The sequence below is a fragment of the Tremella mesenterica genome (genome assembly GCF_000271645.1).
Source record: "Tremella mesenterica DSM 1558 unplaced genomic scaffold TREMEscaffold_2, whole genome shotgun sequence".
Classification (NCBI taxonomy): Eukaryota; Fungi; Basidiomycota; class Tremellomycetes; order Tremellales; family Tremellaceae; genus Tremella; species Tremella mesenterica.
Window position 1 is genome coordinate 114,742 of NW_006711226.1, and position 56,657 is coordinate 171,398.

The 56,657-nt window shown below is 46.6% G+C and overlaps 14 protein-coding genes across 14 annotated transcripts; 5 read left to right on the plus strand and 9 right to left on the minus strand.

Moving 5' to 3' along the window:
* Positions 1-330: 330 nt before the first annotated feature.
* On the minus strand, positions 331-2,045 carry TREMEDRAFT_59916 (uncharacterized protein; the record flags this gene model as incomplete). The annotated part of the gene is made up of 6 exons (XM_007002580.1): positions 331-401; positions 428-1,011; positions 1,062-1,434; positions 1,524-1,658; positions 1,722-1,919; positions 1,973-2,045. 6 exons carry the CDS (start codon positions 2,043-2,045, stop codon positions 331-333), a joined length of 1,434 nt encoding a protein of 477 aa, XP_007002642.1.
* Positions 2,046-9,876: 7,831 nt separating this feature from the next.
* On the minus strand, positions 9,877-10,638 carry TREMEDRAFT_59918 (uncharacterized protein; the record flags this gene model as incomplete). The annotated part of the gene is made up of 2 exons (XM_007002581.1): positions 9,877-10,402; positions 10,589-10,638. 2 exons carry the CDS (start codon positions 10,636-10,638, stop codon positions 9,877-9,879), a joined length of 576 nt encoding a protein of 191 aa, XP_007002643.1.
* A 1,131-nt stretch (positions 10,639-11,769) lies between these two features.
* On the minus strand, positions 11,770-12,546 carry TREMEDRAFT_59919 (uncharacterized protein; the record flags this gene model as incomplete). The annotated part of the gene is made up of 2 exons (XM_007002582.1): positions 11,770-12,123; positions 12,481-12,546. 2 exons carry the CDS (start codon positions 12,544-12,546, stop codon positions 11,770-11,772), a joined length of 420 nt encoding a protein of 139 aa, XP_007002644.1.
* A 3,393-nt stretch (positions 12,547-15,939) lies between these two features.
* TREMEDRAFT_27045 (uncharacterized protein) lies at positions 15,940-17,904 on the minus strand (the record flags this gene model as incomplete). The annotated part of the gene is made up of 1 exon (XM_007002230.1): positions 15,940-17,904. A coding segment is annotated over one exon (1,965 nt), but the record flags the coding sequence as incomplete, so codon positions are not given.
* Positions 17,905-20,672: 2,768 nt separating this feature from the next.
* TREMEDRAFT_59921 (uncharacterized protein) lies at positions 20,673-22,748 on the minus strand (the record flags this gene model as incomplete). Its single annotated transcript, XM_007002583.1, has 6 exons — positions 20,673-21,049; positions 21,110-21,305; positions 21,341-21,377; positions 21,579-21,725; positions 21,964-22,453; positions 22,481-22,748. The coding sequence occupies 6 exons, from the start codon at positions 22,746-22,748 to the stop codon at positions 20,673-20,675; spliced, it is 1,515 nt and encodes a 504-aa protein (XP_007002645.1).
* Positions 22,749-25,507: 2,759 nt separating this feature from the next.
* Positions 25,508-28,138, minus strand: TREMEDRAFT_67523 (uncharacterized protein; the record flags this gene model as incomplete). The annotated part of the gene is made up of 7 exons (XM_007002903.1): positions 25,508-25,603; positions 25,667-26,092; positions 26,217-26,385; positions 26,564-26,694; positions 27,063-27,293; positions 27,426-27,650; positions 27,791-28,138. The coding sequence occupies 7 exons, from the start codon at positions 28,136-28,138 to the stop codon at positions 25,508-25,510; spliced, it is 1,626 nt and encodes a 541-aa protein (XP_007002965.1).
* A 286-nt stretch (positions 28,139-28,424) lies between these two features.
* Positions 28,425-30,606, minus strand: TREMEDRAFT_59923 (uncharacterized protein; the record flags this gene model as incomplete). The annotated part of the gene is made up of 3 exons (XM_007002584.1): positions 28,425-29,516; positions 29,640-30,022; positions 30,120-30,606. The coding sequence occupies 3 exons, from the start codon at positions 30,604-30,606 to the stop codon at positions 28,425-28,427; spliced, it is 1,962 nt and encodes a 653-aa protein (XP_007002646.1).
* A 956-nt stretch (positions 30,607-31,562) lies between these two features.
* TREMEDRAFT_28125 (uncharacterized protein) lies at positions 31,563-33,189 on the minus strand (the record flags this gene model as incomplete). The annotated part of the gene is made up of 4 exons (XM_007002366.1): positions 31,563-31,871; positions 32,180-32,472; positions 32,734-32,883; positions 33,054-33,189. The coding sequence occupies 4 exons, from the start codon at positions 33,187-33,189 to the stop codon at positions 31,563-31,565; spliced, it is 888 nt and encodes a 295-aa protein (XP_007002428.1).
* Positions 33,190-34,404: 1,215 nt separating this feature from the next.
* On the plus strand, positions 34,405-35,013 carry TREMEDRAFT_59925 (uncharacterized protein; the record flags this gene model as incomplete). Its single annotated transcript, XM_007002585.1, has 2 exons — positions 34,405-34,714; positions 34,748-35,013. 2 exons carry the CDS (start codon positions 34,405-34,407, stop codon positions 35,011-35,013), a joined length of 576 nt encoding a protein of 191 aa, XP_007002647.1.
* Positions 35,014-36,216: 1,203 nt separating this feature from the next.
* TREMEDRAFT_59926 (uncharacterized protein) lies at positions 36,217-36,738 on the plus strand (the record flags this gene model as incomplete). Its single annotated transcript, XM_007002586.1, has 1 exon — positions 36,217-36,738. One exon carries the CDS (start codon positions 36,217-36,219, stop codon positions 36,736-36,738), a length of 522 nt encoding a protein of 173 aa, XP_007002648.1.
* A 5,407-nt stretch (positions 36,739-42,145) lies between these two features.
* On the plus strand, positions 42,146-42,691 carry TREMEDRAFT_59928 (uncharacterized protein; the record flags this gene model as incomplete). The annotated part of the gene is made up of 4 exons (XM_007002587.1): positions 42,146-42,237; positions 42,289-42,301; positions 42,327-42,407; positions 42,539-42,691. The coding sequence occupies 4 exons, from the start codon at positions 42,146-42,148 to the stop codon at positions 42,689-42,691; spliced, it is 339 nt and encodes a 112-aa protein (XP_007002649.1).
* Positions 42,692-43,978: 1,287 nt separating this feature from the next.
* Positions 43,979-45,574, plus strand: TREMEDRAFT_26974 (uncharacterized protein; the record flags this gene model as incomplete). Its single annotated transcript, XM_007002213.1, has 2 exons — positions 43,979-44,383; positions 44,429-45,574. 2 exons carry the CDS (start codon positions 43,979-43,981, stop codon positions 45,572-45,574), a joined length of 1,551 nt encoding a protein of 516 aa, XP_007002275.1.
* A 1,399-nt stretch (positions 45,575-46,973) lies between these two features.
* Positions 46,974-47,888, plus strand: TREMEDRAFT_59930 (uncharacterized protein; the record flags this gene model as incomplete). Its single annotated transcript, XM_007002588.1, has 2 exons — positions 46,974-47,498; positions 47,751-47,888. 2 exons carry the CDS (start codon positions 46,974-46,976, stop codon positions 47,886-47,888), a joined length of 663 nt encoding a protein of 220 aa, XP_007002650.1.
* A 6,639-nt stretch (positions 47,889-54,527) lies between these two features.
* On the minus strand, positions 54,528-56,118 carry TREMEDRAFT_59932 (uncharacterized protein; the record flags this gene model as incomplete). The annotated part of the gene is made up of 9 exons (XM_007002589.1): positions 54,528-54,853; positions 54,884-54,928; positions 54,959-55,069; positions 55,112-55,159; positions 55,187-55,371; positions 55,413-55,642; positions 55,684-55,815; positions 55,859-56,034; positions 56,079-56,118. 9 exons carry the CDS (start codon positions 56,116-56,118, stop codon positions 54,528-54,530), a joined length of 1,293 nt encoding a protein of 430 aa, XP_007002651.1.
* Between the last annotated feature and the right edge of the window lie 539 nt (positions 56,119-56,657).

Consider the following 56,657-nt stretch of genomic DNA (forward strand, 5'->3'; position numbering starts at 1 on the left):
CGAGAACTACTACGGCGACCTAACCAGTCAAGGGACGGTGGTGGCTCATACGCCATAGGAGTGACTAGGAAGGGGGTGTCGAACAGTCTTCGGCGAACATCGGCTATCTCAGTAAGGCTTCGGCGAGAGACGTCCGCTAACCTCGTCCTTGCTCCGTCGTCCAGAGCCCCAGTGTTGACTGCATCTACTAACGCCGCAGTGAGATTGTTTAAAGCGTTAGCTTGACGAGAAGAGAAGTCAAGCAGGAGAGATGTATCATTTCGGGCGGCCTCGAGCTGAGTAGTGAGACCGAGGACGAGAGAACGATAAGTGGCGAATTCCTTTTCGTCCTCAGGAATACGGACGTCCAGGGAGATACGAGGGTGGACGAGGGACAACCGGGGAGCAGAGGGACCAGCACGCTGAGTATCTTCACTTTCCACATCACCATCATTGAAGGCAACCTCCTTCCCTTTAGATTTCCCTTTTGATTTCTTTAAAGAAGACTTCGGTGTCTTCTGGGGAGCAGAGGGAGGGGTGACGGGAGGGGCCGCCGAAGTGGCCGGAGGAACAGAAGGACGCCGACTTCGGGTGCTGTGAGCCGGAGGAGAAGCTACCACTGGAGAGGACGGACGTGGCGCCGAAGGACGAGAGGCCGAAGGACGGGAGGCCGAAGGAGCAGAGGCCGAAGGACGGCGAGAAGACGAAGGAGGAACAGCCGGGAGACGTGATGGGCCGGCCACAGGAGCGAAGGGCGACGGCGACGGAGGCGACGGGCGGAGGTCCGGCGAAGTACGGCGAACCGACCGGAGAGACGAAGACGGTACCCGCGAACGGGGGACAGACGCTGGAGTCTGGGGAGGGGGGAGAGGAGAAGCGTCGAAGGGACGGGGCGGGATGTCCCGGGCAGAGGAAACGGGACAGAAGGAGCAGGGGCCAGACGTGCATGAAGCACAACGGAGGGCCTTGTTGTGTGGCCTGACTGCCTTGAGGCAGGGCCAGTTTGGACGATTATACGTGATAATCTCACGTCTACTAATTAGCAGGAGTAACTTCGGCGTAGTACGAATAAGTGGACTCACCGGCAACGATCACACGCTTCGTCAACACCAACCGCGATCCAACGACCAGGCTCGGACTTCATCTTCTCCCACAAGTACTCTTCTTCCCGCAGTGATCTCTTCACCCGTTTGGGCGAAGGCTCCCCTCTGGGAGAAGGGGGGGGAGCAGCGACGGGGGGGGCGGCAGCAGGACCGGCAGCAGGACCGGCGGCGGCGGCGGCGGCGGCAGAGCGGGCGGCGGCAGCAGCGGCGGCAGCGGCGATGGCGTCGGGGGGGGGGAGAACCCCGGAAGAGGAAGAAGAAGAGGAAGAAGAAGAAGAGGAAGAAGAAGAAGAGGAGAGGGAACGGCGTCGTTTCTGGCCCACAATTTGAGCAGGGGGAGGGGCAGGAGCGGCTGCGAGTTAGCAATGTCTTGGAGAGCTAAAGAACAGATAAACAAGGCCAAGTTCGGCGAAGGTATAGGAGGGTGGGCGAAGAACTCACACTCAGGACTATCAACATTGTTATCCTCTACACTAACCGCCACCATATCATCATCTGAGATATCTTCTAACTCAGTTTCACCCTCACGATCCTGATCCTCCTCATCACTATAATCACCCCCTTTTCCTTCGAAGTCTGACTGATCGTCCGACTCCGAACCACTGAGCGACTCCTGGTCGGAGGAGGACGGAGACTCACCAGGACGAAAGGCGGGCGTCCTGCGGCGAGGGCTGGCGGCAGGAGGAGAAGCGGAGGGAGAACGGGCGGGAGAACCGGCAGGAGGACTGGCGGGAGGAGAAGCAGAGCGAGGAGGCGAGGCGGCGCCAGACGGTTCCCCCAGGGAAAGAGTGCCGAGGCCAAGAGAGGAAACTTGGCGAGACCTATCACCGAAGGAAACTGAATGTCAGCCAAGTGCGGCGAAGTGCGGTAAGTACAGGGGAAAGACTCACGAGCAGACGACACCATACCACCAAAGTTCCTCATGGCGGCGAAAGGGTTAGAGGTGGGAGTAGGAGGGGCCATGACGTTAAAAATACTTAAAGAAATAAAAGATGATACGTCGAGGTAACAAATCCGTTTTCTAAGCGCGAGAGATAGAAAGTTTTGAAAACAGATGGGGAAGAGAGAGAAGGACGATGAACTGCTCAGTACTTAGTATAACTCGAGTTACCCCTCCGTCGTCAACATGCGGCATCCTTCGCGTTTCATCAACAAAAGGCATCGCAGGGACGATCAAAATTCCCACGCTATAGTGTCTCATCTCAATATAAACGAGGGTTACTTCGACAAACTACGGTGTTGTTCGGCTGCCATTCAGGAAGCGTGTCTCACCTACAAAAGACACAGGGCTTCTTACGGCAAACCTCGACGAAGTTAGAGGAGTCTCATTGTCGGGTTCTGGAGTGAAAGGAGGCCCAACTACGAAGTGCGGCGCAAAGAACAGAAGAGTGAAGGTTGGTCGTGGGGAGGGAGAGAATGGGGGTACTACGCTGCTAAGTTCTCTTGCCACGACAGAGGTGTAATCGCTCACGAGGACGTTCGCGGCTAAAGAAGGGGGCGACTGTCACGAACTACGTCGTGACACCTCGATTACTCCACCAACAATGACCCTCCTTTGGCCATCAAAACCCCATCACGCCTTAACCTCTTTACTCTACACGTAACTCAGGACTTCTGACACCAAGTACGGCGAGGTTAGACGGAGTTAGGCTAAGTAGGAACAATGGGAGCAGAAGTACGGCGAAGTTAGGCGATGTTAGGCTAAGTAGGGACAATGGGAGCAGAAGTGCGGCGATGTTAGGCGGAGTTAGGCTAAGTAGGGACAATGGGAGCAGAAGTGCGGCGATGTTAGGCGGAGTTAGTCGAAGGAGGAAGAGGATGGCCGAGGGCTCGGGGAAGTTGGACGAAGTGCGTTGAAGTACGTCAAAGCGCGAGAGGGTTGGATGAACGTCTAGGAGGAGTAGATAATATTAGCTGAGAAGATCGCTGAAGTTCTTCAGCGATCCTTGATTGTTGTCAGTAGTAAAAGACAAATAGAGATAGCTATACATCGAGATACATCGCCATCAATAGAACAAAGCCTTAGTTAGAGTAACTACGCCGAAGTACGCCGTAGTTACACTCCTTTCGACGTCTGCGCCCTCCTGGTTGGGTGAGACATCGACTCAGAAGTGTGAAGTTAGCCGAGGTTCGTCGACCGTCGGTCTATAAGGAAGAAGTTGCTCGACGGCCGTGACACATTCAGAGCTGTCTGATCCTTTGTCTTCAGAGTGTTGATGATGTTGAGAAGTCGAGGATCTTGTGTGTATCCGTCTTTAACCTCTTTGAGGAAATCCTTTGAGAAGGCCACTTGAGAAGCAAAAAGTTTTTTATCCACTACTGGTTCAATGTTCATATCTAAATCCTCTGTTGCGGTGTTGACTGTTGGAAGGGGAGCTCTTGAGAGACAATCAACATTGGAATGAAGTCTGCCAGCCCGATGACGGATTGTCATGTTAGTGCGGTAGGGCTGCAGTTCCATTGACCATCGTAAAAGCCTACGATTGTTGCCTTTAAAGTCAAGTAACCATTGAAGGGCGGAATGATCGGTGATAAGTGTGAATTTGGCACCATCAATGTAGGGTTGGAGTTTGGTGACAGCCCAAATAATTCCTAAACATTCCAGTTCACTAGCTGTATAGTTTTGTTCAGCTGCAGTAAGTGATCTGCTGAGATAGACTATGGGGTGTTCCCTGTTTTCGTTGTCCATTTGAGCCAAAACAGCACCTAAACCAACTGTTGAAGCATCTGTGTAAACAAGGAAAGGTTTAGAGTAATTAGGGTGGGCAAGGATGGGGGTGGTGGTGAGGCGAGTGCGCAGCTCCTCAAATGCTTTTTGGCATCCAGGTGTCCAGATGTACTTGGTGTTCTTAGTGAGGAGAGCATGGAGAGGGGAGGCAATGGTGGAGAAGTTGGGGACAAAACGACAATAATAGGTACACATACCTAAATATCGCTGTAGTTGTTTGATGGTGGTAGGAGGTTCCATATCTTTAATTGCTGCTACTGATTTTTCCAGCGTTCCAATTCCAATATTACTAATAGAATGTCCAAGTGCTTCTATTTCCTGGAAAGCAAGTCGTGATTTTGTGGGGCTGAGTGTGATCCCTGATTTTGTAATGAGTTTGAGGATAGTGTCAATGTCGTGAAGATGAGTGTCAAAGTCATCGCTGAAGATGATGATGTCGTCAATGTAGACCAAAGCAATCTGCCATTTGTAGCGGCCAAGTACTTTGTCCATGAAGCGTTGGAATACTGGGGGACCATTTCGCAGTCCAAAAGGCATACGATTCCATTGGTGAAGCCCTCGATGTGTTCTGAAAGCAGACTTCGGTTTGTCTTCTTCAGCAATAGGTATTTGGTGGAAACCTTTGTTGGCATCAAAAGTACTGAACCATTGCTTTCCTGAAAAATGAGTAAGGATGTCATCAATACGAGGAAGTGGATATTGATCAGCTTTGGTCACATCATTGACTTTTCGAAAGTCAATGCAAAACCGATCCTTCCCTTTCTGTCTCACCAGTATTGCAGGCGAAGCCCATGGTGAGTCAGATTCTTCAATGACACCTTGTTCAAGGAGTTCAGCAATAGTTTCGTCAATTACTTGTCTTCCAGCCGGAGAGGCATGGTAGGGGGCTTGCGAGATGGGAGAGGCATCTCCAGTATCAATTGTCATCTCTGCCAGAGTTGTTGATCCTAGCTGCCGTGCTCCATAGCCAAAAGCCATGTAGTTGTTTTTCAGTACCTGGACAAGTTGTTGTTGTTGAGTGTTGGAGAGGGAGGGGTTGATTGATAAGTCGTCAAGGGGGAAGTTGTTTTGGTGAGTTTTGTTATCAAAGTGTGTCGTAATGTCATGAGTGTCATGATGGGTTGAGTGAGATATTGGAAGAGTTGCGGGAATAGCCGGGAAGGATTGTCCAATCTTTGTACCAGCTTTGAGAGTGATAGGTTTGTCGCCAAGGTGAACGATATGGGCAAAATGGTTGGAAGCTTTTGAATTTCCAACAGATCTTCCAACATGTAAGTAAGATCCCAGTGATTTAGGATTTACCACATAATATGGTGTTGAAGGCAAATCAGTGATAATGATTCCAACCCTATGTTGATAACCTGGCTGAAAAGTATAAGTCTCCTTGAGTCGAATAGTCTTATCAGGAGACTTGCCTTCAATCAATTGACGGTCTGGCTGTCGACATGTGGTGGGTATGGTCCCAGGGATTGTTTTGAAAGTGAGTGTGTTGTTGGCAAGGTCGATAACAGCGCCCATGGGTGATAGAATGTCATTCCCTAAGATTATTTTTGTCAGTAAGTCAGGCACCAAAAAGAATGCTACTGGGACAATGATATGATCTTGCTCTGTTGAGATGAAGTTGAGATCAATTTCAATCCATGCAACAGCATTACTCCTGCCTAAGCCGCGCAGTTCAAACTTGTCAAGAGGGTTAGTCTTCACATTGGGTAAGTACTGTTTAGCATAGTTAACATCCATCAGTGATATTGATGAGCCAGAATCAATGCAGACTCTGTGTAGGGGTACATTTGCTGCATCTGACTTCAACTTTGCAAGAGAAAAGACTGGTGTCTTATCTTTGTGAGCATCTTGCAATGTCAATTCCTGCAGGTCTGGCATTCCGTCAATCTGGTCCTTAGCCTTGATGTGGATGTGGCGGTAGGACTGATCGTAAGCATTCGATTGAACAGAATTTACTGATGGTGTCTCACCTTCTACTGGAGTTGAAGTATTGGTGGTTGGGCGAGAGTTGTTTCGAGGTTGCCATTTGTTACCATTATTGTTGGGAATGGAGTTGGGAAAGGTTTGTTGAGGTGGAAAACGATTAGAGTTTGGGTTAGGAGTGGGTGGTGGGGGAGTAGAGATTGTTGGGCGGAGGGGTGTCTGCAGTGGATTACTTTGGGGAGCTTTGTTTGGGCAGTCTCGCCTCCAGTGATATCCACCACAGACACATGGAGTGCGAGGAATAGATGTGGTTTGATTGCTGTTGTAAGCTCGAGGTAGTCCAGAAGTTGAGTTTGTTGTTGTATTTTGTGTAGTGTTGAAGCGACCTGTAGATATGTTAGCATTATTCAATGTGGAAGAGGAACGATACTGTGATTGATTACCTCGGCGCAAGCCTGGTTCCAAGTCCATCAGATGTCTCCTAAAGTCCTCCAAAGTCATTAAAGGTGTAATGCCAGCCTTGATGAGTGGGTGCATACTGACAGGAATACCTGTGAGAAGGTCATCAATCAAGTCAGCATCTGGGGTGGTTGGAGGGTACACATAGCGCTGGAGATTAGTTTTGTCCTGGAAATAGTCAGTAAACGTCTCATTCACACGGAGGGTGCGATAAAGACATTGTCTGCGAAGGGTCAGCTTATGATTAGGGAGATAGAAAGCATTACGAAGAGAGGTTTTCCAAGCATCCCAAGTGTTCAAAGCAGCACGGCGGATTGAACCTAGCTGTGTGAACCAAGTTGAAGCTTTGCCAACCAGGATCAATGGAAGTTGTTGAAGAAGAATCTTATCCTGAACACCAGAGTATTCAAAGATTGCAGATACTTTCTCGATCCATTGATCCACATCCTCATTATCTCTACCACCAAACTTTGGTAAGTCTGAGGCCTTGAGTCTGAGAGAGGAATTATGGTCATCAGTCCCAAAAGGAGCAGAAGCACTGCGGCGCTGAAGAGCAGCACGGAGTTCAGTTACTTCTTGTTGTGCAGCCTCTTGATCTTGCTGAGTGGTGGCAAGTACATCCTGAAGATGTGCTTCAAGTTCTCTTTCCTTGGTACGCATGGAGTGTTGAGCTTCTTGAAGTTGAATATTGGTGTCTTGAAGTTGTCGTTGGAGTTGAAGTACCTGTTGGGTTAGTGTAACTATACTTTCCTGTTGTCCAGTCTGATCTTCATCAGATGGGGCAGGAGGATCTTCTTGATTTGGTGGGGGAGTTGGCAATGGGGAAGTATCTGCAGCAGGTGGAGCAGATGAAGATCGATGCCGAGATGGTGTTGGGGTGAGAGGTGAAGTTGTGCCTATGTTGAAGGGAATTGCAGGAACAGTCCCAAGGCGAGAAGCAAGTCGGGTTGTTGGTCGAATGGAAGTCATATTGATGATATTGATCAATAAGTATTGTGTCGTAAGTCAGAAATTGTAGGTTCAAATTAAGAGGAGTCTTTTGGTTGTTTTGAAGTAGTCTTGAAGCAAAGTCGAAGTGGAGTTGAAGTTTTCTTGTAATAGTGTTGAGGTAAAGTCAAAGTGTTGATGTGTGTAGAAGCAGAAGTCAGAGTAGTGTTGAAGTCTTGAGAGCTAGAGTCAGTAGTAGAGAGCAGTGTTGATTAGGTAGTACCACAAGCTGTACTAAAGGAGGAGGAGGAGGAGGAGGAGGAGAGGTGCGCAGGGGCACAGAAGGACCTATAGTCCAGCTTCTGCAGAAACTCTTCCCAGAGATCCCAATGGAGTCTGAGGTGAGAACTCGCCTAGTTGCACGGAACTGATATGGGCGAGCGGTTGGCCAACCTAGAGGAGAGTCAGAGTAGTAGTCAAGTAGTAAGGCAGTCAGAGTGGTTGTTGAGATCTAGAAGTTAGCTTTACAGGCGATGGACCTGTACTGTATTTTGATTAAGAAAAAGAAAAGAAATTGAACTCAGCTTGCTTTTTTTTTGTTTGTTTGATTTCTATACATTTATTTCTCTTTTGGGTCGTTATATCTGGCCAGATAGTAGTCGTTAAGTCGTTAATATATTCTTGTTGAGATGTTGTGTTTGATAGTTGTTGATGGTATTACTAACCAGTAGTAGTAGCCAAGGGTTGTTGATAAGGTTTAAGTCAATAGAGGATAGGTGAAGGAGTAGTTGTTATGACACTGCACAGAAGCAGGTCATACATGATGATGTGGCATTAGAGTGGCAAATGAGAATCTGGGTTATCAATGTTTGACCACTGTTTAGGCTAAGCGTAAACACTGGTCAACTTGGACATATTGGTGAACTTGGACATATTGGTGAACTTGGACACATTGGTCAACTTGGACACATTGGTCAACTTGGACACATTGGTCAACTTGGACACATTGGTCATGTTGGACACATTGGGTAGAATTATATACCGTAGGTCAGGCTAAGCCTGAACACTAGTCATTTAGAAAGTGGAGGCAAGGTGGAGGCGCAAGGGTATAAATACCCCTTCCGCGAGCCCTCTTCCTTGTCGATGAATTCTCAAAAGTTACACTTCTAAACTTCTCATTTTTCACAATCCTCTTTGCGCTCGCTACACTCGCGCACTTCGTTTAAGTGACTTCCGATACAACCCTTCCTCAGCACTGAGGTGCTCTTCATCATCATCGTCCAATCCACTCTACGCTATCACTTCGTCCTTCATCGTTGTTGTCCTCTGAAGTTAGGTCTTGGTCACTGCCTAGCTCTCAGGTCGTAACAGTAGTGGTGATGATGTTTGGAGATGGAATGATAGTGAGGATGGATGAAGTGATGATGAGCAAGTATTGAATGATGGTGAAGGAAGGTTGAGTGATAATGAGTAAAAGGTTTAGGTGACTTACTCAAGTACTAATCCATTAACCAATGACCAAAGTTGAACTAGCACTAAACCACAAGACAGAAGTATCCGGGTGAGCGCCCCAATTGTAATGATCCTGCTTGTGAGGATCACCACAAATAAATAAATGTAACCTACCCGTAGGGCTGGATACTGAATCGGAACTCTGTGATGTGGATAATACTAGTCCGCAATGATCAAAGGTCAGTAGATGTAAGTAAAGAGTGTATCAGGGAAACCAAAGAGGGTCTGAGAGAGGTGGAGGAGAAAGGAGGAGAAGAAGCGAGAAGAAAGAGGATGGGAGAAGAAAGACAATGGAGGAAGAGATCCCCCTCAGACCCGGCTTATATGCATAAATGAGCTGACGTTTGACGTAGGAAAGACGTGACAGAATCTGCGTCTTTGACGCGTTATGCGTGAATACTATATACTAGGAGACAAGAGAGACTATAGGTAAAGAAGGCGTAACTGAGGCAAGTGCGTATAAGCACTTGTATAGACTATGATAGGCAGACAAGAGACAGGGGTAGGGGTGTCTGGAAGAGAATCTAGTAGCTCGGTACTGATCAGTATGTAGGGGATGGTCAGATCCACTACAACAGTGCCCTTCAGAGACAGTGGCCTAAACCAGTGTGCTAAAAGGCCTATTAACCGGCGGTTACTACAAACTGCCGGTCGCTGGTTAAATACCCAACCCAGATCCAACTCTAACCAAACTGTCTTGTCACTTTGTGACAAATGGGAAGCGATACCCCTTGACATCATCAGTAACATAGTGGAATCAATGCCAACACGGGTGGAAGAGGTTACACAAAATAAGGGGTTTGGTATCAACTACTAGCTGGTGGATTAGGGTCTACTGCTTAGTGTGAGAAAGTTCCAAACCGTTTGAATCAATGATGCATGAGATACATGAATTCAGGTCGGAATCAACGGCGTACGGATGAGAGGAAAATGGGGGAGGGGTGCGTTCTTTTAGGCGTTGACTGTAGTATATACTGTCTACAGGTACCTGTGTGTCCTTTCCTTCCTGCTGCAAGTGTCTATGTACACACTTGGACAGGTGAAGAACCACTTTGAGCAAACCCAGTGGGGAAATCTCGGGAGGGGAAAACCCATCCTTACCTAATTACAGCACTGCCTCCAGTTCTCGCCCTCCTCTATCCTGATCCGTCGAGTTTGATGAAACTGCTTCGAGTCGGTGTTACCCCGTAACAACTATAGAACAAAAATCGTATCCCCAATCCGTATCGTAGGTACATGGCATTACCTATCAACATCCTTCCAATAAATAGCCAGGCACTGAGGTACATCACGTAATTGATTGCCTGTCAGACAGCTTTCCACCGGGCCTTGAGAGAGGAGGAAATCGTATTCTTCATTCTTGAGCGTAAGTTTCTGCTCATCCGTGTCTGGCAGGTCGAGTGTAGGAATGTTGGGACCAATTGAATCGTACAATTCTTCCATCAGCTGTGTGGCAACTCTCTTGGCAGAATCGCCTGTGAGATTATTACCTTGCACCAAGAGCTGACATGCCAAATGCTGGTCATCGGGTATGAGGTTGGTATACAGGGATTTCCAGGCATGTCGGATGTGTCTTACCACTGAAGGATCGGTACCTTGGGTCTTCCTAATACATGGGTCCCAAACTTCCCGGCATCTTGTCTTGAACACTTCTCTATCTTCAGGTCTCCAGCACCCACTTAGAAGTATGGCAGTCTTTCTCAGATCAATCACCAATTTGGGGATATTGCTTCTCACAGTTTCCCCAGAGGAATGTTCAACTTTGGTGCTGGGTTCAGAGAAATGAACTGTGTCAAACCTGTCATCAACATGATTTTGAATGAAAAAATAGTAGTCGCTCCAAGCTATCTCTACAGCAAGGACGAGTGTTGCCGCTTTGGTTGGGTTCTGACTTTGCTTGGTGTGTTGTGTAGTCTCACCCTCCGTGCCATTTGTGCCTTCAATATTTACACACCACTTATCATCAATGGGAAGTACTTTCTTGGTGATGTATGTGCCTGACATGAGTTGTGCAGCCTGTACCTTCAGGAAAGAGTAGTGAAGAGGATACAGGACAGTGTGATGCAGGTCTAAGTCTGTACTCAGAGGTCTGTAAAGAGAGAAGTTCAGAAGGCTACCCTTCCATTGTACGACTTTCAGATGACGTATACCATGTTTACCAAACCAACTCCGCGCCCCGGTGAGGGTAAACCGGGGGAGGAAATTGTTCGACCTACGCGTCTCACGTTATCGCCTCCATTTTAATGCATTGATCGGTCGTAGTGAATTCCTAAGATTCATGCTTGGGGAGTAGAGGTTCCCTCATGGAGCGAGTAGAGCATCTGGTACATCATAAACATCTAGGTGTTCCCATCAACAGGTAAAGTCACACTTCGCACCAACCTCTGGGGGCTGTCCGGGGATTCCTGAAAGAGAGTACGGCTAATCACCGGGCAATGAGTGTCTGCACACTGCTATCCTGGGTAGGTCATATGGTGACACCAGGAAGCAGGGAAAGTTTACCGGCAATCCTGCCAAAAATTCCATCTCATGCTCTTATCTCATACAGAAGAGACTATCACACAAGAGAAGGTTGTGAATTGGTGTCAGTGGGTGAGAGAGCCAAGGATACTGTACCAGAATCAGTTTTTAACAAGGCTGTGTTGCATAAATGTGGAGAAATGGTCTGGGCAAGAGCCAATTTGATGAAGCGCTGGCTTCTTACAAGCTCCCTCCCTCTGTCTGTCTGGATTGATTCCGTGTGGGCTGGTGAAACTTGATATGTCTGGGAGCTTTCCAAAGCAATAGCATCTCATTCACTCACCAGTTGTGACTCTTGATTGAGTGATTTTTTGTTTTGTGTGACACCCTCCAATAACTAATCAGCTCCTCATCTACAGGCCTGATCCTGCAGTTTGAGTGGATGTATGCACAGTAACAAATAATGACAAAGCTCCACATCAGTTGCTTCTGGTCTTATCTTTTCTGGGTGAAGTCATGAAAAAACAAAGTGGGACATCGCACATCTAGATCAAGAAACTTGGGTTGCTGCAGCACACTCTTCCTCATGTGGAGTGAGAAGTCGCTCCCTCTCATCTCATCATGCATTCCTGTGTTTCACTGCACCTTTGAACCTTCGCAAACTGGTCAAATTGCTTACTGTGTAGTATATAATGCCAAGCAAGCCCCTATATCAAACAATCCCTCAGCATCACACAGTTGAGGACTGTGTGGCTGGCAGATCAAAGAGTAATACTGTCTCTCATCCACTAAATGTACCTGGACGCGGGATTCCGCACCACTATCCTGGGGTGCAATGCTATTCAGGTTATTCTGCACTAGTATCCTAAACCCATCATTCAAATGTTCAGCAAGTGCCCTCACAGAGTCACCGATTTGCACCTCTTGAGTGCCTGTGACCAGTGGAATTGCTGCCGTGTCCTCTTCACTTGGCTCACTGATGTCCTGAATTATTTGTTTGGGTTTAGCATTTGCAAAACCACCAAAATGCTGCCTGTTGCTCTGCACTGAGCTTACTCCAGATGTCCGGCCAGCCCTCAGACATTGCAGTTATCATCTCTGGAGGAGTGTCTCCAGTCATCAGGAGCAGATTCCTGTAGGGAGTCTTGTTCAAAAACTTGGTCTTCTTATCTTGGCCACACAATCTAGAGAACACAGTGCCTGCCCTCAAAACAATGTCAATACTTGGACATTCACTATCAGTACCTTGCTGCTCCTGTGATAGGGTAACAATGCGTCGGGATGTGGCAATGGACTGGAATGACGGAGTATGGGACGAAGGACCTACCATAAGGGTGAACGAGACAATGACATTCACTGAAAACGTTGTAGGCTGTTGATACTTACGCCGTGGTGTCTGCCACCATACTCCCTCTTCAAAGAAGTAGGAGCCTTATACGTGACAATGGTCATGTTTGTAAGATTTCAAAGGGTGGAGGTACTTGGCTAGTGAAAGAGAAGAAGTCTGAAGCAGACAGACTGAACTCAATTTATCCTTTTCCTTCAGAAGACATGGAAAGCAGCTTGGCAAACAAGATTTTCCTCAGAGCTCACTCCTCTGATGCATCAAAGCCAAGAAATACGTGAACATAGCGGGACAAGGGATCCGCCTTCTCCTCCACCCGTTCCCTCTTCCTCCTGTATTTCCCCATCATCCTCAGGTATCTCCCTTGTTCAATTCAGGAAGCCAGGAATGACAAGGCTTCTACTTCAGATTTTGAGGAGAATTGCAGCACTAGAATAGCAGGATAAGTTAGTGCGCCAAAGAGTGTGTGATTGCAGTGCGAAAAAATCATATCAGTGCTTAAAAATCCGGCCCTAAGTGAACGTCTCATCCTCTCAAGCTATCTCCTCCTCCTTGTCTGTGTCAGGATCACGGATACCTAAGACGGGTTCCTCAGAGTCGTACTCCACCTCACTCGTTCCCGTCTCCATCTCACCCGTTCCCGTCTCCATCTCACCTATCTCCTATCCCGGTACGGACTTTCCCATTCTCCTTTCACACCTAGTCGCTACTTCTTCATCCTGCAATACTTTTCCTTCATTGTTGTGTCCCTCATCTTTCTCCGTCTTTCTCTGTCTTCCTTTGCTCTTCTACCTCATGATATTTTCCATCTTTACTCCATAGATTTTGGTATGTATCACTCTGCTTCCCTTTCATCATATAGAAAAAGGCCCCCCCTTCATAGATGTCTTGTTGAATGTATTCTCTTGTCACTTAGTATATCATTTACCACTTGATCTCATTGACTAAAGAGTCTCTTTGATCTTCTATCCACTACATCACTAGGTCTGTCCCCTACGAGGCCCTATAGCCATAGCTCATTGAAGCAGACTGTTTTAAACGTCTGGTCCTGACAGTCTCCAATAAAGCGCTATCAACTCCCGTATACTTCTTACTTCTGTTATTTGTGATAGATTGAGAGATACTTACTACCTGTGCTGAACCAGTCAAGTGGATGTCTGGGTAACAGGATTCTGCAAGAGATCAATCTGCTCACACAATCACGCTTGCTCTTTGAAAGTGAGTTAGGAGACAGGAACCAAAGGGAGAATCTCCCCAAACAAGCACTGCAACGGGTCATCATTGTTTCTACACATGATTCTACTTCCGTGCATTTGATTTGGCTGCCTGCTCAAGATGTAGAGATGGCAAACCAAGTGGGCCAAGAGATGAGTCATAGGTCATGTCCTTTGCCCCTTGAATGCGCTCCCTCTCTCTCTCCTCATATGCATTAGATTGAGATTGTCAAATTTGAAATAACTAAAGCAGTCCACACTAAAAGTATTGCCTTGAGGTAAAGCATGAGTTATCATGGTGGTGTCACGAAACGAGACTAATCAGTGTCCAGTCGTATGACACTACCCTCCGTTTCCACTCAAAAGGTCTATCAAACAGTGATGTCCACAATCATTGATTGCCAGTGAAATACCCAATCCAACTTCTTAGTTCAAACCCATATCCAACAAACATAACAACTGGACCAAAGCCTTCCTTCGTATCAGAACATCTTGTGACAAAATGGTCATGAAATTGAGTTATTCTAGATATGTTTCACTATGACCTATGCATTTTCTGTTTGCAAGCCTGATCTCACAGTCCGGTCAGGTTTGGAAGGGCATTTTGCTTACTCTTACCTGTTCTTGTCTATCTGAAGTGTTGTGTAGGTGAACAATTGAGTACCAAATTCAAGAGCCAGGAACATGCTGAATCAATTCTGGCACATCAATCCTGAATCTGGTTAGCCCTCTCCCTCATATGTCTTGAGACAGTAGTACTCTCTCTCCTTTCATGACATGCATTCCTGTGTTTCATAAGTACTAATCATATGAAGACCCTCTTAAACCTCATTAATGTTTTCTGATAATTAGATGGTAATACAGAGGGGAAAAAGAGCATGCATCAATTCTACATGTCTCTATACTTATCACATTCCACTCACACGCATAAAACCAGAGACGATCGAATAAAGTTCAGAGGATAAGTTGAACGGAGAAATATTCGACGGAAGGGGTAATTATCTAACGGCGGTTCGGCCGTCCTGGCCCGATTCTATCGGCTAACACTCCCCCACGGGACAATGCACGACTCTGCAGTAGTCCCGGACGATTTATCGATGGCGACGGCGGGGTTTGTGATGATGTAGAAGGTAGTAATGACGAAATATTGAGTGTTATGTGTGTGGTAGTAGTGGTAGGTGAAATCGTGAAATGAATTTCTGTGGGGCCCCCTGCGGGGCTCCGCTCTGTCACGTGGTTACCACTCACTACTGACGACTGACTCTTCTCTATCATTCCTTTTACTTCATCACTTTTATCTCCAATTATCGGTATGTCCACCTTTCGTTTTTCTCCACTTTTATCACTCGTTTCTGACTGTCTGAACTTCCCTCTGTCCTGTCTACTTCTTAAAACTTCCGGTTTGCTAGTAGACTCCCGAGAATCGATGAAATTCCTCCGTGTCCCTGGCTGACGATATCTATTATCATTAGTAGCAACCGCATCGTTATCATGGCCCAAGTTCCTGCCTCCGTTCTTTCGACCATTGCTTCTCCCTCGGTCCCTGGACCGTCTGATCGTCCTGCTCTTAGGTTGCTCCCCAGCAATCCTCCCGACTGTAAGTCTGTCAGTCATACCATGAACTTTATTGAGTTTGAGATCTTTCCCAGAAGGTGAAATTTGAACTGGGGATATTGAAGTCGAACCTAGACAAACATTTCCTTTTGATAGGAAACGCTCTTTTGGAAGGTGGGGTAACCCACGAGAGGGTACAAGAGATTGTTGATGCTGTGGACTCTCTCCACGATAAACTTGAGAATATCCTCGGTGGATATAAGGTTGCTGGCTACCAGCCAAAGTTCCCGGTGTTCGTGGACTTGACGATGGAGGTTGAGTAGTATCCCTCCTATGTATCGTCTTATCTCTTCTCATCCTACTCTTCTCTTTCATTTCTCTAATGATTCTAGGTTCTACCGGTGGTTTCTGACCTATCTTAGAATTACTCACATTCATAGGTACACCCGAAAATTTTACATTTTGGCTCACGAGAACTTTTCCTTCGGTGGTACCTTCGGTGGGTTTCTCTGAAGTTCCTTCCACCCACACTTCTCTGTCTGATACCAACTCTGTATCTGGTACCACTTCGTTCCTTGGTACCACTTCGTTCTCTGTACCACCTGATAGATCTCCTAGGTCCTCGAAATCTGAATAATCGTAATCGACGATTTCATCATCATCTAATGTCACGTATACTGAACCAATGTTTTTCTTCTTCGGTGGTTCTACCCGTATCGCTGACATATTCACCGAATGTACTGGTCCACCTAAAGCTTTCGTGAGTACATCTGCTCGCTGATAGACAGTGCTGACGTATTCTAGTTCAATAACTTTATTACTGACTAGATCTCGAAGGGCATGATGTCGAATATCAATATGTTTTGTCCTCTGGTGAGTACCAGGTTTTCTCGCTAGTGATATCGATCCTTGATTATCGCAATTTAATATAGTAGGATTTAGCTGATCGTAGCCTATCTCCCTCAATAATCCTCTCAACCACTGAGCTTCCTTCGCTGCTTCAGCCATCGCGATGTACTCTGCTTCCACTGTCGACGACGATACCGTAGCTTGTCTTTTTGAACTCCATGTTATCGGTGAGTCGTTCATCATAAATATCCAACCAGTAGTTGATCGTCGTGTGTCTTTACAACCTGCCCAATCGGCATCAACCCATCCTGCTAGATCGCTAGCCTCGCCACCGAGACGAATACCATGTAAACGAGTGGACCGAAGGTAGGTAATTACCATTATCCCTTCCTCCCATACTTTCTTCGTCGGTTTGGTAAGGTACCTAGCAAGGTATGAGGCTGCATATGATATGTCAGGTCGAGTACATGTGGCTAACCACTGTAGACATCCTATTAACTCTTGAAATGGTCGAATTTCACTTTCCACCTCCGACATCGAAGGATTTTTCGCAGTAAGAGGTAACGGTGTTTTTCGGTCTCGATGTAAGTCGTTTTCTGGAAACTTCTGAACTATCTTATCGATGTACGCTGGTTGGTTTAACCATATCGTCTTTTCTTCTCTGTTCCTTGTTACCTTCATACCTAAGATAGTACTTATCTCCCCCAGGTCGGTTATTATCCATCTTTTACCTAGCCCATCGAAAATTTCCTTAGCTTCTTCCTTCGATTTCCTGGCTAATACCAGATCATCGACATAGGCCAGCAGTATTGCTGCTCCCTTTCCTTCGATTTTCCCTTCTGGTCTGTAGTAAAGACCCCAATCTGATTCGATTCTTGAAAAACCTAGGTGAGATAATCCTTCGCCGAGTTCTATCCACCATGTCCTACCAGATTGCTTTAAACCGTAAAGAGACTTTATTAACTTCAAGGTATTACATCCAGGTTTCGGCTTTATCCCTTTGGGATACTTCATGTAAATTTCGACATCGAGTTTACCGTTTAAATACGCCCCTTCGACATCGGCCTGACGAATTTCAAGATCTTCAGTTGCTGCTATAGTCAAGAGTATTCGCAATGACCCCGATCTACCTACAGGTGCGAATGTTTCTTCGTAATCGACACCTGGTATCTGTGAGAAACCTTGAGCTACTAGTCGTGACTTGTACTTTAGTAAGTTTCCCTCAGAATCTGTCTTCACTTTGAATACCCATTTACATCCAATGGCTTTTCGTCCCGGTGGAAGTACCGTCTCCACCCATGTATCCTTAGATTCTATGTTGGATATCTCTTTCTCCATGGATTCTAGCCACTTCTCACCATCTGGGCCGTTTACTGCTTCTTCAGGAGAGATAGGATCAATGAGAGAAGTATCACTTTCGATACCTGCGATAGAGGCGAGTGAGACTAACTTATTAGGCTCGCGACTGAAGTCTAGGAACGAGTCTGTTAGGCCTGCGAAACGGTGGGGGGGTCGAATAATTTGTCCGTGACGTGTCGTCACGATCCCCTCGTCCCCATCATTTCTTCCTTCCTCATCATTTCTCTCATTTTCGACGATATCGTTCTCATAGACCCAATTTCCTCCCCAAATGCCCTGTCCACGTCGTCTTTCAGTAGGTTGTGGACCTGTATTAGGTGAGTTGTCTCTGTCGACATCATTTCCTTGTTCATTATCGATATTTTCCTGTTCGCCACTTTCTGAGCGGTCGTCAAGGAAAATTTCTTCGTTGACAACGGGGTTTAGGTCTACTTCGATGGCGTCGAGAGGGGTTTGGATGACATCGGGCGACTCTCTAGTAGTCACCATTCGTCCTGTCGAGCGACGAACGTCTCGTGAGTGTTCGATTCGTCCCGATCCGTCCATTCTAACGATCCAACCGCTCACACCCTCATCTTGACCTAGTATAATGGCTGATGAACCCCTAGGTGTCGTGAAGTTCGACTTCAGCCTTATCTCCCTTGGTATCTGAACAAAACACCGTTCACCGAATCTCCACACGCTATCTAGGTTCGTGTCTCTTCCTGTGAGTGATGTCCAGCCTGATTTACCGCTCACACCAATCGATGTTTTCATAATTATGATGGCGGCGTATCTGACAGCATAGGACCAATATTCGTTCGGTAGTCCTGAGTCAAACAACATCGTTGATACCATCCCCTTCAAGGTACGTATCATTCTTTCCGCCACTCCATTTAATTCTGGTGTGTATCTCGGTGTGATGTAGTGGTTGATCCCTGCTGACAGGTAGAATTCCCTCATATCGAGGCTATCGAATTCACCTCCCCCATCAGACCTAATCACTCTCACCCTTTCACCAAGCTGTTTCTCCAATTTTGAGATACACTGTCGAACGATATCAGACGCTTCGTTCTTCGTCGTTATTGGTATAGCGAATACAATTCGACTCGCCCTTTCCACACCAACGAAGAAATATCGTTCACCTTTTATAGCCGGACCGAACGGACCAGTAATATCGACATCCATTCCTACTCCTTCACCATCTCCTTTTAACATTGGTGCTTCTTTATTCTTCGGTAGACGTGTTATCTTGGCCTGCATGCAGGCGGGACATTTATCAGTTGTAAAGGGATCGTTCTTGTAAGTGTCCCAGTCCTTCTTCAATAGTCCCTGTCTACCTAGATTCTTTAGTTTATCTACACCTATATGTCCGAGTCGCTGATGCTCAGATTCAAGTGGTGAAGTCGCCTTCGGTGTCGATATCACGATCATCGCAGCAGACATTGCTCTGCCGAATCGTACCGACCACAGTGAGTCATGTTTCCTCAAACCTAGTTTCTCTTTACCTTTACCTATCCATCCACCACCACTACTTAGATTCGCTTTCCACCCCCATGAGAGTGACTTCGAGAGGGAGAGAAGACTTATCTTTGCTGTGCTGACGTGATGTACATCTTTCAGTACCATTTTCTGTCCTGAATCTAGTTCGAGGTTAATGTCACCTGTTTCCCAAGCCGTCATTGACTTGCCAGATGCTAGTCCGAACACTCTCGGTTCCACTAGCCTTTTAATATTCGTCATTATCGACCTGTGAGGAGTTATATGGTGAGTAGCACCACTATCCACTACCCAGGTGGGGATTACACGAGTGTGGCTCACGTCATTAGACTCTGTAGCCAATCCCACCCACTCATTATCCTCAACCCACGGGTTTTCAATTTCTTCGGGCCATACGATGTTACTCATGTACCCTTCGTCATCATCGAACCACGATTCTGTCGACATGGCCATCCCGGCCCATGCCTCGTGTTCACCATCCAATGACGAATACATCAAGGAGGTTTTGGAGTTATCCTTGGACTGGTTCTCATCCTTCGAGACCGTATGTCCTTTCTTATTATTCTTATTATTCCTCCATTTCTTTTTACCTCCATCCTTTACATCTGCGTTTTCTTTCCTGTTCGTATCCTCTCTTTTAGGTTTACGACAGTACTTCGCTAGATGTCCTACAGTGTCACAGTTATAACACTTTCTAGTTTCTTTCCTGGGCTGACCATCAGAGATATTATCTCGGTTCACCCTCATTCCTTTATCCCTTTCGGCGAACATCGCGAATCCCTTTCTATTGGTCCTACCAACAGGGCGCGCCTTACGTCTCGCTGTTTCTGCGTTAAAGATCGACAACACTTTGTCCCATGTCCTCTCCTCTTCAGGTACGGACATTAGTTCTACGTGGATGATCCTGTATGCTGGTGCTAGGATGGTATTGAGGAATAAACCTGCTCGTGCCTGTGAGTCAAAGATCAATCCCACCAATTTCGCTTCAGCCATTGTCTTCGAGAAATCCTCTACATGCTTAGCCATTTCTTCGGCCGTCGCATCCTCCCTCAAGTCATAGCTAAACAATGCTTGACGGACGTTCCTCTGATTCTCGTTCGTGGCTGTTACGTGCATTTTCAAGCAGTAATCCCACATCTCTTTAGCTGACATCTTCTCAGATAAATCAAGCATTACAGCTTCCGTCACTGTTCCCTTGATCATCCCTTGCGCTTTATTCTCCCTCGCTTGCCACTTTTCCCACTCTTTCAACTCTTCTCCAGTAATCCTTCTACCAACCACTTGCCCTTCGACGGGCGTGGTAGGAGGTACTGATCCCGCCCTCTCAGCTGCCGGCCTAACCCCTTCGCGACCAGGTTCGGTATCATTACCTGAGACGACATTCCATACATCGCCTATCTGTAGATACACCTCGATCGCCTTCCTCCACGAAGCATACGTCGATGGATCGTAGGATAACTTGGGGAGATTCTCAAACGAAATCTTAGTCGACACTGAGGACATTATGAGAGGAGTAGAAGTAGGAACTTGCCTTAGTTATACACAGAGGTATGTGGACTTCCGACTGTTAATCTGTTTTCTGATAATTAGATGGTAATACAGAGGGGAAAAAGAGCATGCATCAATTCTACATGTCTCTATACTTATCACATTCCACTCACACGCATAAAACCAGAGACGATCGAATAAAGTTCAGAGGATAAGTTGAACGGAGAAATATTCGACGGAAGGGGTAATTATCTAACGGCGGTTCGGCCGTCCTGGCCCGATTCTATCGGCTAACAATTAATGCTGCAAGCATTAAGGCAGGCTCTTAACTTGCGTGTACCTTTGCTGTTCACCAGGCTGGGTCTATAGCGTTGTGTTAACAGACAATCATATTGAGGTCCAGATGCTGAACTGTAATTGATAATGCAGCTCTTAATCTGTTGAGGTAGTCTATCAAGAAATCCATTGGTTGATTCAGTGATTGCATCATTCAATTTAGTTGTGGTTGCTGCAATGAAATTGTTGCCCATGTCAGGCTCCTCATCGGATAATAATATCTCACGAGCTGTCACTTTCTCTTGTTCACTCAAGCTGTTCCATCCCTGGGAGAGGCCATCAAAGACAGCAGATGCAATACCAGGGTCTGCTCCCTGATAGCTCAAGAAGGCTTTCCTCCACAGCTCTGCTTCCCTTTCAAAAGACCTCCACCTAGAAGCCTCACACTTACCACTGTATAACACGGCAGTCTTCAGCATGAGTTTGATGGGTGGACATTCATTATTGACAGAATCCTGCCCTGGGGAAGAAGTAGAACTAGGCACTGAGCCTTTCATGGTGATTTTGATGAAGAATGTGACTGAGAGCTTTCTCACTCCACATATGCGTATGCGCCAATTGTTGCCGTTCTCAAACTCTGTAGATGCCTCACAAGTGTTGTCAGTCATGATCAAACACTCACTTGGGGATTATTGAGGAAGAGTGGTGGCAAACTGAAACTGATAATCAATTAATGTGCTTCTCTCTTCTTATGCTTGCTTTCCCAACATCAGAAAGTGAAGAGGTTGAGAAACTTCTCTCAAATTTCTCACCTTCCCTTCTTCCGTGACTGCCCTCTGTTCTCACTCCTCTAGTGTGCATCAAATCCAGAGACGCCAAGCCCACGGAGGAACAAGGGATCCCCCTCGGCCCTCCCCCACTTTCCTTCTCTTTTCCCTCTTCCCTTCCCCTCCCCTTCCCCTTCCCCATTCTTCACCCCCTTCCCCATTTTCTCCAATTCTACATCAAACAGGTAAGCATATCTATCCTCACTAGGTCCTTCGTAGCTGACACTCCCTGAACAGAATCTTAGTATCAGGGTTCAGTGTAACATCAGCCTCTTCGGTCGCTCAATCAGGTGAGATCTCTGTATTTGGGACCGCGTGGTGAGGTCAGTTGGCCCGATACAGTTTGAGTACTTGTAGTGTACACAAAGCACTGCTCAAGACCTCTTTACCTTGTGTAATGCGCTCTCTCTCTCTCTCTCTCTCATCGTATTCATTCCTTCACCCTATGGTCCAATCATGCTAATCAATAATCGCTTACCTGGCCTCTGAAGCAAGTGACTGATACGCCTCTCTCTCACATGCGTCAAAGTCACGATAGCCACCGTCCGTTGTCAGAGGAGGGTCCGGCTCTTGCTTGAGGAGATAATCGTAAGCGTCCACGGTAACAAGTATAAAGTGTGGCACACCACCAGTCTGTCGTGTTTCCTCAGAAGCAAAGCACCATCTAAGCGGATCATAGATCTCCTTGTCTAGAAGGGTTTTGATACTTCTACACCTGTCATCCCAATGGTGGGTTTTGTCTAAGACATTGTTCGACGCAAGCATAGTTCGTGCTATCTGAGCTTCTTCATCTCCAAGCTCAGAGAACAGGAAGTCTAGACCGTCGGATAGGGTTCGAACTGCCAGAGGCAGATGAGAACCTCCATGGGATTGAATGAAATGATCATGAGCAAGGAATGGGTAATCATTACCTTCAACCGGAAGGAGAATCAAGCGATTCCAATCAAACACATCTAGTTTTTTGCTAACTGTTTTAGTCCTGTCGTTCCACTTACCACCGTGTGAACGACAAGCTTTCAACTCAATTTCCACCAAGATGGGTTGACAGGGTTTCTTTCCTTTTGTCTGTATACCAGAGACCGTTGTATCCGGAACAGAGACGGTGAGGATGTCGTACTCATCACTTTTACTAGACTTGAGCCTGACACCTTGGCTGTCAAAGGAGACTCCAAGTCCTAGGAGCAGAGTGACCGTCGAAGCGGATTGACTAGGCCAATCACGCGTCTCTCCTATATCCTTAGGGAGAACAAAAGTTGCGTTCATTATAAGTTGTGACTCCTTGTTTCTAGAAGGTACTTGTAAGTATGATTGTAGAGGATTACTTGGTTCTTCAACCATTCAACCCTTGATATTTATAATCCTCAAGAGGGTGGAGAAGAATTCATGACTGAAATATTACCCACTTACCTTCCCTTCATCGTTACCCACTTCTAGTCATCAAAACGTCAGTGGATTGGTGGTTCAGTGGAGACGCGTTGGCCGTGATTTCCTGGGTTACACGTCCCGGGTAATGAATCGAGAGATTCCCCGGAGAAATGACGATTGCGACGTCATTTCCTCCCGTCACCCATTTCCGGCGGCGGACGGGCAGTTGGAGTAGTTATGTAAACGTCATCATCCTCAATACTGGTGGGGCCGCCAATTGGTGGAGCCATGGAAGCGGAGCAATCCATGCGGAATATACCTGAAAGGTTGGAGGTTAGAATTTGGAATAATTGTAGAGACGTTGAGGTGTCACGGTTGTTTGATCCAAAAACGTCATCCATCATGGTTTCCAACGGCCAACATCTACTAGTTCAAGTCGTCATGTTCACTACTCCACTGCCTGCTACTACATGATGAGAAGGACAAAGTATTCTGCTAAAATCGACCATGAAACCAAGATTCTCAAAGTATATACGTAAGATTCGAGGGGTAATCGAGTGTGGAGATATCAGGAAGTGACGCACGGAGAAAAGGTCAAGTCGTTGGGGTTGGAAGCACGTATACCTACACCACCTGAAAACGAGTTCTTACCATACCAAAAGATCCACTAAAGTGTTGGACCATCACCCCACAAGGAAGCGTCGTGAGCGTCTTGATCTTTCGTTTGCGGATATCTTCACACTGAACACCTTTCGGGGTTCGGCACGATTGACGAGTGGGTATTCGTGGAGAGGAATTGTGGAGAGGTATTGTGGAGAGGTATCTTGGATGGATTGTGAACTTATCTAAACGTTAGTTGAACAGCTTAACTGATTAATGCAAAGCAAATGATTCAACAAGATGAACGTCAAAACAAAAAACCAATATATCCAATGACGGACTGTAATTTCCCTCTAATCAATAAATCTCTACGCCCACATTGAAAACTATTCAACTCTCATCGAAAGATGTTGGTTGGGTATCCCGACCTGTTAGCTATCTCTCAATCATGAATGTTCCCAATGACATAACATGGACTCTGACCAGAGGAGTTGATCTCACTATCCGTACTGGTCCTGACATCATCTCATTGCGGCAGGCCGGACTGCAAAGGGCAATATATGATCCCCGGCTTTGCGGAAAGACCATTATGGTAGATCAAATGCCTTTGGTTATCTCATGCATTCCTACTTCACTATTCTATAGTTCTTCAGCCAGAATCACACATCTGAGACCTTGCAACCACCTGTATGTGGGGTTGGTCATTTGTTTTGGGCTTCCTCTATCTACTACTGGCTGCTTGTTCCACCCGACGATCATAGTCTTCCAAATGGGCAAAGACATGTTTAATTGCATACCTATCATCCGTCACTCCGCCAAGTAGGGAGTCAAGGGGGGCGGATAGAGTGGAGATTATCATCTCTTTGAAGGCCTGATCTGAAATTGGGATGTCTGATAAAACATCTTGTGCTTTTTCTTGTTCCTCCGGTGTGAAGGTGGGGTACAACACATCCCAAGCATCCAAAACGTTGTGAGCCCATTTTGGGGTACCCTCAACACTATCAAGATGCAAAGTAGCAAGTGTCCACTTCTTGCCAGCATTGTCTTTGAAATCGGATCTCTCTTCAGGTGTCCAGGGCCCGCTGAATAGGATGGCCGTCCTGCTCATGTCAATGGTCAAGTCTGGTATTTCCTTGTCATCAACATCCCCACTATTGGCGTTACTGGCATATGAGATCACACTAGAAGGAGAGTTTGCGGTATCAGTAAACCGATCAGATATACGGATTAAAGGTGCTAGCAGGAGGGTGACTGTTTTGGTATCATTTGAAGTTTCACCTCCGGTCACTATCTCCTTGAATCTGCGGCGAATGTAAATCGTATGTGCCATTTTTATTATCTCTTCGGATTCTGGTAAGGGACCAGAGGTTGGACCGAGGATAACAGCCTGCTTCAATAGGGGAATATAGTTCGACTTTCTATTTTGAAGTTGAAGTGGGGGTTTAAGATCTCCTCTCTTCCTGTCCATCAAATCCTTCCGTGAGAAACTTTACAATTTATGAATGGAGGGATACCTCTGGTCCGCAGGTTTCAAATGTCGACGTCATCGATACTGATCGTTCGGGTGGAGTGGTGACTTGCTACACTGGGGCGTGGAGGTCATGATGACGCAGGGGCGATGAAAATCCCTTATCCTGTCTATACCCTCCCCCCCCCCCCCCACCCACCCTGGAGAAGTCACGCCAGAGGCGTCAGACTAGAGGTGGTGATCCGTTGACATTCAGCATCGCGAGTGGTTCGTGAAGGATAGACGGAATGATTCGTGTAAAATCCCACGGTCGTAGCTGAGTCGTCAAGTTGGGAGAGCAACTAGGAAGGGAAGAACGATGTTGCCTTTTCCATACGACTGGCGGGTGATTAAGATCGTGGTGATTGCAAGGGGTAGAATGAGACATGATAGGTCAAATGGTTCATCATCGTATATGCTAGTGGTACAAGTTCAAGCGTCATCATAGAAGTCTGTATAATCAGTCTCGGTGTATATCGATAGTCTACGTAGCTTATGAAAACATTGAGGTTGATAAGAGGAGAATGGGAAAAGGAAAAACCTACTACAATCATTCAACTACCATCTGTCTCTCTAACCTTTCCTTCTCTGCTCTCATCTTCTCCCCTACCTCTCTTTCCCGAGCAGCAAGATATCGTTCCTCCCACTGAGAATCTTGACCCTCAACCAGTGAAGACTTTTGCCTGACACTGGTGCCAACTTCGCCCACGGGGGAAAGCTCGTCGTCCATAGCCAGCGGGGTCTCGACTCGTTTCCCAGCTCCCTCGTCAGAGATGATACTACGGGCCAACCGAGAGGTCGCAATCGTATCAACCTTCTCCCGTTGGGGTACATTGTGAACTGGAGCTCGCTCAGCAGCTCGAGCGAGTGATGCCTCTGCCATTTCCTTCTCTTTCTTCTGCACCTCCTCCGCGTCTTTGACCATTGCTTCCAATTCCTTCTCCAAATCATCCTCGTCCACCGCATTCTGTACCAAGATCTTTTCGCCGATAGCCATGGCATCGTCTACCTCTCTCTGATCTGCCAGAGCGGAAGCGAGAGCTTCTGTGGTTTCCTCCACTTTGTCAAGTGAGAGGGAAGGGTGTGAAAGAAGTTGACGTAAGGTGGAAGTGGAGGTTTGATAAGCTGCCATGACCTGTGTATCAGGTACGTACCAAATGATAGTCTCCCAGCGCTGGAGTAAAGCAAGCAGAGAGTACAACAGGGAGAACACGAGAAGAGGATAGGTAAGGGGAAGGTATCGTGAAACGTTGACTCACCTCTACATCCGTCTGAGCTTGATCAACACTCCTCACCACAGCTCTGAGTTGTTCTCCTGCGCCTAGTCTTTTCTCCAGGACATCCTCGAGAGCTTTTTTGCTTCTTAACCGAGATATAGCTAATGTCCTTTGTCCAGAGGAAAGGTGTTTCTTTGCCTTTTCTTGGCATCTGCAGTCAGTGAACATTCCAATACTTGGTCCAAGTCAAGAATTTTGGGAAATCATCGCTTGGGCGTGCTACTCGCACTCGGACTCTGAGAGACGGGACTATGCAAAGCCCTCTCTTTGAGTATAGTTTTGATTGTTTGAGCAAACGAAAGGGTGATATGAAAGAGACGGACACTCACAATTGTATCTCCTCCTCCAGCTTCTCCACCTGTTCGTCCACCTTTCTCAACGTGGTCAAAACTTGCAAAGTTCCTCGATCAGCCTCGGTGATTGATTCTCCCGTTTGGCTTTCCGAGAGGATTTTGATGACCTCTCAGTCAGCCTTCGATCCTCCAAGCATCTTATTTCCGGGCCTTGGTTGGAGAGACAAAAGAAGAAGAAGATTGTCTGAGCATCTTTTGCCCGGATTCAGATCGAGGAGTAAAAAGTGGAGGAACTTTGTTTAGGGATCGTTCGCCCAGATTCAGGATGATTGCACTGGTCTACGAATGAAGAGATGAGAGAAATTGTCGAAGCATCTTTCTGCACATATTTGTAATGATGAAAGGAGAGAGGCGAAAAGTTGTCTAAGTAACTTTTCCCAGATCCAAGATGATAAAGGAAAGAGGAGTAAATATATCTACGCATCGTTTACACAGATCCAAGAGGTAATTGGAAAGAGAAGGAGAGAGAACTCACCTCGCCATCCGTTACCAACACCCCACAATCCCTCTCCAACCACTTTAACAAAACTTTCATATCTTGATCACTCAATTTATCTTCTGCCTCACCATCGGGTATCTTCTTCCATGTTTTTGGTATACATATGACGGAGAAGGTGACGATGAACGATTTTGTAGAATGGAGAGATTCAGTGTATGTTGTTGGAGGATGTGAACGGATGTAAGAGATGAAGGCTGATGTTACTTGCTGATGGTCAATAATAATCCTCAAGGTGGATCTTCGCAGAAATTCCATCAGCAATATAACCATCTGTACTTCGGAAAATGAAGGGAGTACAGGAGAGGGATGAGATCTCAAAAGTGTAGAGCCTTGACTCACTTGTAATAACCCCAAATGAACATAATCTCCTTTATATCTCTTCCACAAACTACCCTCTGATTCCATTTCACCAGAATTGAAAGGATTTAATTGATTTAAAATCCACCATAAAGGTGTACCGATAAATCTTCTACTCAAAGAGGGTGGTTGTAATAACGGGGCTTGGGAGGATAAGAAATGATTTAATGAATGAAGAGTTGGAGGGGAAGTATGTGAAAGATGTTCCTAATTCTATCAACACATGAATCCACATTCTCTTTCCTGACACCCATTATTTGACATCAAAACAACCATAATTGGTCATTATTCATTAAACAAAGAAGAGAGTGTGACCTGTGAAAAAGGAGATAGTAGAAGTCACTCACGATAACACCTCCTAAACCCTTAACCCTCCTACCTTCCCATTCTAAACGACTTATTAAACCATCCCCTACTCTCAATATTAACCTATCTACCATCCAACCCCCACTCAGAACATCTTCTAGGGTTTTAGACCACCATGATAAATTTACGGAATAACCTGTGGGGTTCGTGGTGCGTTGAGAAGAGGTGAACGAGTATAAAGCGAAAAGACGATCTTGTGATGGTGGTGTTGATTTGACCGTTGGGGCTTTTGACGGGATATCAGGTGTTTTATCTTCTGCTGATGACGACACCAAGGAGGATGGAGTAGACTGTGATGCTGGGTATATCAAGAATGGTGGCAAGGACATGATTATTGGTGGCGAAGATTGAGAACGTCAGTGGTGCAAGTGGAAGGGAAAGTTGATGAGAGTGTTGTTTCCGACGGAAACTTGAAGAGGAGCCCCGCTTTCATCTAAAGTACCGGTAATAGGGTTATTTTACCATTTACTAGGAGTGTATATTACTTCGAGTGCATAGTACCCTGGGAAGAAAACGAATCATGACGATCTAACGAACTGAATACACCCATGTCGTAACAAGACGATACAATCATATCAACATTCAAACAACACGCAACTTCTCAAACATAACCTTTCAACTTTTCTTATACATTTCCGGCACAGGTCGAGCCCAAATTACCGTCTCTTTCCTTCTCATCCTCCATTCTTCATTTTCAATCTCCCCTTTCAATCTCTCCGTCCCTTCTAATTTCTTCTCCCTCATCTCCCTTCTTCTCTTCATCTCCTCATCATATCTCGCCCTTTCCTCCGCTCTTATCCTACTTGCTTTCCCCGGTGTCTTCCCACTAACCGGTATTGTCTTCTTCATCTCTCTTCTGTCACTCTTGAGCGTTGACACTTTCTCCGAATTAGGGTTCAGAGTTTTGGAAAGACTTTCAAACATCTTTTTCTTTTCTTCCAACCGAGAAGCTCTTTCGGTCTCTTTGATTGATGTTTTAGTCATTGTCATTTGAGGTTTTGGAAGACGAGCCAGAGCTGCTTGAGTGAAAGCTGATGATGTTGGGGGTTTGTTCGTGTTGGTATGAACTGACTGAAGGGGATTTCGATTGTTTCTGACTATCGGTCCAACCCTGGAGGGAGGTTTGGAATTGTGTTGAGTGGAAGAGACGGAAAAGGAAGTCTTGGCCTGGGAAGCTACTGTTGGTCGAGCTGCTCCGGATGGTCGAGTGAGAGGAGGGATGTATGGGACTTTGAAACCGGGTAGAATGGTGGATGGTCGGATCGGGTTACTCAGCGGTTTGCGGGTTCCCGTTGACGCAATTGACGAGGTTTCTTGTTCATCGCGTTTGCTCACAGAGACCGCTTGTTGAACTTGTTCGCCCAAAGAGGATGGCTTGTTGAACGTATCGACACCTGGATCGGTCAATCGAGAAGGCGTCGGATCACTGGTAAGATCCGATATCAGGGGGATCGATGGGGAGGAAGGACGAGTCTCACTCCTATTACCCAAGAGAGAAGAAATAAACCCAGTGACGATATCCGTCATGGAAGTCCGTCTACTTTCTTTCTTTTCTTCCAAAGACTCCGGTATACTCTCAGGCATATTCACGATCTTAGACGCAGACGGATCGGAAGTTTGGCGTGAAGGGAGAGGTTCGAGGGGACCCTTACGTCTGGCCATAAATCTAGCCAAAGCGGAACTTCCTGAATAATCAGAGTTCGAATCCTGACGTCAGCCGTGTTCTCACAAAAACCAACACTGTATTTGACCAAATCGTTCAATCCTACTCAGACGATTGTATGAGTAGATGCGGCAAAGCAATAGTATAAACGGATGCAAAGGACTCACCAAATTATCGCAATCCTCTCGAGAAACATCTTCCATGATACCGTATCTCCAATCATCAATATTCTTTCTTTCCCCAAATTCCTCTCTACCATTCCGATTCAAACATCTCCTCCCCAACTCAGAATATTCCAGTATAGGTATCTCAGACGATCTTGAGATTCTGTATTCTTGCTCATTCTTACGATCCAGCTTAGTGTTTGGAAGTATAGGAGATCGTCTGGAAGAAGAAGAATCATTCGAAGATATTCTTGAGATGAAGGAGTTGGAACGGATAGGTACCGGTAAACTAGGTAAAGAAGGTGGAGAATTCCTGTCCATATCGATCATTTTCCGAGTATATAAATCGTTTCCCATATTTTTGTGATGCGAATATGTATATCTCGCTGTGCTGTTAGTCAAGCTCAAAGTCCCACATTGCATACGTTGGAACACTCAAAGGCAAGGGTGTGAGAGGTGATATGAGGGAAGAAATAAACTCACGTCTCTTTCTATCACCTTTTTCAGGAGTCAAATCTCTTTTGGTGGAATGAGATTTACTGGTACTTCTAGATGATTCGGATTGTAAGTCAATTGGATGTCGAGGATCTTTTACACCTCTTGTGATCAAGACTTCTTCCATCCAATCATTCTCCATCCATTCAACTTCCATTTCCTTTATAGATCCAAACTTCTGTCGTCCATTTTCGACCTTCTCTACATGTTGACCCTTCTCGTACTCCTGCCCACCCAGAAATATCTTATCGATAGTCTTCCTTGAATCTCCTGCGGTGCTTCTCGAAGGAATCCCCTCTTGTAATTGCAGAGAGGCAATAGGAGCTTGTGGTTGTGCAGTGAGTTCGGGAATGGTCATTTTAGACGACTCTTCATCCCATAACGACTCATCTACGTCGAATATCGGTTGAGTGAATAGTAAGAACGATTGGTCTTGTTTCAAGTCACGAGGTAGGAATGGAGTAGGAGGTATCATGTTATTTTCTTTTTGTTTGGAACACCTCGTATACCTAAGTAGTGAAGAGTCAAGTTTGAGATGGAATGGCTGGAGAAAAGAAAGAAATCAGGCGCGTCATGTTTGTACAAGGGGGAGAGTTTACGTAATCTTAACTTTTCCCTCCTCACCATGAGAAACCACTAAAGTGATATTTTATACGTGCAGACATACTTTACAGGACTGGACATTTGGGGTGTAGGTCATGCATTCAGAATCAGGCTCTCGCATGGAAATCGACTGTGATGTATGAAAGTGTGACAGTGATTCAAGAGTTGGTTCCAGTCAATGGTCCTTGTCACTTGACTCCAATGAAGCCAATAGATGAAGACGACGAAAGGAAAAGACGATGTAATTATCTCGGTTCCAAAGGTAAATGATCAGCCACAAATACAGTTTTCCCAATCTTTCCTTGATTGAATAAATCGTAATACTAACCCATCAGTCCTGAACCTCTCTCCATTGTATTTTCTTGAAAGGGTAGATGGGTTAACTCACTTTTGCAGCTTGATCCAAACGAGCTCGATGAGTGATAAATTTTTCGAAAAGATCAGAATTCTGTTTGAGGATTTGTAATGCCGCAGGATAAAACCGACGGACTGGACATCTTCCAAATTGGAGTCGAGCGCTGATATTTAGTCCGAAATAGTCTCTTACTTAAGATTTGATACCACCTTCCTACCGAAATGTAGGATATCTGATGGAGGGTGAACCATAAGTGTTCATTCCTCTCTCTCAGCCAGGGAGATGATAATTTCAAGAACGGTGTTATAGCCTTTGGAGTGGGATAATCTATGTGAGGTTGATCTTAGACTCTCTCGTGATCTCCCATCGTTGTAAGACCCGATGAGACCCGAGGGGAGAAGAGAAGGTAAGGGAGGTAAAGGAGAAGTGGAGGAAAGAGAGGAAAGTGAAGAGGAAGAAAAGATTTATATGACTCACTTTTTACCATACAAAACTTCACCTGATAAAGTAACAGGTTTTATATGTTGTCCTATAACACTTACCGACCCAAAAGGTCGTATTAAATCTAATGCCAAATTCAAAGCATTCTCATTACCCACCACTTCTAAAGCAGCATCAGCACCTCTACCATCTGTACCTTCCAACAAAGCTTGTTTGATTTGGTCAAGAGAGAAAGCTTTGGCACCGTGTTTCTCAGCTAAGAGAAGTCGATCAGGGTTGAGGTCACATGCGTAGACTGTTGAGAAGAGTGTGAGGGCACTTGATATTGCACATAGACCGACCTGAAGTGAGCTCGTTTCCACACTGAATTTGACGTCACTTCCGCTCTTTCGGAACCTTGCACAGTTTAGGAAAGCGGAATGGTAAAGGACGGAAGAACATTCTCTTTCTCGATGTTTTGTCACTCCGGGTATGACCCATCGTTTGGTCACTTGGGGATGGTGACGAATTTGAAGCGTCGCTCTTAATGTTGGCTATTGGTCGTACGACAATGCCAGGAAAGGAGATGTGAAGATCAGAGCGAGAGGATAAACTTTGTGTTGGAGAGGGGAATGCTGTTGAGCAAGCAGGAACGGCGAATAAAACCCACCGGTCCACATCCGATAACCACGGCGACCCCATCTTTCACCCCGATATGTTCACCCTCCCTATCCTCATCTAACAGCCTCTTACCGTAATATGCACAAGCGTATCCTGTCGATAAAACATCACTCAACAGCAACATATGTTCTTCCTTCACATCTGGGGGAACGGGAAATAAAGTACTGTCGGCTAGAGGTTGACGGAAATATTCAGCTTGACAACCGTCAAGATCGGGACCACCGTAACATTGAGCTTTTGTACATCGTGAGAAATAACCTCGGGAGCAGTACCAACATATTCCTGATATTTAGCTACTTTTAAGTCTGTCTCCTCCTTCTCTCCCTTCCTTCCCTTCTTCCCCTTCAACCCATCTTTAAGTGTGCTCGTTGCTTTACCATCTTAACGTACTACGTGTCATATTATTCATGAACGGGGAGAAGCGTGAACGATGAATGATCCTGATCGTAGTGATGAGCTCGAAGCAAAGGAAGTGTAGAATGCGGTAATGTCGGCCAAAGACGGCCTAGTGGATGCTTCCCGAGAAAGAAGGGAAGAACTCACCACAACAACAATGAAATGGAGCTGCCACTATATCTCCAATTTTGAAATTCTTGACTCCTTTTCCAACTTCTATAATCTCACCGACTATCTCATGACCTAGTATATAACCCGAAGTAGGATCGGTGAAACGCCAATTATGTAAATCTGAGCCTGTCTCATCAACTTTCTTCACTCTCTATCGTTCACAGCTTTACTCTGTCACCTGTCACCCCCTCTTCCCTTTTGGGGGGGGAAGAGATCACAACTACCTCCCACCAACAGCATTGGATGAACTAGGGAAGTTATCTTGTATAGGAGGTATAATCGAGGTGAATACTTACCGCACAATCCAGCGACTCGAGTACGAAGTATCACATCGGTATCCTCTTTGATGATAGGTAATGGACGATCTTCTAACTCGATATGATATTTCCCCCTGATCACCACGGCTTTCATAGTTGCTGGTAAAACCGACATGATTCTTCTTTTTCCTGATGTTTCTTTTTTTTTTGGTCAGAACGTGTAAGTGGATGAGTAAAACGACACGGAAAGATATTCAGCGTACTCGTACTCTACTGTACGAAGGGATAAGATAGATAGCTCGCTACAATCGCTTGCATCGTATAAATCTCCGAAGGCCAACGGTTCGTACCTCTAACTTGTCTTCTCCTTCCCTTAATATGTCATCAACCAAAATGTATGCTTACAAGTCAACTTACTTCCGGAATGCAACAGGGAGGGCCTCGATACTGGCAGGGTCATAAAGACTAGCCAGTGCGACAAAGTCTTCCACCAAGGTCAAAATACTCCGGTGAAGAAGGACGGAGCACATCAATTTCCCTTCCGACTAGGACTACGAGACGGAGGGATATTGTCCCAGTTGATAGACTTCCTCTTGGTGGACATGTAAGCCTAGAAGATAAAAGATATCGAATTTTCAACAATCGTGTCTCCCGTGAAGTTGCTCGAGATATGAAGTCATTGAACGGAAGACCGTCCTACGCATCCGACAAAATCCTCAAGACGTACGCTACTCAAAGGTTCTCATATCCTAAATCCTCTAGATCATCTCGATGGACTAAAGTCACTTTGAAAAGTCTACAAGATGATCTCAACCTTTCCAGCCGATCCTCGATCGTTAGAAAGATCTCGAAGTGAGGGAAGTCTGGTCCCCATTTTTTTCCAGCTCAGATCACACAGCTCGCTACCCACGTCAAATGGCGGAGTCCCTTCATACGTCATGGGGAAATATCTTACATGCAGAGTACGAATCCATAACTTCGTATGTCCCAAACAGCCAAATCTCCCTTCTCATTCCTCAAGCTTTTCACAAGCAAAATTTCCGATCGCCGATTCGATCTCCGTCGACGACTAGTCGCTGAGAAGACATGCCGTCTTCTTCCACACTGCGGCCTTCTCATGAGGCCTTCTCCCTAGTGGGCGGAGTGACAGCTTGACGCCCTCGACCATCGACGGAGGAGAGATATCGACTCACACGTAACCCACGATCGTATTTTTCGAAAAACACCTATCGATCATCCTTTCACCTGTCCCCCCGCACCCTGGGGTCGGATCGAGATTCGGAGTTGATATGACGTCCTGATCCGTCCGAGTGAGAAGGCAAGAAGGAAGAGGATAAACTATAAGAACTCATTGACGTCAACTGTATCTGCTATCTAGCACTTCACCAAAATGGGCGACCGAAAACCACCGCTAAGATCTCTATCGCTTCCGGACCCACTGTCCTCCAAGACACTTGCACTCACCGCGGCTAGAATGCACTTTGTGTACTCTAGAGAGACCGACAATGCTGATCGTGAGACTCACGAAGGTGATCGTCTGACAGTCAAAGTTGATCGTCTGACAGTCGAGCTTATCTCCTCTGCATCCGAGTTGAGAGGTCAGTTTTGGGACTTGATTACCGGTTCTTTAGTCACTTCAGAAGCCAAGTCACAACCACCAACTTTGGGGAAAATTGCAGAGAGTTTAGGTGTAACAGAAAGTCAGTTAAAACAAATGACAACTCTAAGTGTAGCTCTGGGTGAAAGCATCACGCACCTCAATGACTTCAAGAGGAATGTTTCACAAAGTATGACATCCCTAATCAAAGACTTTAATGACTTGATTAGGGGCGCTGATTCTGTTCATGAGTATGCTTTTGTCTGTAGTCTAGGTGACAAGTTTGATGAGGCGGCCCAACGGTATTTTCAAATGAGGATGGAGCTTGTCAATTTGGATAATAATCCTATCATCAGACCTGACAACCACTGGCCAGAAAGGAGACAAAACAGTCTCAACTGACAGACTCTTCACAGAGAAGATAAAGATATTGTGATGTAGAGACATTATGATATGACATGGATGAGAGTGCTAGCAGTTTTCCGTGAATGTAGAGCGATTTTACACTTTCATGTCTGTAGAAATTACTTGCTCCAATTTTACCACATTTATGCAACAGAATCATAGTTTTATCGCGGTCCAATTTGTACACAGAGAACAAGAACACGTTTGTGTACGCTGACTCTGTTAACTCACTCTCACTAGGTGAAAACAGTACCTCCTGTAAACAATCTTTGAGAGTGCCAAGTAGAAATAGGTGGATCTATCGGAATCTCCTACCCATTGGATTATCGGTCCAAGCAATTGCTATCTCTTCATATTTCCTGATCCACTACGTTTATCAAAACAAGAATAGAGAAAGCTATCCAAAGATTATAGCTTAAGTTCTACAGTGTCATTTCAACGTTGTTGGCCGATAGAATCGGCCGGGGATGGCCGAATCAACATTGGAAAATTACCCCTTCCGTCAAATATCTTGTTGTTCAACTTTATCCTCTGAACTTCATTCGATCGTCTCTGGTTTACTGTGAGTGAAGTATAGAGACATGTAGAACTGTAGAACCGATGCATGCTCTTCTTCCCCTCTGTATTATCATCCCATTATCAGCGAACGAACGTGGAAAATGTCTCAAGGAGCGCAATCGAGCGATAGATGACATGTCCTTGACAGATAGAATTCATTGCAGGATCAAGGAAACAGTTTTCATTCTGAATGAGCCTGTTCATTACTTCTTCAGGGCTTATGCCTTTGAAGAGAAGTGAAAGAAACTCACTATAAAATCGGAGAAACTAGCAGGATCAAGACCGGAGAGGAATCGACTACAATCGTACATAGTATTTCGACTATCCTGCTTCTTGTGGTGAAAGTGAACTTTGTTGACTTACTGTCCATCAAGACTCTTGTATAAACTACGTTACATACTGGTAAGATGTCAACTTGGGATCCTCAGTTGTACACTCCATAAGCAGAACTTGTTGAGTGGTGAGAGAATAACACGTATTGGTGCTCCGTGCACAAAAGATCGATTCCCCGATCCCGCGGAGTTTTCTCATCGGTGTAAGCTCCAACACGGCAGAGAACCAGAATCTTCCAGCTATTCTTCATCCTCTCCCCTTTTCTTGATAACGCGGAAGTGTCCTGATACCTAGAGCTACATACGTGCAATGAGCGAATCTCCTGAAACCCATGCCACATTGGTGGATAAGAACTCTGAACCGTGGTTTGAGGGTAAAGAGTTGCTTGCCACAATCTCCAACTTAGTAAAGGCATGGCGTGCACTCAAGCAGCAAGTGACTGCCGAGCGAACTTCTCCTTATACACAAGAGAGTGAATCAGATGCTGAGATTGCAAAAAAGTGGGAACCGCTTCAAAAAGCAACTTCTCGGATGGACATTGCAGTAGAAGAGACACTGGTTTATCTTGGAGCACTGGAAGATCCAGAGTCTGATCTACGTGAGATTATAGCCAAACTAACTTTACACGGCAATGTTCTCAATACGGCAGGAGCGGGATATCTTCGGACTTTGGAAGCCTGGATGACGGTGACCCCTCACGATGAAAATTTCTTGACACTTCACTCTGACTTTTCAAATTGCCTGAGCACATATCAGACCCAATTCTCAGACTATCTCACACATGATGGACGCCCTATCACTCCCATTCAGTTTGCTGCCCCCTCTTCCTAATGGGGTCTCAGGTAAACCTGATCGATCACGGAAGACATCTTGTGATGGCAAAAAACTTTCATGGATCCGACTCAACTCACACTTCCACATTCCAACTCTCATTAAGCACTAAGTCTGACAGGTCATTTGGTCTCAGTGATCCCTGTTTGCTAACAATTAGATGATAATACACAAGGGAAAGAGAGCATGCATCTGTCACGACCGTCAACTAACTTCCTCCTAATAGACCGCCGGTCGACGAACCTCGGCTAACTTGATGTTTCAAACTCAATGTCTCACCCAACCAGGAGGGCGCAGACGTCAAAAGGGGTGTAACTACGACATACTTCGACGTAGTTACTCTATCTAGGGGTTTTTACTGATGGCGATGTATCTCGATTTAAATGTAGCTATCTCTATCAATCTTTCACTACTGACAACAATCAAGGATTGCTGAAGAACTTCAGCGATCTTCTCAGCTACTATGATCTACTCCTCCTAGATGTTCACCCAACCTTCTCGCGCTTGGACATACTTCAACGCACTTCATCCAACTTCCCCTGTCCCCGGCCGTCCTTCTCCTCCCTTCGACTAACTCTGCCTAACATTGCCGCACTTCTGCTTCCATTGTCCCTACTCAGCACAACTCCGTCTAACTTCGCCGTACTTGTCACAAGGACCAACTGACCAGCATTGGCTCGATATAACAGTGCCCAACGTGACAGTGATGTTGACCACTGTGACGAAAAGGCCTATTAATTGGCTGTTAACCCTACCGCCGATCTGGTTAAATACCCTTCCCCAACTTTTTGCTCGACTTGTCACACGCTTTGTGACAGTACTTCTGCTTCCATTGTCCCTGATCCCTCCTAACTCCGTCTAACTTTGCCGCACTTTGCCGTCCTTATGCTCCAGACCCCTGTGTACCATATTCTCCCGTTGTACTTCGCCGTAGCTGGTCTCAGATGTCCTAGGTTACGTGTAGGGTGAAGAGGTTAAGACGTGATAGGGGTTTTGATGGTCAAAGGAGGGTCACTGATGGTGGGATATTCGAGGTGTCACGACGTAGTTCGTGACAATCTGGACCAGTACTTGTGGCTAACCATTGTGGTCATCCTATCAATTCTTGAAATGGTCAAATTTCAATCTCCATTTCCGACATCAACGGATTTTTCCCAGTGAGGGGTAATGGTGTTTTCCTATGGCAATGTAGGTCGTTTTCACGGAACTTCTGAACTACATTATCAATATACGGTGGTTGGTTTAACCATATTTGTTTTTCTTCTCTGGTCCTTGTAACCTTCATACCTAGAATGGTACTTATCTCCCCCAAGTCGGTTATTATCCACCTTTTTCCTAGCCCGTCAAAAATTTCTTTTGCTTCGTCCTTTGATTTTGTGGCTAATACCAGATGATCGACATAGGCTAGCAGTATTGCTGCTCCCTTTCTTTCGATTTTACCTTTGGGTCTGTAGTAAAGACCCCAATCTGACTGTCATGCCTGCGGATTGACTGCGGTTGCAGAGTACTGCCTCAGGTACTGAAGGGTTTAGCTTCTGGCTCGTAGAGCTTGATGACTGCCTTAGGTACTGAGGGTACTGAGGTGTTGGGTTAGAACCAACTAGGTGACTTTCAAAGCTGAAGTTCAACTTCAAGATGAAGGTACATTGCTGAAGAAAGAGGGGGGAGATGTGCTCCTCTTATACCCTTCATAACTAAAGTAGGTGTACTAAATAAAAAGCGTGTGAGGGATTTTCTAGCCAATCACAGAAATGCCTCAAAGTGAGAGCACCGCGGGAAACTGGATCCAGCCAATCACATAAATGCCTCACTGCTAAACTGCTGAACCTTCCAGGCTTCAGCCAATCACGTAAATGCCTCACTGCTGAACTGCTAAATACCAGGACTCATATTTTCCTTCAATCCTTATCACAGTTCCTAGCATGAGTCATATTTCCTTATCACTAATCTGAGCATGAGTCAGAACTCCTTATCACTATTCATGACACTGACTCAATTCTTGAGAACCCCAGGTGACTCCCCCAGTTCAACCCACCAAGTTTGTCCAGATTGCTTTAAACCGTAAAGAGACTTGACTAACTTCAAGGTGTCACATCCAGGTTTTGGCTTTATCACCTTGGGATATCTCATATAAATTCCAACATCGAGTTTACCATTCAAATAACCCCCTTTGACATTGGCCTGACGAATTTTGAGATCTTTGGTGGCCGCTATAGTCAAGAGTATTTGCAACGACCCCGATCTACCTACAGGTGCGAATGTTTCTTCGTAGTCGACACCTGGTACCGGTGATAATTCTTGAGCTACTAGTCTGGATTTGTACTTTATTAGGTTTCCTTCTGAATCTGTCTGTTGCGAGACCAACTAACCAGCATTGGGACAATATGACAGTCCAAATCAGAACAGTGATAAGAACCACTGCGACAAAAAGGCCTATTGACCGGCGGTTACTGCAAGCCGCCGGTCGCTGGTTAGATACCTAACCCATAACTTTCAAACTTTCAGTCGCTTTTGCCTAACACTGTCGCTTTCTATTTGGCACATGTCACGTCCTTCGTGACACTATCTTCACTTTGAATACCCATTTACATCCAATAGCTTACGACCCGGTGGAAGTACCGTCTCCACCCATGTATCTTTAGATTCAATGTTGGATATCTCTTTCTCCATTGATCCTAGCCAAGTTTCACCATCTGGGCCATTTACTGCTTCGTCAGGAGAGACAGGATCGATGAGAGAAATGTCACCTTCAATACCTACAATAGAGGCGAGTGCGGCTAACCTATTAGGCTCGCGACCGAACTCCGGGAACAAGTCTGTTAGGCCTGCAAAACGTTGGGGGGGGGGGGGGGGTCGAATAATTTGTCCGTGACGTGTCGTCAGGATCCCCTCATCCCCATCATTTCTTCCTTCCTCATCATTTCTCTCATTTTCAACGATATCGTTCTCATAGACCCACTTTCCTCCCCAGATGCCTTGTCCTCCTCGTCTTTCAGTAGGCTGTGGTCCTGTACCAGGTGGGTTGCTTCTATCAACATCATTTCCTTGTTCATTATCGAGATTTTCCTGTTCGCCACTTTCTGATTGGTTGTCAAGGAGAATCTCATTGTTGACGACGGCCTCTGAATCTATTTTGATGGTATTGAGGGGGGTTTGGATGACATCTGGCGATTCTCTAGTAGTCACAATCCGTCCTGTCGAGCGACAAACCTCCCGTGAGTGTTCAATTCGTCCCGATCCGTCCATCCTAACAATCCAACCGCTCACACCCTCATCTTGTCCTAGTATGATAGCTGACGAACCCCTAGGTATCGTGAAGTTTGTCTTCAGCCTTATCTCCGTTGGTATTTGAACGAAACATTGTTCACCAAATCTCCACACACTATCAAGATTGGTATCTCTTCCTGTGAGTGATGTCCACCCCAATTTTCCATTGATACCAATTGATGTTTTCATTATTATTACAGCGGCATATCCGACAGCACAGGACCAGCATTTGTTCGGTAGTCCTGAGTTGAATAACATCGTTGATATCATCCCCTTCAAGGTATGTATCATTCTCTCAGCCACTCCCTTTAATTCTGGTGTGTATCTTGGTGTGATGTAGTGGTTGATCCCTGCTGACAGGTAGAATTCCCTCATATCGAGACTATCGAATGCACCTCCCCCATCAGACTTAATCACCCTCACCCTTTCACCAAGCTATTTCTCTGATTGGCAATACACTGTCAAACAATATCAGAAGCTTTGTTCTTCATTGTTATTGGTATGGCAAATACATTTTGGCTCGCCTGTTTCACACTGACAAAGAAGTATCGTTCTCATTTTATCACCGGACTGAATGGCCCAGTAATATCGACATCCATTCTCACTCCCTCACCATCTCCCTTTAACATTGGTGTCACAAATATATGACTGATGACAATGAAGCCGCAATGGCATGTCTCAAACAGTCTTAAAATCGACAGTAAGTTCAAGTAGAGAGCTAGAATCAAGGATGACAATTGATCGGAGAGCCAGAGAAAGAAACGGAGAGCTAGAACCACTATTTATAGACAAAATCCTCCAAACTGAGCCTAAAACCCCTTCCTCTCCTCCCTACTTCGAGGGGGGACACCCTGAGGAAACCTCGTATCAAAAGCAGTGTTTTAAACAAATTTTCAGAAGGCTCTGAGTCATCCTGGAAGCCCCCGAAAGAGATCTCCTCATCAAAGGCTGAGAACTTATGACGAGTCAGATGAATCAAGGAGCCGTGAGAAGTGATCTTCAGGCCTGGGAGTTAGATGAGCTCTGATCTTTCAGGGAGTTCGGAGGGTGTTTCTTAAGCGCCCACATTATGCAGCTTTTGGCTCAAAAATACCTGGTTCAATCCTGCGGTTTTGGTAGAGGTTCGAATATAGGCTGAATATGCTTAGTAGAGTGGTTTTCCTTCTGGTTCTTTCAGTTGAGTCGTCCACACTGCTTAAAGAGGTGAGACCTCTAACCAGTAGTGTGTACTCCTCATCACTAGTGTGTACTCTTCATCAGTGGCGTACACTTCTTGATCAGTAGCGGGTGTGTGTTGATCAGTAGCATGCTTTCCTTGTTCAAACACGTGTTTTCACAAGGCTGTCCTGACGACCGGTTGACCGGTTGATCCTGTGATTGACCCGGTGATTGATCCTGTGATTGATCCTGTGAGCCAGTTGTTTGGTAACCAAGGGAGTCGTACTACCATTGACAGACGTACATGTACTCCTATGATGTCAGTGGCGTGATTGCTAATTAAGGTACCCATGATTGATCACTAACTGAGGTACCCGTAATTGATGGTTAATTAACTCATTAATTAGTAATCAAGGAATAGATGGCTAATTAACGCATTAATTAGTAATCAAGGAATTGATGGCTAATTATCGATCATTGATGATTCTGTTGTTTGTTGATTGGGTCGGGTTCAGATACAGAAATGGATGCCGACCGGACATCCGGCTAATATTGCTCCCGGGGTACTCTCACTTATCAGTTTGTCTGGTCTTAGCGGGAACAAGGACACGGAACCTGGTACATGTCGGCCAGAGCTTGGGATGACGACAGATGATGATAGATGACGACAGATGATGTCACAAAGCGTGTGACAAGTCGAGCAAAAGTCGGGGAAGGGTATTTAACCAGCGATCGGCGGTAGGGTTAACTGCCGATTAATAGGCCTTTTCGTCGCAGTGGTTAACATCACTGTTCCGTTGGGCACTGTTATATTGAGCCAATGCTGGTTAGTTGGTCTTCGTGACAATGTTGTGCGATGGAATGAGCTGAGACGAGTTGAGTAAAGTTGATTGGACTTGAGTGGATGATATACACGTGGTATTTACAGATATTCGAGGGTTATGACAGATATACACGTGGTATTGACAGATATTTGAGGGTTATGACAATTGGTGCTTCTTTATTCTTTGGTAGACGTGCTATTTTGGCCTCCATACAGGCTGGACATTTCTCAGTTGTAAAAGGATCATCCTTGTAAGTATCCCAATCCTTTTTTAGTAGTCCCTGTCTACCTAGATTCTTCAGTTTCTGCACACATGTGTGTCCGAGTTGCTGATGTTCAGACTCGAGTGGTGAAGTTGCCTTTGGTGTCGATATTAGGATCATCGTGGCAGACATTGCTCTGCCAAACCCTACCGACCATAGTGAGTCTTGCTTTTTCAAACCTAGTTTCTCTCTACCTTTACCTATCCATCCACCACTGCTGCTCAGATTCGCCTTCCATCCCCATGAGAGTAACTTCGATAGGGAGAGGAGACTTATCTTCACTGTGGAGACGTGGTGTACATCCTTCAGTACCATCTTTTGTCCTGAATCTAGTTCGAGATTAATATCACCTGTTTCCCAAGCCGTCATTGACTTGCCACATGCTAGGCCAAACACTCTTGGTTCTGCTAGTCTTTTGATGTTGGTCATTATCGACCTGTGAGGAGTTATGTGGTGAGTAGCAGTGATGGTAGTGAAAGAGAAGAGTGAGTTGACAGTAGTGAGTGGTACCCACATGACAGAGCAGAGGCCCACAGTACGGGGCCCCATCAAAATTAATTTCACGATCTCACCAACCACTACCACAATATCACTAAATATTTCATCATTACTGCCTGCTACACCATCACAAACATTGCTGTCACCATCGATAAATCGTCCGGGACTACTGCAGAGCCGTGCATTGTCCCGTGGGGGAGTGTTAGCCGATAGGATTGGTCCAGGACGGCCAAACCGTTGTTAGATAATTACCCCTTCCGTCGGATATTTCTCCGTTCAACTTATCCTCTGAACTCTATTTGATTGTCTCTGGTTTACTGCGTGTGAGTGGAATGTGATAAGTATAGAGACATGTAGAATCAATGCAGGCTCTTTTTCGTCTAATTGTTAGCAAACACCATCTACACAGCCATGCAGCACCCTCAACAAAAGCCAGCAGGATACGTTCAGTGAATTCTCATTTGTATAAAGAGGGTCATTATCAAGAGACCCTTGCCAGGTGTCATAAGATAGCAAAATGGATGATCAGAATCATGAGTGAGCTTGAATGGTGCAACACCTGGAACACTGGCGACATCTCAGATACCGAGTCACTGGAGGATCAGGGGGAGGAAGATAGAGGAGCTGAGGACAACATACCTATCCTGAAAGAGCTTCTTAAACAGGCGTCTGATAGTGGGAAAGAGTTGGCATGATATAGTGAGGGACAGATATCAGAGGACTTCATGAAGACAAGGACAGCCTGGCTTCAATCTGCCAAAGCTGTCAGGATCACGACTGCACAGGACGGGTTCCTGATAGTCGTACTCCACCTTACTTGTTCCCGTCTCCGCTTATCCTTCCCGTCACGGACCACCCCGTTCTCCCGGGACGCCTAGCTGATACTTTTCACCTGACCAAGACTTTTTCTCATCTCCGTGTTCCCTCATTCTATCTCCATCTTCCTTCGCTCTTCTACCTCATATTATTTCCCATCTTTACTCCATAGAATTCGGTATCACTCCGCTTCCCTTTTAGTATATAGAAACAGCCCTTTTTCATAGATGTCTTGTTGAATGTATTTTCTCGTCACTTAGTAAATCTTTTGCCACTTGATCTCATCAACTTATAGTCTCTTCGATCCACTACATCACTAGACTATACTCGTCCACACGCCCCACTCGGTTGCACGTGACACTCGGTTGATCCTTCAAATTTTATACAATGAACTTATCTCTGCATACATTCCACCATGTCGCATAATATGGACGCCGCAATTGCTCATAAGAAACTTCACCCTAAGCAGTCTTACACCAAAGTTGCAGAGAAGTTCAATGTCCCATCGTCTACTCTCTATGATCGAGTCACCAATACTCATGCTCCTCGTGGTATTAACACTCAACGTAACCTATCTGTCATCCAAGAGACTGCTCTACTCGATAAAATCAACTCGTATGCTGCAAGAGGGACCCTTCTTACCCCCCGACACATCAAACAACTTGCCCAAATCCTTTGTGGTCATTCTGTCGGAATCAATTGGACAAGTACCTTCCTCAGACGACATCGAGACAAAGTTTCTTCAAAGTATTATCGTATTCAAGAGCTCTCACGTCTCAAAGCAGATATTCCAGAGAATCGGCAGGCTTTCTATGCCCTGGTAAGTTGCTCTCAGGTCATCTAGCTGGTTATCTGACATGATCAGGTGAAGGAAGTTCTGGATACTGGGATGTACGCTTCCCACGACATCTACAATGATGATGAAACCGGTTTTGAATTGACTGCAAAGCACCGACAGCGCCGAGTAGCTCCTGTGGATATCCCCTCAACCAAAGCTCATGCAGCTCTCGCTTCCTCTGTCCACATCACAGTCATAGCATCCATCTCAACTTGTGACGCACCTATCCCTCCGTATATCATTTATCCTGGCAAAAACCTCATCGAAAACTGGTGGAAGATTCAAGATCCAGCGCCAAAGCAAATAGCAACCGTCACAGATTCAGGATTCAGCAATAGTTTCACTTTCAAGCAATGGCTCACGGACTGTTTTGAACCTGCAACAGGTCCCCGAGCCAATGGACATCGTCGTCTCCTCTTCCTGGATGGACATGATACACACTATCAAGTTGACTTTCTCGAAGCCTGCTGGTCTCACAACATCGTCTGCATCATTCTCCCAGCCAATCTTACATCAGTTTTTCAACCGCTTGATGTCAATTTCTTCGTTCGTCTCAAACAAGAATATGAGAACCAAATTAGTGACTATCAACTTGGAACTGATGCGGCTAGTATTCCAAAAGACTTGTTCTACTGCTGGCATCAACGAGCATGGAAAGCATCAACAACATCACGTCAGATCCGAAGCGCATGGGCAAGAACCGGGCTATTTCCTCTTAGTCAAGCGATCATGGGTGCTAGACCAGTCACACCGGAACAACAGATCGCACCAATAGAGCTTCGAACTCCCCAAAGTATCAGAAGTATCAAGGCTATAGAGCGTGCAGTCCGACGTCATGAAATCAGTCCAACAACGGCTTTGTTAAAGGTGGGGAAAACGTGTGAGAAGACAATAGCAGAGAAGACTTTGCAGGAGGATGTGAATAAGCGGCAGGCAGCAGAGAAGTTGGAGAAAGCGGCCAGGGGTGGAAAACGTCAGAGATTTACCCAAGGACAGGTTTATGATCAGAAATATCAGGAAGAACATGCTGAGGAGCTGGCGGAAAGAAAGGAACAGGAGATGGAGAGAAGGGAGAAGCGGAAGCAAGCTGCCAATGCGAAAGGCAAGAGACAAGGCCACGATGATGACCAGAGCTGTGTGGCAGGTCCATCTTATAGTGCATCAAATAGCTAGTGTGTATCGTGAATACTATGGAAGTTATCGTACAGATTGCATGGTATCAACCAAAAATGATGACGACCGAGTGTCCCGTGCGACCGAGTGGGGCGTGTGGACGAGTAAAGTACATCACTAGGTCTGTTCCCTACAAGGCCCTATAGCCATAGCTCATAGACGCAGACTATTTTCAATGTCTGGTCCTGACAAAAGCCTTCTGTCTCATATTTTCCTTGCTGTACCGGCTTCACTTGGAAAATCAATCACATTCATAAACCAAGAGTAGATGTTCCAAACGATAACTGGGCTTGTATGGATGTCTGAGACACAGCCGGAGACGTTCACCTCCCGAGTGAAATGGCTCAAAAACTCCTCCTGGAACACACCCAGAGATCCGCGCGACACCGCAGCTGTACGGTCTCCCGGTGTCAAGACCAGACCGAAGGTCGAAGGATCTGCGTTGAGGGAGGTGGATCTACTTGCAGGGACTAAAGTAGCTGCGAAGCGATATGAAAATCGAAGGGTATGATTTGAGGAACAAAAGTATGAATAGCTTGTATGTGAGACAGACAAGATACATTCGTCGAAGTTGTTCTAAGCTATGCACTACCTTATGTACATGGAATGAGAGTGTATTGTAGATAAGGGTGGCTGGTAGTGTTTATCGGTGGCGGGTAATGGGGATGACTAGGTATCACCCAAACTAGCAACCTCGACGCACGTGGTCATAGCTCTGCATTCAGCCATGCACCATCGGAGGTCCACATACGAAATTTCTTATGAGATGTATCAAGCAGCAAGAACAGCATCATTGTTGCATTGTCTTCCAGCTTCTGTCATTCAAACGGCAACATGGTCAAATATCACAATGGTCATTCATATTGTTTCGGGGCAAAACCGTCATATGCTTCCTACGACCGACGGCCAATAACTTCGTGGGTGGCAAAATTTGGGGGACTCAATGTTCTGAGGACGGGTATGTAATAATGACTTCTTGGCGTAATAACTCCGTACTCCACTAATTCCTACTGCTAAGGTAACAACCAGAGAACATCTCCGGCTGTGTTCCTAGCAGATGCTGCACTTTATTGGACCGTCTCAGCCGAGGACATCACAGAGTCGTGCACGGTGATAAGGTCACACAACATACTGACTGTACAGGAGAGTTTACTCAGAACGATAGCAGGACAGTGAAAGCCGCTGTGAGTCGTTCAAGACTCGACCCTCACACACTTCCCACCGCGATAACGTTGTGGAGGAGTCCTGATTGCGGAGTGGGAAATTCAAAACAGATTGATCATCCCTTCATATTGGTCCACAGCTTTCTCCTGTTTATCTGCCCTAGTCAGCACACTCAAACTTCTGGAGAAGCCCTCTTTGTGACTCTTTCTCTAGTCTAAGTTGTGTTCCAAAAGTCATGGCCACCGGTAACCTAAGCACGCATTCCAACCTTGCAGAGGCTCACACTCATTCCCCGGAGTATATCACCATGCTCGTAGTCCTGAGTTACCTAGAGCATCGAAGTGGCCAAACCAGCTCCGAATCTTCACCCTTCCCTCTTGATACAGCTGTTCAATGTTTCGAAAACTTTGTAGACTGCTGTCAGACATTGCCAGCTACAATCCACAGTAACCTATCAAAGAGTCCTGTGAGTTCACAGGGTACCAAACAAAACAGTCCTTTTGTTGTGAAACCTGGTCATGTCAAGCTTCAAGAGGCACTTCTGTCATCATTATCAGACTTTATAGCAACCATAGGAGGGATCAGGGCAACCATAGAGAGCTACAAAGAGAATGAGGCAACAGCCACAATGGTAAGAGGAGACCTCATAGATGACAAAGTGCGAAGTCTTCATTACCATTTGAGAGACGTCTCTCATCAGGGTAAACAGCTATCCTTGTTGCCCAGGGACAAGCTGTCTCTGGCACTACAAGCATCAATGGTCAGCTTTGACACATGTAGCCGTGAGTGGACAGAGGCAGAACAGGCCCTACACACGGACATGCTCAGCCAGTGATATCACCTACACAAACACATGGTCCTATCGTAAGAGGTACCGAAAACGTCTCCAATGTTGCAAGGCAATCGAGGGATGAAGATGATGCATACTTCTGACTACTGGAGTTTATACTCCAGGCTATGTGACGCTGATTAAGGATGGAATGTAGAAGGAGAGAGAGGAAGAATATGGTAGAGTGTGGTGGAAGATGGTAGAAAGAAGGAGAAGAATTTACACGATCTACATGGTTTCACTACACCTATTGTCACAGCTCAGATGTCGGCTCAAAACACTGAGCAAAGAGACCATGCTACCAGGGGAGATGTTCAGTGATCCTGCTCAAGAAGACCACGTACCGTACGACCCGCGGAGGGTTGGAACATTGCAAGAAGGAAGCAGTCGGGAGTGTTTGCTGATAATTAGTTGATAATACAGAGGGGAAAAAGAGCATGCATCGATTCTACATGTCTCTATACCTATCACACTCCGCTCACATGCGGTAAACCAGAGACAATCAAATAAAGTTCAGAGGATAAGTTGAACGACTGGTTATTCAACGGCAGGGGTAATTTTCTGATGTCGGTTCGGCCGTCCCCGGCCGATTTTATCGGCCAGCAGGGAGGATTGTACAGTACAAAGGGTGTCGTGTAAAGCTATGCTGACTATAAATCACATCTTCTACTGTATCTCTTACCCAACAATTCTTCCTCCAAACAGTGCGAACTCTCTTTTCCCTCAAACATTGCCCTTCAAGCCTGGTGGATTTGACGTCTCTCTCAATCTTCCGATAACCTCAGAAGCTGTACAACCTGATACAATGAGCCGAGAGGAGGGCAATACCCGTACAATTCCCCACTCGTCCGTGACGAAGCCGAATCAGCGCTTTGACCACTTGGTCAAGACGATTACTAATCAGGTGAACGATACTCTCTCATCGCCCAGCTCATCCCTAATAGTCTGGCTTTGTGAGCTTTGTCAGTCCTTGATTCATATCTATGCACAATACAAGGCTCACTGCTCCCGTACTGAGGATCGTGTAAGTGGTGAACCAGCCGAGCGAGTGATCACTTCATGGCCAGATGAACTCCAACAGCTCAGTGCTCAGGAGGTAGCAATTTCTCTGTTGCAGGGGAGCTTAGCCCTATGGGAGGAGCAAGAGGACCAGATTACGATGGATTTGGAGCAGTTGGGACAAATGCAGATATCCCATTTCAGTCGGTATGAAGAATATATGGCTGAGGTGAGCGGTTTCAAACGGTTCGAGTATATCGAACTAGAGAGTAGACTACTGGACGCATTGGACGCACTATCTTTACCCCAATTGACATCACATCCGGATCTTGAAGTGCGATTTGGCCAAATCTGGAGTGAAATTCAGACCTATGCCCAAGTGCGACTGGACGGTGTTCCTGATGATCTTACTGACGAACGTACCGCTTCAGACTAGCTGGCTTGCTCTACTGCATACAGTATTAGTCGGTTTCTGTCAGGACCAGACGTTGAAAATAGTCTGCGTCTATGAGCTATGGCTATAGGGCCTCGTAGGGAACAGACCTAGTGATGTAGTTTATAGTCTAGTGATGTAGTGGATTGAAGAGACTATAAGTCGATGAGATCAAGTGGCAAAAGATTTACTAAGTGACGAGAAAATACATTCAACAAGACATCTATGAAACAGGGCTGTTTCTATATCTAAAAGGGAAGCAGAGTGATACCGAATTCTATGGAGTAAAGATGGGAAATAATATGAGGTAGAAGAGCGAAGGAAGACGGAGATAAAATGAGGGAACCCAGAGATGAGAAAAAGTCTTGGTCAGGTGGAAAGTATCGACTAGGCGTCCCGGGAGAACAGGGTGGTCGGTGACGGGATGGATAACGCGGAGACGGGAACGGGTAAGGTGGAGTACAACTCAGAGTACGACTCTCAGGAACCCGTCCTGTGCAGTCGTGATCCTGACATTACTCTCCGTCTTTGGTAGACGTCGTCTCGACGTTGTTTAGTCCTGTCGAAAAACAAAAAATCCCGTAAAACGTGTCTGGACTGTGGCACTTTGTGATCGAAGTGATGGTAGTGAGGAGAACCGTGATGGTAGCGACGGTGTATAAAGTGATAGAGAGAATACCCTAGAATGTGACGTGTGATTTACTATCACTATTCCTGTGATCTCAAGATCCACTTCTATAAGTATTACTCACGAATCACAGACAAACGTCGAGACAAACCACGTGGCCGGAGAATTGGCCAGGAACCCCTGACTTTTGTGCAGACTCACTGCCATAACAGCTTATCGAATTTTTTTTGCTCCAATTCAATCCAAATGCATCACTCCATTATCACATAGACCAAATGGCACGAAGTCCCCCACCACGACAATCTTCAAGGACCACCCGTCCAAGGCAGGTGTTCTCCCCGTCCCCTATCCCTCCTCGATCCCGCCGCAGCGCTGCCCAAATCCGCCGACGTGCGGATGAAAGACGACTATGTATTCCCCCTCCACCTTCCCACTCCAGATCATCAGCTCAAGCAACACAAAGGCAAAGAGAGGCTGAAGTATCTAATACTCGTCTGGCATCCTCGCATCCAGGGGCCTTGGACTCTCCGTTCTTTGGGAACTTTCCGGGCCACACTTATTGCCACTTCGTCCTCCAGCCCCTGTTGTTCATCGAACCCAGCCATGGGCACGCCAACGCTTGCTGCCAGGACAACCTGAAAGACATAATCTTGGTGGTCTGACACATGTTTGTCCGTGCTGCCAAGCATTGCATTGGGAGGCGGAGAAAGTGGTCCGACCCCCGTCTGGTAGTCTCACTCCATATCCTCATTGCTGTGGTTTTGGCATGGTGGATCTGCAGCCTTTCCCTACCCCACCATCCTTCCTCCATCCTTTGCTCACATCACACGGATCTGGTGAGTCCAAAGAATAGCACGTGTCTGTTACTGACATCCAGACCTCCTTCCAGGTGCTCGATTCCGAGAGCACATTCGTGCATATAATAACGCTTTTGCATTTACTTCACTTGGAGTAATCACGGACCCAATCTCACGTACTCCCGGACCTCCTGTGCTCAAGATCCAAGGTGAGCTCCATCACTGGCTGGGAAGCCTTTTGCCCATGCCAGGTCAGCAGCCGCAGTTCTTACAAGTGTATGTCTCAGACAACACTGCCGCTGGACAGATGCAAGCCCGACTAGCTCGCGGATTGCCCTACAGTCTTGAATACCCTACCCTTGAAGCTTTGGGTGCAATGCTATCCGCGGTCAACCCCTACGTCCACCTCCTCACCTCCGCCCGTGAGCGGCTTCAGCAAGAGAGAACACAGATGAACCTAATCTTGAGGACAGTGGAGCCTTCTGCAAAGGATGCACGTCGTTACAACCGACCGCGGGCTCAGGAGGTGGGGATGATTGTTGTCGGTAACGAGGAGCCGGCAGGGAGACATGTGAGGGACATCCTGTTGCAAGACAGAGACAGAGGATTAGTACGGATTGATGAGCTCCATTCAGCATACTTGGCTCTTCGGTATGTTCTCATACTTCCTTTGGGAAGCTCGGGATGGTCGCCAGGAATGCCTCTTGGTCCTAACCATGGATGGATCCATGCGCCAAGGGAGCCCTCCAGAAGACGGGAGGATGAGTTGTGCTGGTTTATCTTCTGACTGTGCTGATCTCAGGTGCACTCCCCTCAATCTCCCTTCGGCAGTTTCATAGCTTCCATCTTCACACTCGCCAAAATGCACCCTTTTCCACCCTTCATCACGCGGGTGCTCTCTTCCAAGAGTGGGTTGTTGATGCCTACGCTTCAATTGAGCAACGTCAACTTGGGTATTACCGAGCCAATCAGCAGACCCTGAGGAAGGAGAGCTATACACGCTTACGTCATGCCATCCACGAGGGGCATTCACTACATCAGATTGGTACTCGTGGCACTCTACTGCCTTCTTCACATTTGGGAGGTCCTCGTTACGTGAAAGAGGCATATCAGGACTGCATGGCGCTTGTACGACACTGTGGAAAACCTTCACTGTTCATCACGATGACTGCAAATCCAAATTGGCCCGAGATCACCGCTGCTCTCCTACCTGGTCAGGAGGCATCCGACCATCCCGACCTTGTAGCTCGTGTCTTCTGTCTCAAGGTTGAAAGTCTCATGAGCGATATCACCCGTGTCAAGATCTTTGGGCCTGTCTCGGCTTGGACATACACCATCGAATATCAAAAAAGAGGACTACCCCATATCCATCTTCTTGTCATCCTCTCACCGGAAGTCCGACCTGTATCCGAATCCGACATAGACTCCCTGGTCTCAGCCGAGCTTCCTGACGCGGGCAGCCATCCATTGCTCTGGGAGACAATCACCAAGACCATGTATCATGGCCCGTGTGGGAACTCCAACCCACGCTCTCCTTGCATGCAGGACGGGAAGTGCAAGAGGGGGTACCCAAGGTGTTTCAATGAAGAGAGTGTTCATGGTGAAGACAGCTATCCAGTGTATTGCCGACGCGACAACGGCAGGGTGTACACAAACAACGGTTTCACCTTTGATAATCAGTGGATAGTTCCGTATAACCCCTATCTCTCTGGTCGCTACAACACCCACCTGAATGTTGAAGTTGCAAGCGACACAAGCTCGGTGAAATACATTTTCAAATATGTGTACAAAGGCCATGATCGTGCAGCTTTTGTGCTTCAACCAGAGGGATATGACTCGAGAGACGAGATAGCTGAGTATCTTGACGGAAGGTACATTTCACCCTCAGAGGCGTGCTTGGGATGGACCGGGCGGTACTGGCAAGACATTTGTGGAACGCCTCTGTCTTGCACAAGTCCGTTCTTCTGGTCATGTTGCTTTAGCGGTTGCCTCATTGGGGGTGGCATCTCTACTCTTGCCCAATGGCAGGACCGCTCATTCACGGTTCAAGATCCCCATTGAGATCAGTGACACAATGACGTGCAATGTCCCAGCTCCGTCAGCTCTGGCTGAACTCGTCCGTCGTACACAGCTCATTGTATGGGATGAAGCTGTCATGCAGCACCGACACTGCATTACAGCTGTGGACCGAATGCTTCGTGATGTCAGAGGTAAGGAGACAGAGCTCTTTGGTGGTGTGACTATGCTTTTTGCAGGTTAGTGAGGCAAGCACATCTGAGTCTGGCTGACATGCAGGTGATCTACGGCAATGTCTCCCAGTGGTGGAGCATGGTACTCGGTCCGAGACGATTGCAGCAACTCTCACTCAAGCTGCATTCTGGCCGTCGGTTGGGCAGCTGCAGCTGCGGACCAACATGCGGCTTCAGGCCGGCCCTGCAGCTACCGTAATAGCAGGATTTGCCTCATGGCTGTTGGAGGTGGGGGAGGGGTGAGTCAACCAGCCGGACGGGACAATTGTCTTGCCACAAGAGGCCTGCCTCCCACCAGAGTCGTCTCGCAAGGAACTGGTGGACCATGTGTTTTCAGGGATTGCCTCGTTGGATCTCAATGACGGCCAAGCTTGTATGAGCTATTTCTCCGACCGGATCCTTCTGGCTCCTCACAACAGCTCCGTGGACCAGCTCAATACATTGGCTATGGATATCACGCCCGGAGCAATACACCCATTGATGTCAGCCGATGTTGCACTCCTTCAAGACGAATCTCCTGCTGAATTGCCACTTGAGTGGCTGAACGGCCTCACACCTCAGGGCTTCCCACCCCACCGGTTGAACCTTAAAATTGGCTGCCCAGCCATCCTTCTTCGGAATCTGGATCTCACCCAGGGGCTGTGCAATGGTACCAGACTTATCATCACCAGTGTCAGCCAGAGGGTGCTGGGCTGCAGGATAATCACAGGCTCTTATCACGGTCAGCATTTCTTGCTTCCCCGGATCCGGCTTACAACCACACCTTCTTCAGAGTTCCCGTTTTCCATACGCCGAGTACAGTTCCCCATCTGGCTTGCATTTGCAATGTCCATCAACAAAGCTCAAGGTCAATCCCTCAATCATGCTGGACTTGATCTCACACAGCCCGTCTTCTCACACGGCCAGCTTTATGTGGGGCTCTCCCGCGCAACACGTCCGGATTCGGTAAAGGTGTTACTCCCTGAGGGACACCATGGTGTCAGCCCCAATGTTGTCTACAAAGAGGTCTTTGGGTCAAGTCTCACCGGGTCCTACTGAGGTTGTCCGTCAGGGGCACATGATGAAGTGTCTCAGCATCCATCCCTCTTGATATTGAGAAAGCCGGATGGGGTAAGTACGGTGTTCAAAGGGGAAGACATGTCTCCGTCTTTGATTTGACAAATCACATAAAGACAGGCTCCAATGTGAGTTTTTTCCACCCACATTGTTTCCTTACTTGACTACTATCCAGTGAACTCGTATCATGGTCACCGCCACTCCCAACTCCTCCTGCTATGTCTATGCGGCGCTCCTCATCACCGATGACACCGTAGCCGCTAGTGACAAGCCTCGCCAGCACCTGTTCTCGTCAGTGCTGAGCTTCCCCACCAGCATCCATGATGTCATGGTACACACCCACGCCTTCACCAACACTCCGCCTGTCGTTGATGAGGTGGTGGCGTTCTGGGGCTCGATGGCCCATAGCGGATCAAAGGATCAGCCCATGCAGATCTTTGCGACCTCAATTGAGACGTTTCCATGGGCCAACCTGGATGGTGAGTGTATGTGGCGTGAGATCCGGTCTGACAATACAGATTCTTCCTTTATGACTAAGGTGCCTTCGGGCCGCCCTGTCATGGTGATCTCGACTGGTGTTGTTGAGACCGACTGTGTGAACCGCATCTTCATTTTGGGAGGTAGCATCTATGGCGTGGTCTTGTCCGCTTGATCGATCCTCAATCCGGTTTGGTGCTCATGGTTTCAGAATGGTCAGCAGAATGTGTTCCGCTTCAAGGTCTGGATCCCTAACACCCCACGTTGGGCACGTCTTCCTCTTCCAACTTCCGGACAGACAGTCATGGTCCGTGGAGAGATTTACGGCCGTGATGAGACCGGTATCTTGACGGTCATGCTGCACAACATCCAGCTCCAAGCCCGTGCTGCTCCCAGATCTTCGACACCGGCAACCCCTGGGACACCTTCTCCCAAGTGTGCTCGCCGTTCCACTCGCCGGTCCAATGTGCAGCTGTTGGAAGAAGAAGGTGTAGCGGAAGCAGGCCCATCTGGAACTACTGGGGCTGGAGCAGGCACCTTGGTTGGTGCTATGAACGCGTCGGGCACCGACACCACTTGATTGGTGTGAAAAGGGTGATTCCGTAGACTTGTGAGATGCAGAGGCTCATTGTGTTGCATACTCTGATCTGACTTATCACTAACTATTACCTACTCACTCTCCTCATCTTTGGCACGCTCAAAGATTTCTCCCGGTTCCAAGTCTGGTGGCAAGTGCTTGTCATAATACTCACTCATCTCCGCACAAGTGAAGGTGGTGACCACCAACCTCTTTCCTTTGTCATCTTTGTTGAGCGGACGTACATAGTGGGCGAGATGTGACGCCTGGAAGAACAAAACTGTACCTGAGGTGTCAGCCTTGTAGACGGGGAGGGTAGTCAACATACCAACTGACAGCTCAAACTCCATGTTCAATTGAGGTATCACAAGCCATCCTTGACGCTCAGTACTGTCCCACCCACCTTCACCAAACACAGACACCACCGAATATGTTGAGTCATCATCATTACGATCAAAATGCCAACCTTCGCTCTGTCCCTCATTGACAGCCAAAGCAGCTCCAAGTTTACCAAGGCGCATGGTCGAATGATCATCTGTCGGAACATGATCCATGGTGTTTGCAAGGTAAGGAGAAGCAAAAGATGCTCTGAGGAGTGAGCAAGTACTGGGTAAACAGAGCACACTCACAATCCCATCCGCTTCTGGGTGTTCAGATCATGAACTCTAAGCAGCTTGGAAGGTGCCCCTTTTGTAACTTTACCAAACACCTTCATGAAAGCTTGCAGTTCAGCGTGCCGACCATCTACCGAGAGGAATGGAATGTCATGTTGTGTTGACGGTAGCCATATCCCAGGATGAAAAGGGTCATCCTCAGCTTTGGATCGACCACTGGGACGGCAAGCCGGTTTGATGCCCGACTTTGAGTCAGCTCCATCTGTACTATTATTGATAAACTCACGTCTTTAACCACTTTCCAAGCTTCCAACACTTGCCTATTATCACCTTCTGTGTTGGCACGGAAAGCAATGACCCAGAACTCTGGACGGGTTTTCCCGGCATCTGGAAGGGTGCATGGGATAGCCACCGGGAACTATGGTCAGCACTGGAAGTAATTGGAAACAGGGACAACTCACATCTTTGGTTTCAACAAGTGTGGGAGGAGGGAGGTCAAACCTTGCCAAAACCTCTTTCACTTTCTTTTCAATCCGGCAAGGTTTTTTCTTCTTATTCACAGGCCGAGGATTATGAGGAACCGCTCTCTTATCATAGTAGTGGGCCAGCTCTTTTGGGGCAGAAGATACAATGATGCCTGACCCATAAGCACGGGTGTTTACTAGAAAGGTAGAGACTCACGAGGTTTCCTGGCCAGCCACTCCCTCTGCCTACGCTTCATACGGCCTGGTTGACCGGCATGATGATGTGTGTATAATGAGATTAGCAGGCAGACGGAATGAGTAGTGACATGAATGCATGAAATGAGCATCTAATTAAAAGTAATCCGCAGCCTTTTCCCCTATCTACATCTAAGATATTGATGGTGTGAGTGCAACGAACGAGACGACAGGGGGAACGAGGCGACAGAGGGAACGAGAGGACAGGGGGAACGAGAGGACAGGGGGAACGAGGCTAAAATTTTGGCAGTGTTTCCCCCTATTTGACACAATAGGGGAACGAGACGGACGATAGGGGGAACAAGACAGACGATAGGGGGAACGAGAACGAGACGACAGGGGGAACGAGACTAGGAAAATTTTGGGCAGCGTTTCCCCCTATTCAAGCAAGACATATGATAGGGGAACGAGACGACAGGGGGGGGGGGGGGGGGGGGGGGGGGAAAAGGCTTGGGAAATTTTTGGGGGATTTCCCCTTTTCCCTTACCGCGGGGAAACCAAAAGAAAGGGGGGCCAAAAACAAAGGAGGGGGGGGACCCCC